Here is a 60,948-nt window from a genome sequence, read left to right as displayed (position 1 = left end):
AATAGTTGAACCACAAGCTTCTCAGGGAGAAGATGGCCCAACATTAAGATGATCTACTCGTGAAAGGAAATCAGCAGTTCCTAGTGATTATATAGTGTATTACAAGAATCTGACAATGGAGCCGAAAATGATCCTGAAACATTTCCACAAGCCATGAGTTGCAAAGAGATTGATTCGTGGGATGATGCTATGAAGGAAGAAATGAATTCCATGAAAAGCAATGGAGTCTGGAATCTTGTAGAGTTGCCTAATGGGGCGAAGGCCATTGGCTGTAAATGGGTCTTTAAGACCAAAAGAGATTCATTAGGCAACATTGAGAGATACAAAGCGAGACTCATTGCTAAGGGGTGCCTATATATTTTTTCTCCTGTATCTAAGAAGGATTCTCTTCGTATTATTTTGGCATTAGTTGCACATTTTGACCTTGAGTTGCATCAAATGGATGTGAAAACAACATTTCTTAACGGTGATCTAGAAGAGGAGGTTTACATGAAACAACCTGAAGGTTTCTCTTCTAGTGATGGCGAGCATTTGGTTTGTAAGCGTAAGAAATCTATATATGGTTTAAAATAAGCTTCCCGTCAGTGGTATTTCAAATTCCATGAAGTAATTTCTTCATTCGATTTTGTTGAAAACCCCACGGATCAATGTATATACCAGAAGGTCGATGGGAGTAAAATTTGTTTTCTCGTTTTATATGTGGATGATATTTTGCTTGCAACTATTGATAAGGGTATGTTGCATGAGGTGAAACAATTCCTCTCTAAAAAATTTGATATGAAAGATATGGGTGAGGCATCTTATGTCATTGGCATCAAGATCCATAGAGATAGATCTCGCGGTGTTCTAGGTCTATCACAGGAAACCTATATCAACAAGGTTTTGGAGAAATTTCGGATGAAGGATTGTACACCAAGTGTTGCTCCCATTGTGAAGGGCGATAAGTTGAGTTTGAACCAATGCACGAAGAATGACTTTGAGAGAGAATCCATGAAAAATATTCCATATGCTTCTATAGTTGGGAGCCTTATGTATGCTCAAGTCTGTACAAGACCTGACATTGCATATGCTGTTGGGATGTTAGGGCAATATCAAAGTAATCCAGGTATAGACCACTGGAGAGCTACAAAGAAAGTCATAAGGTATTTCCAAGGAACTAAAAACTACATGCTTATGTATAGACAGACGGACAACTTGGATGTGGTTGGCTATTCTGATGCAGACTTTGCTGGCTGTGTTGATTCTCGTAAGTCAACATCTGGGTACATTTTCATTATGGCCGGTGGAGCTGTCGCATGGAGAAGTGTTAAGCAAACTTTGACTGCCACTTCTACTATGGAAGTCGAGTTCATCTCCTGTTTTGATGCTACTTCGCATGGTGTATGGCTTAAGAGTTTCATTTCTGGGCTTAAAGTAGTGGATTCTATTTCTAGGCCATTAAGAATTTTCTGCGACAACTCAGCTGCTGTGTTTTAGGCTAAAAATAATAAGAGTGGGAGTCGAACCAAACATATCGACATTAAGTACTTAGCCTTTAGAGAACATGTTAAAGAAAAGAAAGTGGTCATTGAACATATCAGCAGTGAGTTGATGATTGCTGATCCTTTGACTAAGGGCATGCCACCATTGAAATTCAAGGATCATGTAGAAAGAATGGGACTTGTTTCTACTTTGTAACTGTATATTTACATTCAGATTATTAATGAAACTCTTATGTATTCAGATGTTTTCTCATATTTGTGTGCACTTTAATTTATTTAAGAAAATGTATTTTATTTTGGACCTAGAATAAACATAAGGCTTATTCTTTAAGTGTTGTTACCACATAAGGAACTTGGGAAGTAAAATGCATTGTAATACATAGTTGATATTACTCGCATTTGGGGGACCTATCACTATGATTCGTGTATTTTGTTTCTCAAGAAGGTTATTAGTTAACATTTGCACCAAGTGGGAGAATGTAACGTTTTTACGTTAAAAAACGTTATATAATTGTGGTGCAATGTTTATGTACCAATAATGGCAATAATGAGACATTTAGTTTGGGTGGTAACGGTTTCGATTTCAAAAGCCGTTTTGATGGTAGATGGCTATATAAGCCTATTGTTTTGGTCCTCTCACTACTCTCTTTTGCTCACTCACACCATCTAAAATTGAGAGAAAAGTTATCTTGCCAAGCAACAAAGACAATGGCTGGAGGTAAGTCATATTTTTGTTGTGTTTCGAATGTTTAGAAACATGTCTTGGGAATATATTTAGACTTACACTTGATGCATTGGATTTTAATCAAGTAGTTATATTTGTCAAAAGTGTTAACAGAGCAGTTTAGCTGAACAAATTACTTGTGGAGTGTAACTTCCCATCCATCTGCATCCATTCTGGAAGGTCACAGGAAGAAAAGTTTGTCATTCTGTTGGAAACCTGGTGCTTTTCCTTGTAGTAAACAACTAACTAGCTTCTGTTGGTTATTTTTTTCAGTTAATGACTTTTGTGCAATGTGTGTTCCATTAACTATATTAAAAGAAACAAAACAAATACCATTTTGATACCTGAAGCCTTAGCCTTAAGGGGTGTTTGACAACATGGTGAAAACAAAAACTCCCATATCAGCAAAAACAATACAATTTTGCTGATGCATGTGGCAGTTGTTTTTGTTTTCAAAAACAATACCAACCATGCTGTCGAACATTCCCTTAGTTGTTGCAGGTAGGATCTCGACAAAATTTCCTCTAAATAAGCAACAAGAATACAACTGAACTGTGATTCCTAATACTAAATAGAATGAACGCCAAATTCACAAATCAACCTCCAAGGGTAGGAATACAAAATGTCTTAACATCAAGCTAACTACAGGAGTAATGAAACCGAGAGATCGATAAACATGTTGAGAGCTTCAAATGCTTGAATAGTTGAGTTCTTGAAGCACTTTGGTATGATCCAAATCTGTTTGCTTTCACTCTCACCTTGAAATTGTTTTATATGCTGTGCTTATGTAGTTTGACTTGAGCTAACGTGGTGTTTTATTACATTTATTTTATTTATTTTTTAATTCGTACATGCATATTTTATGTGTTAATTTTTTTTTATCAAAACTTTGTCACTTTCCGTTCAAGCTAGACAGCATCATAACCATACCAAGCACAAGCACGACCATCGAGTCTCCTTCATTTCACAGCCCCCTTCACCACCTCCTGAGCCTGCAGCTAGTAATTTTAGTGGTATCTTCAATGAACTGTCATTTGGTGCTGTTGGGGATGGCGTTACAGACGATACTCCAGCTCTCAAGATGGCATGGGATGCAACCTGTGAATCTGAATCGGCAGTCCTCCTTGTTCCTGATGGCTACTCCTTCATGATCCAATCTGCAATTTTCACAGGCCCTTGTCAAAATGGCTTGGTATTTCAGGTAATGTGATGAGATTGATTATCTCAAAAGTAATCTGTAATTGAACTCATAATTGCTTTAGTTTACATAGAGAAATTAAAGAAGAAAATGCTGATGGGTGTTGGGTGTTGGTACCTTTTCAAAACTCATGAGAAGATTGATGGTGCTCTCATGGCGCCTGATGGGCCTGACTCTTGGCCTAAGAATTACAGTAGGCGCCAGTGGCTGGTATTCTACAGAATCAATGGAATGACAATGCAAGGGGGTGGTCTTATTGAAGGGAGAGGTGAAAAGTGGTGGAATCTTCCCTGTAAACCCCACAAGGTAGAGAAGCTAATTAAATTTCTTTCTGAACTCCACAAATTTAATTTTCAGGGGTCTAATCTTGATGACTAATTGTTTCCATGATACAGGGAGTTAATGGAACGACGTTGCCCGGACCCTGTGATAGCCCTGTGGTAAGTTCATCATGATCGACCATTAATTATTTCCTAGTTTTTACGTTATACAATAATTAATGAACCAAAGATTTTTTTTCTTATACATAATCTTGTAATAATGCAGGCCATAAGGTTCTTCATGAGCTCCAACTTAACCATACATTCAGGGGCTTAAGATTCACAACAGCCCTCAGTTCCACTTCAGATTTGATAACTGCAGAAACGTCCATGTAGATACAATTACCTAAAGTCACCCTCTCACAGTCCCAACACTGATGGAATTCACATAGAGAATACCAACTCTGTCCGGATATATAATTCCATCTTACTGTGTTGTGAATTCACAAAATACATCTTATTGTGTTTTGCACTAACTGATCCTCACTATATATAGGCGATGATTGTGTATCGATTGGATCTGGTTGTTATGACATAGACAAACAATATCACATGTGGCCCCAGTCATGGATGAACTCTCTCTTCTGTGGATGAATGTATCCTATATGTTTGTTCATTAATTCATATGGATGGCTGAATCCTACAGGTAGGTTGCGCGAAATTTCAAAAATTTCTCTCTCCCCAACTGGGAATCGCATTCCCTATTTTAGAAAATCTGCATTTTCAATGATCAATCTTGAACCCTAAACCGAACCAGATCTGAAACCAAAAGGTAGGAGAGGGATATACCTGATACGAAGAAATAGTATCTTCCAATGAAGGTGTTCACGCCCAAAGAAAATCTCCAAAGACTGCTCCCACTGAAAATGACACAGTGTAGGGTGGAGCAGAATCAGCAGTGTTCTTCCCAAGAACCGAACCCTTCAGCAAGAATTCGATGGAGGTAGTGAGCACGACTTCAGATCAGCCTTTCTCCAAAAACTGGTATCAAGAACTATTCTTGATCGCTGCTACAAGAATGGAGATCGAACTGGCAATTGGTGGCAACAAGAGGAGAATGCAAGGAGAAGATGGCACAGTCACACTAGTGTTGTCTTCTCTCTATGTGATCTGAGACCTGATCTCTGAGATTTGGATGTTGAGGATGAACTGAATGGTTCGCCCCCTCCTTTTATAGACTTAAAGAGATTAGCTCCTAATCCCATTAGGAGTTTCTTGATTCAAATCCTTATTTGAATATGGACTCTCTTTAAGTGATAAGGATAAATCCTTATCTTTTCTACAGATTAGATCAGCTCTCTCCTAATCTCATTAAGAGGATTCCAGATCCAAATCTCTATTTGGATCTACACTCTCTGAGTGGATAGGGATAACTCCCTATCCTATCTGCTGATCCAAATCCCAGACCTGCCCTTATTTAATTAGTCTTACTAAACCAATTCGAAATGGGCTTTAGGCCCAATAAGTCTATGTGCTCAGTGGCCTTCCAAACTGCTGCCCAGTTGGGCTTCTTTGTATGGCGTGGGACCCAAGCATTGATCTACACATCAGCCACATGGGTTCAGCCCAGCCTTTGTTACAAGGCCTGGCCGAATACACTGTTATGGACAGTGAACCCCTGAGCCATCACCATGGGCTCTTAATGGGCCCAACACTTACACTAAGTGGTCCTTGGGCCAAACCACCTTATATTACCCTCAATGGTCATACACTTAACCTTTGGCGTGCTGTCATAGGCACCCAAAAATAAACCTATACTTGTAAAAATAAAATGTAGTAGTGCGAGTAAGGATCATTCCCACAGAGAGTATCTAACCTGAATTATGTGCTACATGAATCAAAGATGGAGGGGGGGTGTATGTAACAAAAATCAGATTTAAAATAAGGAAAATCAAAATTAAAAAGAACGAAATTTAAATGGGAAATTAGGCAATTTCGAGTGCTGAAATTAATCAAGGAACAAATTTTGGTCTAGGATAACATCCACCATCAGAATTTCACCACTGCTCATCGATACAAAGATAAATCAATTCAGACTTTGAATATTCATCGTAGGAATTATTTTCCTACATCTTCCTAATATCAGTTAATCAGAAAACAATTGATCCTCTTAACCCTTACTACTGAACAACCCCTAAACAAGTGTTAAAGATTTAATCCAGCAATAGCATTAAGCATTATAAATCGATGAAGCTAAACAACACAAGCACAAGCGGTTGCATTTAATTCAGTCGAGTGTTCTTCCTAAGATCTAATAATTTCTGACGCAACAAATCATTAAACCCTAGTTGCTTTGCAGATTAGAGGGATCAAACAATTATGGATTTGATATCTAATCTAGTAATAGATTGTAACAAATAATAAACTAGTAGGCCTTCCTAGCAATCAAACGAAATAATCATAGACATAAACATAGAAGAACATTCGTTATCCAAAGCATGAATCAAATAATAAAAACCAAATTAGATCTCATAGTTTGGTGGATTCTGAGGCTTCTGCTTCCTTCAACCAAGTACAAGAGTTTAGCCACACATGGTCATGGTGAAAACTCCAAGAGAATCAGTGAAAAGAGAAGAGAGGAGAAGAGAAGAGAAGAGAGGAGAGAAGAAGAGAAGAGAGGAGAGGATGCTCCAAATCTTCTTACCTTCTCTCTAGGTTTTTCTCCTCTTATCTACTTCCCCCAAGAGAGAAGCCTACAAAATCTCCTAAAATTTCTCTAGATAACAATCTACAAGTCTGACTTATCAAGAAAAGACTCAAAAATAACATAAATCAAAGTTCTTGTGTGAGTGGGAGAGTGGTGAAATCGCGGATGAAAGGTTCAAGGCTAAGGAAGATCTTCAACACGTCACTAGTGCAGTTTTAGAGAATTCGTGCCCAATTTCGACCTCGATGCAGTCCAATTCTATCAAAATACGAAACATAAAAGTTGTGGAACTTTTCCTTATCTTTCAAACGCATCTTGAATCATTTCAATCAGAGTCCGGATGAGAGAGTTATACTCAATATACCACACGGCGCCGAAACTATGTAAAATGACCCGATTAGCCTTGTTTCTCACCTAACGCCTCCTTTCGTGCCTTAAACCAAAATATAAGAATTATGAGTGCATTTGGGCATAAAATAAATATAAAAGGCTAATTATTAAGGGAGAAAAATATGATATTTTTCATTCTCATCAAATCCCCCCACACTTAGACCTTGCCCGTCCTCGGGCAAGACAAAACTTAAGCAAACTAAGCAAACTATTCTACCAAAGTTTAAACTCAATCTTCCTTCATCTTTTTCCACAAATATTCTAGGTTAACTATTGCAAACCGTTAAATCAACATGACCAAGTTATACACGACTCATCTATCATCCAATCCAGTTTTTGCTACTACAAACCAGGTAGTAAACTAGGGAATTTTTTTTTCTCTCTTTTTCCTTTTTCTCTCTTTGGTGGAAGTGAGTGCATTTTATGCTCCATCTCACTTTTAGGACTTAGTCAGTGGGTGCATTTTATGCTCCGTCCCACTGTTTGAATTGCTGGCTAGTAGGTGCATTTTATGCTCCATCCTACTATTGAATTGCTTGGTTGGTAGGTGCATTTTATGCTCCGTCCTACCAATTGTAGCAATAGTAAAATACTTACCCTATTTACTTAAACCTGGATTTAGGACTAGCTTAAAAAAAAGGGATGGCTTCAGGTGAATCTTGTATTCCCTAATCATATTTCTTTACTAAGTTCACAAGAGTTGTCCTTGAACATTGTTTCAATTGATTCCAAAAGAGTTGAGTTTTTTTTTTTTCGAACAAATGTAAAAAAACACAACCTAAATCAAATTTGTAAAACGCAACCTAAAGTCTAACCTAAATCCCCTCCCCCACACTTAAAACTTACATTGTCCCCAATGTGAGGTGAAATGCAAAGAAAGGGCAGAAAAAACTAAACTAGAAATGCAAAAACAAAAAGAAAAAGGAAAAACAAATTCCATATTTTTAATAATCATAAATCGGATCCTCTAACTCTCGTGGTTGCAGCTTTTGGTGTTCTCCCCTTTCATCCATCATGGGCGGATTCAAATCTGGGATAGGGGCTTGCAAAATAGAGGGTAATGGTCTCTCATTAGAAATCGGCAACATAATATAATGAGCATTACCTGACTGTTGTAACTCTAGAGAATCATTCAATGTTGCAACCGTTTCCTGCAAATCGACATTCAACATTGGCCCCTCTTTCTCAAGATGCTTACTAATGGCAATCTCCAACCCATCATTCCCTTCAAGTTTAAAAGCTTCCTGTGCTAAAGAATCAAGCATATCAACAGAATGAACAGGATTATCATTAGTAGGATATTTCATGGCATTAGAATAGGTAACCCACAGAGTCTTTTGGGTAGCCTACGAATAGGAAACGGCTGATCTTGGATTCCAACTTGTCCGCACTCGTTCTTTTAAAGTGCGCTGGACAACCCCAAATCTTCAAGTGTCGTACACTTGGTTTATTTCATGTCCAAAACTCATAGGAAGTCTTCGGAACTGATTTGATTGGAACCCAGTTCAGCACGTATATCACAGTCTCCATTGCAAAACCCCAAAAGGATGTGGGCCACTCCGAGTGTACGAGAAGTGATCGGACCATATCCAATAAGGTCCTATTCCTCGCCAAGTCAATAATGCCACAGGCACGTGAGATTAACTGTATCACGGATTCTTTTCTTGGGGATATCAGCTGATGTAGTTTCCGCTATGTTAGTTTCTAGAGAAGGATGAAGAACATAGAGACCATTCTCCAGTTCACCGTATGCGATGAATTTATTGTTTCTTTTTATAGTAATCGTATTACTAAAAAGGATAGAATATCCATCCGCACATAGTTTTGAGACAGAAATCAAATTTCTTCTTAAATTTTGCATAAAAAGACAATCTTTAAGTACAATAGATCATTCTCTAAAAAATAACTCTACGGAACCTATGGCCAGAGCTGCAACACTTGCAGAAGTCCCCAAGTAAAGCATTACTTCTCCTTCACTCAGCCTTCTGCTTACCTTGCACCCCTGCAGTGAGTTACACACATGAGTTGAAGACCCGGAGTCAATACACCAGGACGCAGAAGCTACCAATAAATTGGTTTCTATGACACAAGATTCGAAATTACCTTTCTTGGATTCCAGGTATTGAGGACAGTTCCTCTTCTAGTGGCCGGTCTGCTTGCAAAAGTGACATGCATCAGATGCCCTGTCTTTCTTCTGCTTCTTAGGCTTGGCGGCTTTCTTCTGGGGCTTCTTTGCCTTCCTCTTTTTCTTGCCCGATTTGCTAGCTTCAACAAGCATAGCCACCGGTTCATCCTTTTTAATCAGTTCTTCGGCCCTCTACAACAAATTGTTGAGTTTCTGAATGCTGACATTCAGCTTATTCATGTTATATTTAATGATGAACGGATTAAAGGAAGGAGGCAAAGAATTAAGGATGGCATCCACTTGCGTGGAAAGATCTAGCCTGGATCCAAGAGCTTCAAGCTCATTGATGTAACCCATCATCCGAAGACAATGGTCATGAACTTGTTGCCCCTTGGACATCTGTGCGGTCATGAACTATTTCAAGACCTTATGCCGAGTAGAACGGTTCTGCTCTTCATACATCGTCTTTAAACTATCCAATATGTCCTTGGCTAGTTCGATCTGATCGAACTGCCTCTGTATTGGATTGTCTAGGGAGGCAATGATATAGCATTGGTCTAGGGAGTTTTTATCCTCCCAATCTTGAAATTCCCTCCTTCGGGCCTCAGAAGCCCTATCACCCGGACGCTCCGGGGCAGGATTTTTAGCCACCTTATTTAGCTTTTCCGAAGTTAGGACCAGCATAAGGTTACGGCACCAGTCAGCATAGTTTGGTCCTTTAAGCTTGTTGTCATCAAGAAGCTTTGCAAATTGTCCATTTTCCATTTTCTGATAAAAGAGCAAACATTAGTCCACAACCTAATTTGATTCATGTTCATTACATAGATATGGCTTTTAATCTATGTTCCATTCTCATTTTTTCATCTCTGAGATTTCCCTCCCATCTCAGTGACGGAGACAACGACTTGTCTCTGGAAATGTGGGAAACCACATAGGGTGCATGGAGCCAACTGTTTCAGCTGCAAAAACCCCCCACCTTTCTGTGAAGGATCATATCCACTCATCATATGAGCTTTCCCTTTGGCCTCTGTCAGACAAGGTACATAGCCATTTTAGGTTAAACCTTTATGTCTAGTGAGTGCTTACTCATCATATTCGTGAACACCAAGGTATCGTGAGAATGTTCCCATTTTCTGGTGAAGCCCCTCCCACATCGGTCTATGACGCCCCTATCATCTTATGAAACACTCAGACAAATCCAACAGCAAATGGATAGCCCATTTTCTAGTGCGTTTCCTCATTACTGAAGGACCCATCTTCATGCTAATGATGGAAGGCCTTTAGAGAGTTCATCATATGAATCTCCTTATCACATGCACTCATATTGGCTCCCACTAACTTTTATAAATCTTGATTTTGGTGGGCCCAAATCGGCTAGGGTTCTGCACGTATCCTCTTCAGGAGGTGTGGGGCCCACCATTGAGGGAGATCATCCAATGATCTTTAGGGACACCATGGTAATGATGTGCATTCAGCCATGGTGTGCGCAAGAGCCACTGTCGTATCTGCATGGGCCAATCACTTATGGCCCATGAACGTTGCACATCACACATCCATACATCACATGCAGGGATAAATTGATCCAATCAATTAAATATCTGTAAAGCCCATAATTAAAACCCATTTTAATCCATAATATTAACAATTAACATTATCTAGGAATATGGGCCGAATTAGGGTTAAGCAGTTTGGCCCATATAGCTTAACTGCAATAGTGGGCCTTTAGTAGTTTTAACAATTTAAAACCGGGCCTTACAGGTTGGGCCGAATTAAACACTTAATTAATTATCAATCCTTAGGCCCATTAGTGGGAAATTAGGGCTGACATCAGCCTTGATCGAACCCTAGATTCGGTCCAACCAGTTTGGACCAATCTGGTTCGAATGGGTCTAGGGTTTGATCTTTAATTAAAGATTTAATTCAAGAAACTGATATGAAATTAAATACTGATTAAAGAAAATCAAGAATCAGTCAAAGAGGGTTGTTCGCACATTCCATCCTACAAAACAAAGGTTAGATCATAGTATGCAGTTTCATAAACTGCAAATCGCAGATAGTGATTTTCCCATCTGCGAAATCTCCTTCGTTGAGCCGCCATCTTCGATCCAAGAATAATAAAATAGAAATCCTAAAATTTTCTATTAATATTACATCAGATCGAATCCTATACATTCAATCTAAAAAATAAAAAAAAATTATTTTGCAAACCAAATATAATAAATCAAGAAACTGCAAATCACAGGTTCACTGCGCCAATCAAGATTTCGATCTCCAGTTGTACAAACAGCCAATAAATCAAGAAAATTATAAAGAACAATTCTAAATAAAATTCAGATTTATAAAAAAATAATTTCAGATCATTCGCCCTTTTATCTGGTAACAATTTCCCAAGAAAACCCTAATCTGCGCAAATCGGGTAGAACGCCTTTTGCCCATTTGCGTAGGTTCAGATCTGGTTTAATTCGGTTCAAGACTTGAACCATGGCTCTGATACCACTGAAGGAATGAGAGATCCATCATATGGATGGCCGAACCCTGCAGGTAGGTTGGCCGAAATTTCAAAAATTTCCTCTCCCCTCATCTGGGAATCACATTCCCTATTTTAGAAAACCAGCATTTTCAATGATCAATCTTGAACCATTAACCGAACCAAATCTGAAACCAGAAGCAAGAGAGGGATATACTTGATACGAAGAAACAATATCTCCCAACAAAGGTGTTCACGCCCAAAGAAAGACTCAAAAGACTGTTCCCACTGAAAATGACACAGTGAATGGTGGAGCAGAATCAGTAGTGTTCGTCCAACGAACCGAACCCTTAGCAAGAATTTGCTGGAGGATATGAGCACAACTTCGAATCAGCCTTTCTCCAACGATTGATATCAAGATGCAATCTTGATCATTCCTACTAGAAAGAGGAGATCGTACTGGCAGTTATGGCGGTGGCAGGAAGGAGGCGGCAGAAAGAAATAGCGTAGTGATGCTATGTTCTTTCTTCTGTAACTCTAGCTTTGTAAGTCAGAATGTGTGTTAGAGGCTGTCGCCCCCTCGTCCTTTTATAACCTTAAAGGGATTAGCTCCTAATCCCATTAGGAGTTGCTGATCCAAATCATATTTGGATCTGAATTCCCTTTTAAGTGATAAGGGTAAACCCTTATCTTATTTGCAGATTAGATCAGCCCTCTCATAATCTTATTAGAAAGTTTCCAGATTTAAATCTCATTTAGATCTAGACTCTCTGAGTGGATAGGGTTAAGGCCCTATCCTATCTGCTAATCAAATCTCAGATCCGCCCCTTTTTTAATTGATCAAATCAGTCCAATTCAAAATGGGCTTTAGGCCCATGAAGTGTTTAGTGCTCAGTATGCTTCCAAATTGCTGCCTAGTTGGTCTTCTTTGTATGGCGTGGGATCCAAACATTGATCTACACATCAGCCACAAGGGTTTAGCACAGCCTTTGTTACAAGGCCTGGCTGAATACAGTGTTATGGACAGAGCACCCCCTGAGCCCATCACATGGGCAGCTAATGGGCCCAACACTTACAATAAGTGTTCCCTGGGCCAAGTCACCTTATAAAAACCCAGCGACTGTGGGCAGATAGAAGATTAGCCCATCAAGTATTACCCTCAATGGTCTTACACTTAACCTCTCAGACCATAATGATCAAACACTATCCAACAAGAGAGGACCTCTCCCTCGGCTGCAAGGAACAGTGCTGCATTCTCTACTCACATGGATCCTAGGAATTAAAACCTTTTGCAAACATTTTGAAACCATAACATATATATGTATATCCGTATATAAATATATTTTACCAAACAAATTTCAACGATTGAAATCCATTACCGGCAGTTTGGTTTTTATCAGAGAGAGTGCATCCCTGATCATTACCTTTGTCCGACAAAGGGGCTGATCCTGTCACTATGATCACCCACTTAGATGAATTTTGAAACTGTCCCAACATACCCAGATTTTGACACCCTCTAAAAATCTCACTGATTGGCATATCAAAGACAGCCCAATCCGACACCTAGTGCAGTATCATAATCAAGTCTTGGGGTCAGGTGTAACTTTCCAGTTTTTCCCATCAATCTCCAAGGACCAAGGCAATACTGGAAATCTGGTCCGGTTTAGGTGGTTCTTCACAAGAACCGAATCCTTCAGCAAGAATTCGATGGAGGGTATGTGAGCACAACTTCAAATAAGTTTTTCACCAAAAACTGATATCAAGAACTTTTCTTGATCGCTCCTATAGGTGGAGAATGAACTGGCAATGGTGGCAGCAGGAGGAGAAGACAAGAGCAGAAAATGGCACAGTCTTACTGTTGCTTTCCTTCTCTCTTGTATCTGAGATCAGATTAGTGAATGGAGGTTCGCCCTCCTCCTCCTTTTATAGCCTTAAATAGAGTAGCTCCTAATCTCATTAGGAGTTTCCTAATCCAAATTTGTATTTGGATCTGAACTCTCTTTAAGAGATAAGGATAAACCCTTATCTTATCTACAGATTAAGATCAGCCCTCTAAATCTAATTAGGAGTTTCCTAATCCAAATCATTATTTGGATCTGGACTCTCTGAGTGGATAGGGATAACTCCCTATCCTATCTACTGATCCAAATCCGAGAACCGCCCCTCTTTAATTAATCAACTTAAACCAGTTCGATTTGGGATTTAGGTCCATTAAGTCCATGTGCTCACTAACCTTCCAAACTACTGCCCAATTGGATTTCCTAGTATGGCGTGGGACCCAAACATTGATCTACACATCAGCCACATGGGTTCAGCCCAGCCTCTGTTACAAGGCCTGGCCAAATTCACTGTAAAAAATAGTGAACCCCTGAGCCCATCACCATGGGCTCTTAATGGGCCCAACACTTACACTAAGTGGTCCTTGGGTCAAGCCACCTTATAAAAACCCAAGGACTGCGAGCAAATGCAAGATTAGCCCATCAGACATTACCCTCAATGGTCTTACACTTAACCTCTTAGCCCATAATGATCAAACACTGCTCGACAAAAGAGGACCTCTCCCTCGGCTGTAAGGAATATTGCTGCACTCTTCTACTCACATGGATCCTGGGAATTAAAACCTTTTGCAAACATTTTGAAACCATCATATATATGTATATCTCTATATAAATATATTTTGCAAAAAGAAATTTCAACGATTGAAAATCGGTTGCCGGCAGCATTGGTTTCCATCAGAGGGAGTGCATCCCTGATAATTCACTTTGTCCGATAAAGGGGCTGATCTTGTCACTATGATCACCCACTCAAATGAATTCTCAGACTGTCCCAACATACTCAGGTTTTGACCCCCTCTAAGGATCTCACTGATTGGCATATCAAAGATAGCCCAATTAGACACATAGTGCAGTAACATAATTGATAGCTATAAATATATAACCCTAGCAAGTGCACTAGTTATCAAGTAGTATAATAATATCATTCCCACGAGGATTTAACAAAATAAGTATTAGAATCACAGTTTTCCCTAATTATTTGGACAATCAAAATTTAGGATTGAGCAAGAACTACTGAAAATAAGATTGGAACAATAAAAACAAGGGTGATCACTAATCGAATATGCAAATGATGGAATCGCTAGGACTTTTGGTCCACCTAACCAATGCAATGAATATTGATGGGTCCAATTATCCAAGACTAATTGTTATTCCCATAAGCTGAGATTTTCACAAATTTATTTAATATTATCTCTCGAGATATACTAAACCTATGCCCATCAGGTAACCTTCAATCTCTCGAGTAGAGCTCTCAAAATGGAAGTGCATTAAGTCCAAGAAAACCATTAAATTCAGATGAATCATGTATATATATCTCTATATACCATTGAATTCACACTATGAATTATTCTGTCAATTATTTGAATTCCTCTCTCAATTCATTCACATAACCCAAATCAATTAAGAGGTGCCAAGCTCTTAATTGCGTTAAGCACAATAATTCATAGACTATATGGAAATCACAATCTTGGATAAATCAACAAGATAAAAATATATTCGTTAACATGGTTAGGCTTTCCATAGCCCTAGCAAGAAACAAATCAGTTCATGATGGAAGAATTAAAACAAACAAAGGGGAAGAAAGAACTCTTGAATTCGCCCATGGTGCTGAGATCTCCTCTTCTTGAAGTTTCTTGAATTCTTGAACCTTTCTTGAACCCTTCTTGACTGATTGCTCCTTGTTTCTTGATTCAGATCAGAAGTTGAATGATTGAATAATTCAGTGATCCTGTGCTCCCTCCTTGTCCACCCCCTTCTTCTTTTAGATCAAAGGGGAGAGGGTGGTCTCCTACTTTCTCTTGAAGTTGATCTTTTCAAGAAATAGAAAGTTCTATCCTAATTCTAATCCTATCTCTTTATCTCTTGAACTCAATCCCTTTTTTCACTCTGAGATTACATCAACAATTTAAATCTAGAAGGATTTTTCTTAGTTTCTTGTTCTTAGATTCGTAATAGACCTCCATTGCGAATTGGGCTTCAGGCGTGGATTGGGCCTTCCTATGAAATTTCCCAGAATTCGGGCCCGGATTTGACTTCGATGCAGGCCGAATCTGTGAAAGCCCAAAACATGAAAGTTGTGGTTTTTTCTCTTATCTTTCCAGTGGATATTGAATCATCCAATTCAGAGTTCAGAAATGCGAGTTAGGCCCAGATCACTGAACGATGTCGAAACTGTGTAAAATCATCCGATTTGTCTTTCTTTGCTCTTGATGCCTTTTTTTATACCCTGAACCAAAATACAAGAGATATGAGTCCAATTAGATGCTAATTTAGTATAAAAGACAAAATAACTGGGGATAAAAATATGATAAATTCTCCTCTCATCAAGTCCCCCACACTTAAACTCTTGCCCGTCCTCGGGCAAGACAAAACTCAAAACAAAAATTAAAACAAGAACAAATTAACTAAAGATTTGTTTTGGATTTCTCTCCACAGGGTAATTGTTCTCCCGCATACCTTGATCTAGTATTAATGGTCCTCCCATTCGTCCACTTCTTTTCCTTTTTAACTTGTCAAGGAATAATCTTGAATCGCCAATCCTCATGTCCCCAATGTGAGGTCGACAATCAAGGGAAGCAGGCATCTCTTCGCATGAATAATTTAGGGCTAGAGTAAGCCCTCTTTGTTTTCATAATCACATGTGGCAAGATTCAAAAAAGTACCCTCTCATGATTTTTCAGAACGAAACAAGGAATGTTATTACCATAAGCTTGCTCATGTATCACATCTCCACCACTTATCATGAGTGCAATGCATCAAAAGGTGAATTAGGGTTTGGGATCTAGGGATGAGTGCATTTTATGCTCCATCTCACCCTTTTGTTCTTTTAGTGTGTGTGCATTTTATGCTCCATCTCACACTAACTCTTTTTTCTCTTGGTGTGAGTGCATTTTATGCTCCATCTCACATGAGTTTTTATTTTTATTTTTATTTTATTTTTATTTTTTATTTTTTATTTATTTTTTATTTTTTGTTTATATGGATAACATGTTCCAATACATGAACTCATTAACGTGGCCTCAACATGCCTAACAAAACAAGTTCTAGAATAATAAACCCCTATTTGTCTGTTAGAAACCAAATGCTCACAAGGATAAACTCTGTATTGTATCTTGCCCGTTGATTATTCAAACTACTGAGATGCCTTCTATAGCCAGAAATTTTAGCTAGATTTTCCTGCATCCTTTCTTATCTATCCTGCCTAAGCACATGATTCAAGGTGGTTTGCAATTATTCAAAAACAAGTCTCTAAGGAGTAGAAATATCAAAAGGAAAGATAAAAAATGATGATCAAAGCATGCTAGAGTTCAAAAAATTTTATCAACCCCTTACTCCTCCCCCACACTTAAGATATACATTGTCCTCAATGTATGAAATGCGTCAGAAGAACAAGGAGAGAGATTTAAGATGACTTCCCTGAATGCCTCGTTGAGATCCTGCAGATGTGAGATACTAAAAAGAGAAAAACACACTGATAAGAAAAAAAAAAAACTGAACAAACTTAATGGGTTGCCTCTCACAAGCGCTCACTTTAAGTCATGAGCTTGCCTTTCACCTTTCCTTCATGGCGGTTTCAAGGAAAGAATGGACCCATGGTGGATGGGTTGCTCTCCTTCAATATAATGTTTCAACCGGTGTCCATTTACCTTGAATGTACTCCCATCATCATTATGTAGTTCGATTGCTCCATACGGGAATACCTTAGCCACCACAAAAGGTCCGCTCCATCTGGATTTCAATTTCCCAGGAAAGAGCTTTAGGCGAGAACCTTCCCAGCAATTCTAGAATCATGCCATGCCTTGGTTTTTTCTTAGTAGGTGCGGGCATTCTCGTAAGCATGATTCCTCCATTCATCTAACTCGTTGAGCTGAAGTTTCCTTGCCTCACCTACGTTGCTTAATTCAAAATTCAGAAATTTGGTAGCCCAATAAGCTTTATGTTCCAACTCAACGGGTAGATGGCATGCTTTGCTGAAGACTAGTTGGTAGGGTGACATACCAATTGGGGTTTTAAATGCAGTACGGTAAGCCCAAAGTGCATCATCTAACTCTAAGGACCAATCTCTCCTGGATGTGGTAACCATTTTTTCTAAAATATGCTTTAATTCCCTATTAGAGACTTCTACTTGGCCGCTGGTCTGAGGGTGGTAAGGGGTTGCAATTTGGTGTGTAACACCATACTTATTTAACAGTTGCTCAAATTGCCTATTGCAAAAGTGCTTCCCCCCATCACTTATGATGGCTCGAGGTGTTCCAAAATGGGTAAATATGAATTTTTTCATGAATTTAATAACAACTCGAGCATCATTAGTAGGGTAGGCACATGCTTCCACCCATTTTCTCACATAGTCCACAGTCACAAGTATATAAGAATTATTAACAGACTTTGGAAAGGGTCCCATGAAATCGATGCCCCACACATCAAATATTTTGCAGACAAGTATGTTGCTAAAGGGCATCTCATTTCTTTGGGAGATATTACCTGTCCTTTGGCAATGATCGCAAGCACTTACATATTTGAATACATCCCTGAAGAGTGATGGCCAATACAAACTTGTTTGAAGAATTTTTGAAGCAGTCATTGATGCTCCATGGTGACCTCCTGCTTCTTTGTCATGGCAGAATTGTATGACACTTTGTACTTCCTCCTCAGGAATACATCTCCTTATCAAGCCGTCCCTGCAGATTTTGTACAAATAGGGTTCATCCCACAAATAATATTTCACATCAGAGAAAAATTTCTCTCTGTTGATATGTCAGGTGAAGAGGCATCACATTCCCTGCCAAGAAATTAGCCAAATCAGCAAACCAAGGTTCATTATTATCATTAATTGCATAAAGTTGCTCATTTGGGAATTCATCATGTAAGGCTGAATTATCAATATTTTCAACATACTTTTCATCCAGCCCTGATAAATGGTCAGCCACTGTATTCTCACTACCCTTTTTGTCCTTAATTTCTAAATCAAATTCTTGTAACAGCAAGATCCATCGTAGCAGCCTAGGTTTTGCATCCTTCTTAGCAAGCAGATACCTCAAGGCAACATGGTCAGTGAATATGATGACTTTAGATAAGAGCAAATAAGATCTGAATTTTTCAATAGCAAATACTACTGCAAGTAGTTCTTTTTCAGTAGTGGAATAATTTTTTTGTGCTTCATTCATGGTCCTACTTGCATAGTAAATGGTATGGAATTTCTTATCTTTTCTTTGCCCTAAAACTGCGCCTAAGGTATCATTGCTTGCATCACACATTATTTCGAAGGGTAGTTCCCATTCAGGAGCTGATACAATCGGGGCTTGAACCAATTTCTCTTTAAGGGTGTTGAATGCTTGCAAACAATCATCATTGAAATCAAAAGGCACATCCTTAACTAGCAGGTTTGTTAGGGGCCTGGCGATTTTTGAGAAATCCTTGATGAACCGCCTATAAAAACTGGCATGCCCAAGGAAGCCCCTAACATCTTTTATTGATTGTGGTGGAGGTAATTTTTCAATCAGTTCTATTTTAGCTTTATCAACCTCGATGCCCCGGGAGGACACCTTATGCCCTAGAACGATTCCTTCTCTAACCATGAAATGGCATTTTTCTCAGTTTAAAACAAGGTTAGATTCATCACACCTTTGGAGTACCTTTTCCAAATTAATCAAGCATTCATCGAATGATGATCCATAAACAGAGAAATCGTCCATGAAGACTTCCATGAAGTCATCGATGAAGTCACCAAATAATGACATCATACACCGTTGGAAAGTGGCAGGGGCATTGCAAAGTCCAAAAGGCATTCTCCTAAAGGCAAAGGTCCCATAAGGGCAAGTAAAAGTGGTTTTTTCCTGATCTACCAGTGCAATGGGTACTTGAAGGTACCCGGAGTAGCCATCCAGGAAGCAATAATATTCGTGCCCTACAAGTTTCTCTATCATCTGATCAATAAATGGCAGTGGAAAGTGATCTTTCCTGGTGGCCTCATTAAATTTTTGATAGTCTATGCACACCCTCCAACTAGTTATTGTTCTTGTGGGAGTTGATTCATTGTTTTCATTTATGATTACAGTCATCCCACCTTTCTTTGGTACGACTTGAACGGGACTTACCCATGATGAATCCGAAATTGGATAAATAATACATGCTTCGAGCCATTTCAGAATTTCTGCCTTTACTACCTATTGCATTTTTGGATTCAGCCTCCTTTGTGGTTGTGCCTTGGGACTGCAGCCTTCCTCCATCAGAATTTTGTGTGTGCATACCAACGGCCTGATTCCTTTTATGTCTGCAATGCTCCATCCTATGGCTGATATGTGTTGCTTGAGTATCCTCACAAGCTTTTCCTCTTGGAGGCCTATCAAATCAAAAGAGATGATTACAGGTATGGTGGAACTGTCTCCTAAAAACATATATTTTAAATGAAAGGGTAAGGGTTTGAGTTCCAAATCTGGAGATGCTTTGATGGAGGGTAATAGTTGTTTAGCGATCGGCCCATCTAATTGTAGAAACTTCCCTTTTCTTGGCTTGCATTCTTCTTGGCCGGCCTCTAAATAGTTTATTACCTCCTTGTCCTCCACTACCTGCATGTTATTACCAGTTAATGAGACAGTTTGCAAGTGGGTCATCTATCTTTGATTTATTAATTGCTGCTGCCACCACATCAATGGAGTCGATTACATAAACTTCATGTTCTTTAGTGTTAGGATACTTTAGTGTTTGAAAAACATTAAATATCATTTCTTCTCCATTAATCATTTCTTCTCCATCGAATTCAGCATTTCCTATGGTGCAGGGTATAGAGAAACTCCCTGGATCCTTCAGTTTTGGTGGTAGCTTATTTTGAAGAATGGCTGAACATTCTTTGTTTAATTTTATCATCTCACAATCCTCCCATTTTCTTTTGTTGGACATCACCTCCTTTAGGAATTTTGCATACTTGGGCATCTGCGATAACACATCAAGAAGAGGAAGGTTAATGTGAATCTTTTTAAATACTTCTAAAAATTTTTCAAATTGTTTATCTAATTTGGCCTTCAAAACTCTTCTTGGGTAGGGAATAGGGAGTTGGATTTCATGTAAATTTAGTTTAGGGGTACTCCCCTCATTCTCCTTTTGCAGATTGGCCGATTCAGCTTCCTTGTCGTCTTCTTGGGTTTCACCGATTGTCTTCCCACTTCTTAGTGCTATGGCATTCACATGTTCTCTGTGATTTTTTTCTGTGTTGCTGGGCAGCCTTCCTTCTTTCCTTTCTGATAACATGCTTACAACCTGCCCCATTTGAGCTTCTAAGTTCTTAATTGCTATTTCATGGCTTTGGAATTTTGCTTCAGCAGTGTTGATGAACTTAGAAATCATCTCCTCCAGATTGCTCTTTTTCTCTTGTGGGGGTGGTTGGGGTTGGAATCCCATGGGTGCCTTTTGATGATTGTTATTGTTGCTCCAAGAGAAGTTGTGATGACTCCTCCACCCTGCGTTGTATATATTTGAATATGGGTTGTAATTTGTCCTGCCAGCATGAGAGATAAAATTAGCATTCTCATGGGAAATAAAAGGACTATTTAATTGACAATCAGAATTGGCATGTCCTATTTGTCCACATAAATCGCATGAGATGCTAGATGTTGTATTAACAACTATAATACTAAAATTATTCAGTCTTTTATTTAAATTGGCTATTTGCGCAGATAAGGATGCAAAGGAATCAATGTGGTGTACTCCCCTCTGATTGGTTCGATCATTGCTCCACTAGTAGCTGTTTGATGCTATCTCCTCCACTAAGTCATATGCTTCCTCTGGAGTTTTCCTCATGATTGTACCACCTGCGGCAGCATCAATAATGGACCGATTAGAAGGGGTAATACCATTATAAAAGGTTTGTATTTGTCGCCAAATTGGTATCCCATGGTGAGGACACCTCCTAAGCATCTCTTTAAATCTTTCCCATGCTTCATATAGGGATTCCCTCTCAAATTGAGCAAAAGTAGTAATATCATTAATTAATTTTGCTATTTTGGAGGGTGGGAAATATTTAGCCAAAAATTTATGGGTTAAATCATTCCAAGTGGTAATGCATCCTGCAGAGAGTGAGTTGAGCCAATCTTTAGCTCTATCATGCAATGAAAAAGGGAATAATCTTAGCCTAATCGCATCATCACTAACTCCATTGTGTTTAAATGTATCACATATTTCAAGGAAGTTAACAATGTGTGCATTAGGGTCATCACTTGGTAACCCACTAAACTGAATGCTTGATTGGATCATTTGAATTATTGCAGGCTTTATTTCAAAATTATTTGCATGGATGGTGGGCTTGCAAATGTTGGATGTCGCCCCATCAATGTTTGGACAAGCATAATCCAAGAGGGTGCAATTTCCTTCTGCCATCTCTCCTTCTATCTCTATGGCTGGTTCGCAAATAACAACCTCTTCTCTTGATTTTCCTTTGTTGGCCCTTTGCAACAAGCGAAGGGTCCTTTCAATTTCTAGATCGAATTTAGCTAACCCTTCCTGTCTAGTGCGTGTCATGCACTAGTAAATCTGAACCAACAAAAATTCGAACAAACAAATAAAAATAAAAATAATAACAGAAATAAAAGGAAAATAGAATAACAGAAATAAAACAGAAATAAAAGGTCCAAATTAATCAAGGTTAACAAATTCTAATATTATTTTAGGATTAAATCCTCGGCAACGGCGCCAAAAACATGATAGCTATAAATATATAACCCTAGTAAGTGCACTAGTTATCAAATAGTATAATAATATTGTTCTCATGGGGATTTAACAAAATAACTATTAGAATCATAGTTTTCCCTAATTATTTGGACAATTGAAATTTAGGATTGAGCAAGAACTACTGAAAATAAAATTGGAACAACAAAAACAAGGGTGATTACTAATCGAATATACAAATGATGAAATCACTAGGACTTTTGGTCCACCTAACCAATGTAATGAATATTGATGGGTCCAATTATCCAAGACTAATTGTTATTCCCATAAGCTGAGATTTTCACAAATTTATTTAATATTCTCTCTCGAGATATACTAAACCTACGCCCATCAGGTAACCCTTCGATCTCTCGAGTAGAGCTCTCAAGATGGAAGTTCATTAAGTCCAAGAAAACGATTAAATTCAGATGAATCATGTATATATATCTCTATATACCATTCAATTCACACTATGAATTATTTTGTCAATTATGTGAATTCCTCTCTCAATTCATTCACATAACCCAAATCAATTAAGAGGTTGCCAAGCTCTTAATTGCATTAAGCACAATAATTCATAGACTATATGGAAATCACAATCTTGGATAAATCAACAAGATAAAAATATATTCATTAACATGGTTAGGCTTTCCATAGCCCTAGCAAGAAACAAATCAGTTCATGATGGAAGAATTAAAACAAACAAAGGGGAAGAAAGAACTCTTGAATTCGCCCATGGTGCTGAGATCTCCTCTTCTTGAAGTTTCTTGAATTCTTGAACCTTTCTTGAACCCTTCTTGATTGATTGCTCATTGTTTCTTGATTCAGATCAGAAGTTGAATGATTGAATAATTCAGTGATCCAGTGCTCCCTCCTTGTCCGCCCCCTTCTTTTTTTAGATCAAAGGGGAGAGGGTGGTCTCCTACTTTCTCTTGAAGTTGATCTTTTCAAGAAATAGAAAGTTCTATCCTAATTCTAATCCTATCTCTTTATCTCTTGAACTCAATCCCTTTTTTCACTTTGATATTACATCAAGAATTTAAATCTAGAAGGATTCTTCTTAGTTTCTTGTTCTTGGATTCGTAATAGACCTCCTCTGCGAATTGGACTTCAGCCGCGGATTGGGCTTTCATACGAAATTGCCCCGACTTTGGACCCGGATTTGACTTCGATGCAGTTCGAATCTGCGAAAGCCCAAAACATGAAAGTTGTGGCTTTTGCTCTTATCTTTCCATTCGATCTTGAATCAGCCCATTCAGAGTTCGGAAATTCGAGTTAGGCCCAGATCACTGAACGAAGTTGAAACTGTGAAAAATCATCCGATTTGTCTTTCTTTGCTCTTGATGCCTTCTTTTATACCCTGAACCAAAATACAAGAGATATGAGTCTAATTAGATGCTAATTTATTATACAAGACAAAATAATTGGGGATAAAAATATGATAAATTCTCCTTTCATCAAATCCCCCACACTTAAACTCTTGCCCGTCCTCGGGCAAGACAAAACTCAAAACAAAAGTTAAAACAAGAACAAATTAACTAAAGATTTGTTTTGGATTTCTCTCCACAGGGTAATTGTTCTCCCGCATGCCTTGATCCAGTATTAATGGTCCTCCCATTCGTCCACTTCTTTTCCTTTTTAACTTGTCAAGGAATAATCTTGAATCGCTAATCCTCATGTCCCCAATGTGAGGTCGACAATCAAGGGAAGCAGGCATCTCTTCGCATGAATAATTTAGGGCTAGAGTAAGCCCTCTTTGTTTTCATAATCACATGTGGCAATGTATTCGACTTTGGTTGTGGAATCCGCCATGGACCCCTGTTTGCTGGAAAACTCCTGTTTGCTACTTTTCCAGCAAACAGCACACGATCCCATCGTGAAAACATACACAGATGTAGACTTTCTATCATCTGGATCTGACTGGAAATCAACATCAGTATACCCCCAGATCTGTAGTGAGCTACCATCGAATACTCGCCACCTCGATCTGATCGAAGGGTCTTAATTTCTCTCTCTAACTGTTTCTCGACCTCTTGTCTGAATTCTTTGAACTTTTCAAATGATTCAGACTTGTGTCTCATTAGGTACATGTAACGATACTGAGAATAATCATTGGTGAATGTAATAAAGTACACGTGCTGGTTACGAGTCCTAACACTCATGGGACCACATACATCAATATCTATAAGGTCAAGCGTGCCTGTACATCTTTCAGGCTTACCCTTAATTGCTCGTTTCATCATCTTACCCTGAAGGCAAGGTTCACAAGTGGGAAGATCTTCTACAGTTAGAAAATCCAAAGGGCCATCCTTTACCAACCTTGTGATATGATCTAATGAGTTGATGCCCCGGAGTCAATACACCAGGAAGCAGAAGTTACCAACAAATTGGTTTCTATGACACAGGATTCGAAATTACCTTGTTTCTTGGATTCCAGGTATTGAGGACAGTTCCTCTTCTAGTGGCCAGTTTGCTTGCAGAAGTGACAAGCATCTGATGCTCTGTCCTTCTTCTGCTTCTTGGACTTGGCAGCCTTCTTCTGGGGCTTTCTCTTAGCCTTCCTCTTCTTCTTGCCTGATTTGCCAGCTTCAACAAGCATGGCTATGGGCTCATCCTTCTTGATCAGTTCCTTGACCCTCTGCAACATATTGTTGAGTTCCTGGATGCTGACATTCAGATTGTTCGTGTTGTAGTTTATGATGAACTGATTGAAGGAAGGAGGCTGAGAATTCAGGATGGCATCTACCTTCGTGACATGGTCATGTCCGGATCCAAGAGCCTCAAGTCCATTAATTTAACCCACCATCCGAAGACAATGGTCATGAACCTGCTAGTTCTTGGACATCTGCACGGTCATGAACTATTTCAGGACCTTCTGACGAGTAGAACGGTTCTTCTCCTCATACGTCGTCCTTAGACTATCCAGTATGTCCTTCGACAATTCGATCTGATCGAACTGCCTCTGTATTGGATTATCCAGGGAGGCTATGATGTAGCAGCGGACTAGGGAATTCTTTTCTTCCCATTCCTGTTAGTCCCTCCTTTGTGCCTCATAAGCCCTATCACCCGGACACTCCGGGGCAGGATTCTTTGCTACTTTGTCTAGTTTTCAGACATTAGAACCAACATAAGATTACGGTACCAGTCAGCATAGTTTGGGCCCTTTAGTTTGTTGTTGTCCAATAGTTTAGCGAATTGTCCGTTTTCCATTTCTGATAAAAAGCAAACACTAGTCCACAACCTAATTTGATTCATGTTATCTACATAGATATGGCTTTTAATCTATGTTCTATTTCCATTTATTCATCTCTGAGATTTCCCTCCCATCTCGGTGATGGTGACTACGATTATGTCTCTAGAAATGTGGGAAATTACATAGGGTGCATGGAGCCAACTGTTTCAGCTGCATAACCCCACCACCTTTTTATGAAGGATCATATCCACTCATCGTATGAGCTTTCCCTTTGGCCTCTGTCAGACAAGGTTCATTGACATTTTAGGTTAAACCTTTCTGTCCAGTGAGTGCTCACCCATCATATTCATGGACGCCAAGGTATCGTGAGAGAGTCTTCCATTTTAGGATAGGCCCCTCCCACATCGGTCTATGACGCCCCTATCATCTTATGAAACATTCCAACAGAGCCAGCAGCACTTGGATAGCTCGATTTTCTGGTAAGTTTCTTCATAATTGAAGGACCCATCTTCATGCTACTGATGGAAGGCCTTTAGAGAGTTCATCATATGAATCTCCCTATCACATGCACTCATATTTTAGGAGGGAACAAAAGATACGCCCTAGTTTAATTTAGGTGAAACCAAAGTGGCTCCCACTGGCTTTCATAAAGCCAAATTTCGGTGGGCCTTAAATGGCTAGGGTTCCGCATGGTTCCTCTTTAGGGGAGGTGTGGGGCCCACCACAAAGGGAGATTATCCAATGAACTTTAGGGCACCATGGCAATGATGTGCATTCAGCCATGGTGTGCGCAAGAGCCACTATCGTATCTGCATGGGCCAAGTACTTATGGCCCATGAACGTTGCACATCACACATCCATACATCACATGTAGGGATAAAATTGATCCAATCAATTAATATCTATAAAGCCCATTAAAGCCCATAATTATCCATAATATTACTGATTAATATTATCTAGGTATAAGGGCTGAATAGCAAATAGCAGTTTGGCCCATATAGCTTTTATGCAGTTAGTGGGCTTAAGCAGTTTTAACACTTTAAAACTGGGCTTTACAGGTGTGGGACGAATTAGGTCTTGCAATTAAATATCAATCTCTTGACCCAAGAGTGGGAAATTAGGCCTGAGAACAGCCCCCATCGAACCACAGATTTGGTCCAAACAGTTTGGTCCAATCTAGTTCGAATGGGTCTAGTGTTTAATTTTTAATTCAAGCATTAATACAAGAAATTGATCTAAAATTAAATTACTGATTAAAGACAATAAAAAATCAGTACTAGGGCTATTTGCACATCTGCTACCTACAAAATAAATGTTAGATGACAGTTTGCAGTTTTACAAACTGTAAATTGCAGATAGCGAAACCCTAATATGCGAAATCTCCACCTTCTACGCAATCAGCTTCGATCTTGAATAAAATAAAATAGAAAAACCCTAATTTTCTATTAATATTACATCCGATCGAATTCCTATACATTCAGTCTAGAAAATTAAAAATAATTAATTACAGACCAAAAGTAAAAGAACTGTAAAATCGTAGATTTGCTGTGCCAATAAAGACTTCGATCTCCACCGTACAAACAACCCATAAATCAAGAAAAATATAAATAACTATTCTAAATATACTTCGGATTCATAAAGATTTAATTTTAGATCAACAACCCTTAATCTGGGAACCGATTTCCCAAAAAAAACAATTATCTAATACCACTGAAGGGATTAGAGATCTATCATATGGATAGCCGAATCCTGCAGGAAGGTAGGGCAAAATTTCAAAAATTTCTCTCTCTCCCATGTGGGAATCATATTCCCTGATTTAGAAAACTACATTTTCAAGGATCAGTCTTGAACCCTAAACCGAACCAGATCTGAAACCAAAGGTAGGAGAAGGAGATACCTGATACGGGGAAATAATAACTCCTAATGAAGGTGTTCACGCCCAAGGAGATCTCCAAAGACTGCTCCCACTGAAGATGACACAGTGTAGGATGGAGCAGAATCAGCAGGTGGTTCTTCACAAGAACCGAATCCTTCAACAAGAATTCGATGGAGGGTATGTGAGCACAACTTCAAATCAGTTTTTCACCAAAAACTGATATCAAGAACTTTTCTTGATCGCTCCTACAGGTGGAGAATGAACTGGCAATGGCGGCAGCAGGAGGAGAAGACAAGAGCAGAAGATGGCGCAATCTTATTGTTGCTTTCTTTCTCTCTTGTATCTGAGATGAGACTGAGTGAATGGAGGTTTGCCCTCCTCCTCTTTTTATAGCGTTAAAGAGAGCAGCTCTTAATCTCATTAGGAATTTCCTAATCCAAATCTGTATTAGGATACAGACTCTCTTTAAGAGATAAGGATAAACCCTTATCTTATCTGCAGATTAAGATCAACCCTCCTAATCTAATTAGGAGTTTCCTAATCCAAATCATTATTTGGATCTAGACTCTCTGAGTGGATAGGGATAACTCCCTATCCGATCTGCTGATCCAAATCCCAGAACCGCCCCTCTTTAATTAATCAAATTAAACTAGTTCGATTTGGGCTTTAGGTCCATTAAGTCCATGTACTCACTAACCTTCCAAACTGCTGCCCAGTTGGAATTCCTTGTATGGCGTGGGACCCAAACATTGATCTACACATCAGCCACATGGGTTCAACCCAGTCTCTGTTACAAGGCCTGGCCGAATTCACTATAGGAAACAGTGAACCCCTGAGACCATCACCATGGGCTCTTAATGGGCCCAACACTTACACTAAGTGGTCCCTAGGTCAAGCCACCTTATAAAAACCCTAGGATTGTGGGCAGATGCAAGATTAGCCCATCAGGCATTACCCTCAATGGTCTTACACTTAACTCTCAGCCCATAATGATCAAACACTACCCGACAAGAGAGGACCTCTCCCTTGGCTGCAAGGAAAAGTGCTGCACTCTCTACTCACATGGATCCCGGGAATTAAAACCTTTTGCAAACATTTTGAAACTATAATATATATATGTATATCTCTATATAAATATATTTTGCAAAAACAAATTTCAATGATTGAAATCGGATGCTGGCAGCTTTGGTTTCCATCAAAGAGAGTGCATCCCCGATCATTCACTTTGTCCGACAAAGGGGCTGATCCTGTCACTATGATCACCCACTCAGATGAATTCTCAGACTTTCCCAACATTCCCAGGTTTTGACCCCCTCTAAGGATCTCACTGATTGGCATATCAAAGACAGCCCAATCTGACACCTAGTGCAGTATCATAATCGAGTTTAGGGGTCAGGTGTAACATTCCAGTTTTGCCCATCTATCTCTAAGGTTCAGGGCAATACTAGAATTCTGGTCCGGTTTAGGGTTTCAAGAAAACCCACACTGCATGTACCTCAGGTCTTACCCTGGCAGCTGAGACAAGCCACCCCAACCAACTTGGCGGCACATCAGTGTCAGTCTTGGTAGGATAAATCTCCCTAGATCTATCCAACGGCTGTGAAGATTCTAAACTTACACGAGTCTCATATGTGTCCAGTTTAAGGGTATTACACAGAAACACACCACAATAACATGAATCAAATACGTACTTTATTCATTTACAATAAATGTCATAATGTACATCATTCTGATTAGATCTAAGGGCATACATTGTCTAACACAACCAACTTGGCGGCACATCAGTGTCAGCCTTGGCAGGATAAATCTCCCCAGATCTATCCAATGACTATGAAGATTCTAAACTAACACGAGTCTCATATGCGACCAGTTTAAGGGTATTACACAAAAACACAGCATAATATCATGAATCAAATATGTACTTTATTCATTTACATTAAATGTCATAATGTACATCATTCTGATTGGAGCTAAGGGCATACACTGTCTAACACTTTTACCCTCACAATTGTAACAATGGCAAAGTAACTAAGACACACAATCATAAAACAACAAAAGACAAATTTAGCAAAAAATTGTTCTTTACATTTCACTAAGAATTTTCTATACAACAATGGTTTTAAATTCATGAGATAGCCGAACTTCGCCTGATCTCAATGAAGGACTCCAAAACCTAGTTGCACCCTTCAATGCTCTTAAGGTCTTCTAATTCCACCTCGTAGTCGGCAAGGATCCTCTATTGTCTAGACTTCTCAGCTTTGAGCTCCTCCAATTTACCTAAAAACTTGGCAATACTAGCTTCAACCACTTTTCGATGAAGACACACATCCCTCATCAAATGGAATAGTAGAGATTGCGATACATTTAAACTAGCCTTCCAAAATGCATGAGCCTGTTAAACAGTGTATGCCCTTAGCTCCAATCAGATTGATGTACATTATGTCATTTATTGTAAATGAATAAAGTGCATAACTGATTTGTGTTATTATTGTTAGATAGTTATGCCCTTAGCTCCAATCAGATTGATGTACTTTTTGACATTTATTGTAAATGAATAAAGTACATAATTGATTTATGTCATTGTGGTGTGCTTTTTTGTAATACTCTTAAACTGGACACTTAATGAGACTCATGTTAGTTTAGAATCTTCACAGCCGTTGGATAGATCTGGGTGAAAGAATGGTAGGATCCATCTAATGGACGCCATAAAGGTTGCGGAATGGGTGGGCGAATTTCAAAAATTTTCCTACCTTCTCCCAACTGGGAATCATATTCCCTAAATTTAGAATACAATATTCAAGGATCCTACTTGAACCATAATCAAACCAGATCTGTACCAAAAGACAGATGGGAGGAATATACCTGTCCGGAGAAGCACTATCTCCCAAAGTTGGTGTTCACGCCCAAAGAATGCTCCAAGATCCGTTCCTGCTGAAGATGACACAGCTGTGGATGGAACAGAACCAGCAGGGTGCGTCCTACACACTGGATCCTTCGCAAGTATCCTCTGGAAGCACTAAACACTGAATCTATTTCAGTCTTTCTTGCAAGACTGATGTCAAGAACAGATTTCTTGACTTTCTTTTCTGCAAAGATCTAATCTTGCAAAGGAGATGGCGGCGGCAGGAGGAGAACTCTAAAGGCGAAAAGGCTGAACTGCCTTTTCTCTTTTTCTGGAGTATGAGATCTAATCTCAATTCGCAGGAACCTTTCTTGCGATCTTTCTTGATTCGAAAACTGTTGTATTTCTCTCCTTTTTTTGGTTAGGGTTTCTCCTCCTTTCTTCTTGATTAAGAATCCTCTTAATTAGGAGTTATCCCAATCCAAATCAGTATTTGGATAGGGGATAATCTTAATCCTATCTGCAGATAAAGTTAGCTTACTCTTGATCTTATCAGGAGGTTACCAGATTCAAATCTAATTTGAATTTGGTCTCCAAGAGTGGATAAGGCTAAAGGCCCAATCCTTTTACTAACATTAATCTCAGATTCGCCCCAAGGATGGGTGATCATATCAGCCCACCTCGAAATGGGCTTCTGGCTCATTAAGTGTTCAGTGTCTAATTACTTTCCAATCTGCTGCCCAGTTGGGCTTCTTTGTATGGCGTGGGACCCAAGCATTGATCTACACATCAGCAACATGGGTTCGGCCCAGCCTTTAATACAAGGCCCAGCTGAATTCACTGAAAAACTCAATGAACCCCTTGAGTCCATCATATGGACCCTATGGGCCCAACACTTACATTAAGTGGTCCCTGGGCCAAGCCATCTTATAAAAACCCAGGGACTGTGGGCAGGTGCAAGATTAGCCCATCAGGTATTATCCTTAATGGTCTTACACTTAACCTCTCAGCCCTTAATGATCAAGCACTGCCCGACAAGAGAGGACCTCTCCCTCGGCTGCAAGGAACAGTGCCGCACTCTCCTCTCACATGGATCCCGGGAATTAAAACCATTTGCAAACAATTTGAAACCGTACGTATATATATAAATATATTAATTTTGCAAAACAAAATTCCAACGATTGAAATCAACTGCCGATAGTTTGGTTTCCATCAGAGAGAGTGCATTCCCGATCATTACCCTTTGTCCGACAAAGTGGCTGATTCTGTCACTATGATCACCCACTCAAATGAATTCTCAAACTACCCCAACATACCCAGGTTTTGATCCCCGCTAAGGATCTCACTGATTGGCATATCAAAGGCAGCCTGATCCAACACCTAGTGAAGTGTCATAATCGAGTATACGGGTCAGGTGTAACTTTCCAGTTTTGCCCATCTATCTCCAAGGTCCAGGGCAAGAGTGGAAATCTGGTCCGGTTCAAGGATTCAAGTAATCCCATACTGCATGTGCCTCGGGTCTTACCCTGATGGCTGAGACAGGCCATCCCAACACTTGGTGGCACACCAGCATCAGCCTTGGCAGGATAAATCTCCCTAGACTTATCCAACGGCTGTGAACATTTAAAACTAACATGAATCTCTATAAATGTCCAGTTTTAGGGTTTTACACAGAATTAAACCAAACAACATGAATCAAACATGCACTTTATTTATTTCCACTAAATAACAAAAGTACATCAAATCAGATTGAAGCTAAGGGCATACAAAAACTGTCTAACACTGGGGACATTTATCCTACCAAGGCTGACATTGATGTGCCGCCAAGTTGGTTGGGGTGGGTTGTCTTAACTGCCAGGGTGAGATCTGAGGTACATGCAGTGTGGGTTTTCTTGAAACCCTGAACCGGACCAAAATTCCAGTATTTACCCTGGACCTTGGAGATAGATGGAAAAAACTGGAATGTTACACCTAACCCCTAGACTCGATTATGATACTGCACTAGGTGTCTGATTGGGCTGTTTTTGATATACCAATCAGTGAGATCCTTAAAGGGGGTCAAAATTTTGGTATGTTGGGACAGTCTGAGAATTCATCTGAGTGGGTGATCATAGTGACAGTATCAGCCCCTTTGTCGGACATAGCTCCAAAGTAGAATCAACCATCTTGGCAAGGGCAGATCATTGCCTATGTGGCACCGAAGTGTTATACAACAGTTCGGGAATGCCACGTGGCAAGATGTCAGTAGAAGGCCATAAGATGTAAATACAGATGATATTCTCAATGTGCAACTGATGTTTGGATTGGAGTGGATAGGGTTCTTATGGGTAGGATATCCGAACTGCGTTTTTGTATTACCAGAAAACAAAAAGATTGCTTACCATTTTCCAATAGAATCGCTGAATTTAAGCCATTTAGAAACTTGGATTAATCGTTTTAGACTTCTGCTTTTGTTACCTATTAAAGCATTATCAATGTGCCGCCGGCCACTTGGAGAGATTTGATATTATTCACAGAACAATGAGGGGAATCAACAATAAAGAGCCTCATCAGAAATTAAGTACACCGTTACTCAAAGGGCTTTCGAGCTCCACCCCACACAGAAAATACATAAACAAAACAAAGAGAGATGCTGACCAATCTAAATTAACAGTCTGCACAGTTACATCGTTATTCTGATCTGTAAAATTCTACACACACATAGAAGGGATTATCAAGACGAAAGTAGGTGAGAGGGCATCATACATCTTTATAAACGAAACTGTAATATGCAAAATAAAGTAGAACATATAATCCCACAACTTGAGCACATACAGGCTTCTAAAACAGCAAGATCCAACAACGAAAGTGAGAAATCCAGATACAGGTTGGTTGCACAACCCAGTTGAAATCAATTATTACTAATTAGCTTTAATGCGCGCCTGGCAATAGACGTTACATGATCCACCGCTATTTTTGTCGGAGGAGAAGCAACTTTTTCTATATGAGTTCTGGTTGTTCCCCTCTTTATTACAGGCAGGATTATTTGGATCACTAGTCGTTTTACTAATATCAATACCTTTATTTCCTGCAAGAATCCTTCGACTGCTCTCGGACTCCATCAACAGTTCCTCCTCTTCGAAGCATTCCGCAATGGAACCATTACAAGGCTTCTCGAAACTTATTTCTGCAGCAGCAGCGGCATTTGAACGTAGTAGCAACATAAGTAGTACTGTTGCAAAGACGAAAACAATTGACGATCTCATCATCGACGCACCAGTTTCTTTTTCTTTTTTTTCTTCCTCTTTATGCTCTGCTAGTTGCTGGTATTTGCTCCCCATCTCGCCCAAAAGCTTTATTCTTTATAATACAAACGAAACCTAACCCCTCATCGTCACCGAGACGATGACCAATGGCCTATAATCTTGTTTGTTATTGTATTGTCCTCTTTTTCATTTTTTTATCTGGCATCTTTTGATAAATGCTAGTTGTAACAATAATTTTATTATCATACTATTTTTGTTACAATTATTTTATGAGACGGGATCTGTGCACAGTCACGGAAAAGTTTTTTTTGTACGTTAAATGTAAATTCATTCATATATGCTGGGGTTATAAAGTAAAAAAAAAAGAAATTAACAGCAATAAAGAGAAAAATACAAAAGTGAAAGCATGGCAAAGTTGCTATTGAGGGGGGACCGGATGTACAGACACTGAAAATTGAACGGATATTTATGTTTTTTTAGATTTATGTGAGATTTATAAAAAAATTATTTTCAATAGATAATACTCAGGATAAGTGATTGGAATAACATTGCCCCTTTTAATAATAAATTTTCAGAATTAAAATAATCATATATTATTTCTTTGAAAAAAAAAAAAAACATGAATAAATATCTGGATTTAGTATCCTTAGTCTACTAGTAGCATCAATTCCAAGTCGATATCTACCTCAACTGTATATAAATTTTGATATAAACTTTCCTAAACTATTCGTTTTGTCTTTTATTTATTGTTTTTAAATATAAAATTTTGACAACTTGGAATGGAAAACAAAAAGTAGAAAATGGCGTTCACCTACTCAATGTACCCCATCCCCACCACGTGGTGTCGGTACAAAGTGAGATAAATAATATCGCTAAAAGAAGACAGCTCTAAACGAAAGGAAGCACCGACGAATGAAACACAAGTACGTGGATTAGTTACAAGTCCAAGTAGATACACGTCCATTAAAAAATTGCAACGCAATGAATTCTTAATTACAGCCCCAGCCCCCTCCTTAGTCTACTAGTAGCCTTTCCTATAAACTACATCCTGTCCATGAATTTAGTATCAATTAACGGTCAGCATGCATTTCCTTGTTTATAAAATTCTGATCTGGATTGATCAGTCATTCTCTTTTTTCTATACAGGTTTTAGCAAATTCATGATATGATTATTGAGTATCGTTGCTGATGTGTCCATCATATCCTCTTTCCACAAACTCGTCAATTTAGAGGTGTAGAACTAGCTACCCGTGCAAAGTGTTGGCAGTGTCGTGCTAGCCTGCAGGCCATGCCATGCTGTAGGTTGGACTGATCCATGGGCCAAGCCTTAGCCTAGGCTGGGTCATGGGTTGGGCCAAAGTTATTTTTGCCTATTTATTTAAAAATTAAAAAAAAACTTAAAATTTTAATTTTATATGAATTTTGATGTATACAATTGTTTATATATACAATAATTAAATAAATTAGTATAATAAAATTGAAAATAATTGTTTATTTTATTAATATATTATACATTATATATTATTATTTAATTATAATTTATATAATATATAATATATTATATATAAATATATAAAATAGATATAAATAATATATATGGATTGTACCGCAGGTCGTCTTGGGCCATATCGGCCTAACCCACAGACCTAAAACCCCAAGCCCAATTCAAACCATCATGCCAGGCCTAGCACGATCCACGTGCCGTCATGCCGGGCCGAGCCATGGGCAGCAAGACCCGATTTACACCTCTACAGATCATTAGGGTGGGCAAGTTAAGTGGAATTAGGTCGGGTTGAAGTTGACACTAACCCAGCCCAACCCCAAAAACTCGAAAATTTTTTGGGCCGTGTTAGGTTAAATTCTAGTGGCCAATTTATCTCTACTTCTTTTGTCAAATGTTCTTTTATCTCTTATACTAGTGTTGAGCTCAATTACTTCAGTCCGGATTTCCTACTAACTTCCCTCTACTCCTCTCTCTACTAACCCATTAAAATTATCCCAGCTGCCTATCTAGTGTAACGATTGACTAATGCCTTAATTAATCCTTCCGTTCGATATTATTTTAAAGAAATACCTATTTTTATGTATTAATTAAATATTTCTAAAAATAAATATATAATAACTTTGGGTGGTCTATAACTAGGGGTGCTCACGGTTTGAGTAACTGAATTGTGGGCCTTTTTTGTGAATCAAACCGGTAGTATTGGTTTTTTGAAAACCGATAATCGGAACCGAACCGAAACCAGTTGGTTAAACAATTGACCAGTTCGGTTCGTCGGCTTTTCGGTTTTTTGACTTTATAATATTTATTATAAAAATATATATAAATATATAATAAAAAATTATAAATATATATAAAATATTATATTTTAAATAATATATAATATATAATATATTATAAATATGTATATTTATATATAATGCATATTTATTAATTTATAATATATAAAATATATTAAATATACATAAATATATAGAAAATATATAGAAAAACATGTATACCAGTCGGTTCGGTTAACCGTCGATTTTTTAAATTGGTTAACCAAAACCGAACCAGTACCTTCAGTTTTTTAAAAGCATCAAACCGACCATTTCGGTTAACCGATTTTTCGGTTCGGTTTTGATCATTTTTTTCAATCAGTTCGGTTTTTCAGTTTTTTCTTCTCACCCCTATCTGTAACTCTTTTTCCATGCATGAATTTGCTTTACTAGGCTTAGAAAAGAAATAAAAATAAAAATATATTTTAATTATATAAAAATTTCCCGTTTTCATGCAAATTAATTCTCTAAGTCTAGTAAAGCAAATTCATGCATCGAAAAAAGAGTTACAGACCACCCAAAATTATTATATTTTTATTTTTAGAAATATTTAATTATTGCATAAAAATACGTATTTCTTTAAAATAGTATCTAACAGAAGGATTAATTAAGGCATTAGTCAATCGTTATGCTAGATAGGACCTAGTGACAGCTGGGATAATTTTAATGGGTTAGTAGAGAGGGGAGTAGAGGGAAGTTAGTAGGAATTCCGGACTGCAATTACTTATATAAAAAAATGAAAAAACAAGCGAAGATGGAGAGATAAAGAGAGAGATTATAAAAATTTTTATATTTATTACATTTTTTGTTTTGTATCAAAATCAGTATAAAATAAAAAATAGAAATGGAGAGAACAAAAATTATTTATATTAGATCATTGTTAGATCTTGGTCTGCAAGACTTAGATCAATGTTAGATCATCACAACGTATTTGTAATCATCAAAACAATTATAATTGTGGCTCATGCTGTCAACTAATATAGTGACTTATCCTAAACTATGTAAAAATGTTTAGTGAAATAGTGTAATATATCCTTTGAGTGGATGTGAATCCAATGGCAATTCTTCAAACAAAGTTTATTAGAATACATAAGTGGGTGTCAGAAATAGTTTAAGTACGTAGACTTAAATGCCACAATGATTAAGGGTTCGTTTGGTGCATCTTTTCGTATGGTCTTTTGGTTGTTTACAAGTTAGGAAGACCGAAAATCGGTTTATTTCTATTTGGCATGTGGAAGATCTAACCGTCAAAAGACAGGATGTCGAAAAGATGTGAGAAGCCAATTTTAGGCTGATTTCGGGAAGCTCCAAATGAAGTTTCTCACGTCTTTTACATTTTAATCTCACGCGAAAAGACGCGGAACGATACACGGAAAGACGCACATCTACCAAATGGTCTTCGGGCTGCTCAGATCTTATGTCAAAAACTCCATGCATCTTTTGACTGTCAAAACTACAAGAAAACCTTCTAAAAAAGACTTGCCAAATGGGCCATAAGAAAAGGAACCTCTCAAGTGTCAGCCTTGGCAGCACACCGGTGTCTGCCCTGGCAGGATAAATCTCCCTAGACTTATCCAACGGCTGTGAACGTTCTAAACTAACACGAGTCTCATAAGTGTCGAGCTTCAGGGTATTACACAGAAACACACCACAAGAACATGAATCAAATATGTACTTTATTCATTTACAATAAATGTCATAATGTACATCGTTCTGATTGGAGCTAAGGGCATACAACTATCTAACACTTCTCACTTGGGTAATAGAATAGGTGACCCACAGAGCCTTTTGGGTAGCCTATGAACAGGCAACGCCTGGTCTTGGATTCCAATTTGTCTGCACCCATTCTTTTAACGTGCGCCGGACAACCCCAAATTTTCAAGTGTCGTACACTTGGTTTCTTTTGTTAGACAGTTTTGTATGCCCTTAGCTTCAATCAAGAATGATGTACTTTATAAGTTTATTGTAAATGAATAAAAGTGCATATTTGATTCATGTTCCCTTGGTATGTTTCTGTGGAATACCCTTAAACTGGACACTTAATGAGACTCATGTTAGTTTAGAACATTCATAGCCAGTGGATCAGTCTGAGGAGACTTATCATGACAAAGCTGACACTGTGGTGCCACCAAGTTGGTTGGGGTGGCCTGTCTTAGCTACCAGGGTGAGACCCTAGGCACATACAGTGTAGGATTAATAGAACCTATGAACCAGACCAGATTTCCAGTATTGCCCTGGACCTTGGAGATAGATGGGCAAAACTAGAAAGTTACACCTAACTCCTAGACTCGATTATGATACTACACTAGATGTCGGATTGGGCTGTCTTTGATGTACCATTCAGTGAGATCCTTAGTGGGGGTCAAAACCTGGGTATGTTGGGATAGTCCGAGAATTCATCTGAGTGGGTGATCATAGTGAAAGGATCAGCCCCTTTGTCGGACAAAGGTAATGATCGGGGATGCACTCTCTCTGATGGAAACCAAGACTGCCGGAAGCCGATTCAAATTGTTGAGATTTTGTTTTGCAAAATATTTATATAAAGATATATATATATATATATATATATATATATATATATATATATATATATATATATATATATATATATATATATATTTGTTATGGTTTCGAAATGGTTTGCAAAAGGTTTTAATTCCCAAGATCCATATAAGTAGAGAGTGCAACACTATTCCTTGCAGCCGAGGGAGAGGTCCTCTCTTGTCGGGCAGTGTATGATCATTATGGGCTGAGAGGTTAAGTGTAAGACCATTGAGGATAATACCTGATGGGCTAATCTTGCATCTACCCACAGTCCCTGGGTGTTACAAGGTGGCTTGACTCAGGGATCACTTAGGGTCAGTGTTGGGCTCCTAGAGCCCATAAGATGGGATTCAAGGGGTGCACTGTCCATAACAGTGTATTCGGCCAGGCCTTGTAACAAAGGATGGGCTGAACCCATGTGGCTGATGTGTAGATCAATGTTTGGGTCCCACGCCATACAAGGAAGCCCAACTGGGTAGCAATTTGGAAGGCTAATTGAGTACATAACCTTAAATGGGCCTTAAGCCCATTTCAAACTGGGCTGATTTGATCAGTCAATTAAAGGGGGCAAATTCTGAGATGGATCAACTGATAGGATTGGGCCTAGACCCTATCCACTTATAGAGTCCAAGATTTAAATGAGATTTAGATCTGGAAACCTCCTAATTAGATTAGGAGATGGCTGATCTAATCTACAGATAAGATAAGGGTTATCCCTTATCACTTAAAGGGACTTCTAACCCAAATATGATTTGGATTAGCAACTCCTAATGAGATTAGGAGCTGATCCCTTTAAGATTATGAAAGAAGAAAAGGGCGAATATAGCTTTGTGATTTTGAAGTTCAATTCTCTTCAGAGCTAAAAATTACAGAAAGAGAGATTTTCTGCACCTTGCGATTTCTCTCCTACCGCCTCCTTCTTGCTGTTGCCATTGCCTTTAGTTCGATCTCCAGTTCTTGGGAGAAATCAAGATTTGATCTTGATTCCAATCTTTTGGGAAAAGATTGGTTGGAGCTGTACCTACAAGCCATCCAGTTGATTCTTGCGAAGGGTCAAGTTATTTTGGAAGAACGTTGCTGATTCTGCTCCATCCTTCACTGCGCCATCTTCAGTGAGAGCAGATTTTGGATCCTTCCTTGGGCGTGAACACCTCCACTGGGAGACATTGCTTCTCTGTATCAGGTATATCCTCCCTCCTACTCCTTTTGGTTCAGATCTGATTTGGTTCTTGATTCAAGATTGATCCTTGAAAATATGTTTTCTAAAATAGGGAATTCGATTCCCTGCAAAAGATGGGAGAAATTTTTGTAATTCGCCCTATCCTTTCCGCAAGATTTGGGCGTCCATGTGATGGATATCCCATCCCTTCAGTGGTATCAGATCCATGGTTCAAATCTTGAATCAATTTAATTCAGATCTGAACCTGCGCAAATGGGCAGAAGGTGTTCTACCCGATTTGCGCAGATATGGGTTTTGGGAAATTTATTCCCAAAATTAATGGGAAAATAATCTGAAATTAATTTTATATAAATCTGATTATTGTTTAGAATAGTTCTTTATGATTTTCTTGATTTATGGGCTGTTCGTACAAGAGGAGATCGAATTCTTGGTTTGCGCAGGGAACCTGCAAAATTTGCAGTTTCTTGATTTATTCATTACATTTGGTATGTAAATAATTTTTTTTTTTATTTTTGGACTCAATGTATTAGGTATTCGATCTGATGTAAATTTAATATAAATTAAGTTTTCTATTTAATTTATTTTTGGATCGAAGATGGCAGCGCAAGGAAGGAGATTTCGCAGATGGGACATTCGCTACCTGCGATTTGCAGTTTATGAAACTGCATTCTGTGATCTAACCTTTGTTTTGCAGGATGGATTGTACGGACAGCCCTGGATTAACTGATTCTTGTTTTCTTTTATCAGTTCTTTAATTTCAGATTATTTTCTTGATTTAAAGATTTAATTAAAGATCAAACCCTAGACCCATTCGAACCAAGATTGTTTCAAATTGTTTGGACCGAATCTAGGGTTTATTCAAGACTGAAAGTCAGCCCTAATTTTCCCACAAATGGGCCTAAGGATTGATGTTTAATTAAATGGTTAATTTGGCCCAACCTGTAAGGCCCAGTTTTAAACTGTTAAAACTGCCAAGAGCCCACTTCAAAGGAACAAGCTATATGGGCCGAACTGGGTAACCCTGATTCAGCCCATATACCTAGATGATATTAATTGTTAATATTATGAATAAAAATGGGCTCCAAATGGGCTATTACAGATGATTAATTGATTGGATCAATTCCTCCCTGCATGTGATGTATGGTTGTGTGTGATGTGCTACGTTCATGGGCCATAAGTGCTTGGCCCATGCAGATTTGATAGTGGCTCTTGCGCACACAATGGCTGAATGCACATCATTGCCATGGTGTCCCTACTAGTCATTTGATGACCTCCCTCAATGATGGGCCCCACACCTCCTGAAGAGGTTACATGCGGAACCCTAGCCGATTTAGGCCCACCGAAATCTGGCTTTATGAAAGTCAGTGGGAGCCACTCTGGTTTGACCTAAAATAAACTAGGGCGTAATTCTTGTTCCCTCCAGTAAATATGAGTGCATGTGATAGGGAGATTCATGTCATGAACTCTCTAAAGGCCTTCCATCATTAGCATGAGGATGGGTCCCTCAGCAATGAGGAAATGCACCAGAAAATGGGCTATCCATTTGCTGTTGGGCTTGTCTAAGTGTTTCATAAGATGATAGGGGTGTCATAGACCGATGTGGGAGGGGCTTCACCAGAAAATGGGAACTCTCTCACGGTACCTTGGCATTCATGAATATGATGGGTGAGCACTCACTGGACAGAAAGGTTTACCTGAAAACGGCTCTGAACCTTGTCTGGCAGAGGCCAAAGGGAAAACTCATATGATGAGTGGATGTGATCCTTCACAGAAAGGTGGTGGGGTTTTGCAGCTGAAACAGTTGGCTCCATGCACCCTATGTGGTTTCCCACATTTCCGAAGAAAAGTCGCTGTCTCCGTCCCTGAGCAGGAGGGAAAACTCAGAGATAAAAAAAAAAGGGAATGGAACATAGATTAAAATCCATATCTGTGACTTGAACATGAATCAAATAAGGTTGTGGACTGATATTTACTGTTTTATCAGAAAATGGCAAATGGACAATTTGCAAAGCTTCTTGACGACAACAAGCTTAAGGGCCCAAACTATGCCAATCGGTATGTAACCTAATGCTGGTTTTAACATCTGAAAAATTGGACAAGGTAGTCAAGTCTCCAGCCCCGGAACGTCCGGGTGATCGGGCTTCTGAAGCCCGTAGGAGAGAATTCCAAGATTGGGAGGATAAAAACTCCCTAACCCGCTACTATGTCATTGCTTCTTTGGACAACTCAATACAGACGTAGTTGGATCAGATCGAACTCGCTAAGGACATATTGGACAGTCTGAAAACAATGTATGAAGAGCAGAACCGTTCTACTCGGCAGATGGTCTTGAAAATGTTCATGACCGCTCAGATCTCCAAGGGGCAGAAAGTTCACGACCATTGTCTTCAGATGATGGGTTACATTAACGAGCTGGAAGCCCTTGGATCTGGACTAGATCTTGGGACTCAAGTAGATGCCATTCTGAATTCCTTGCCCTCTTCCTTCAATGGGTTCATATTAAACTACAATATGAACAAGCTGAATGTCAGCGTCCAAGAGCTGAGCAATATGTTGCAAAGGGCCAAGGACTTACTTAAGAAGGATGAGCCTGTGGTGATGCTTGTTGAAGCTAACAAAATGGGCAAGAAAAAGAGGAAGATAAAGAAGCCTCAGAAGAAGACTACCAAACCCAAGAAGCAGAAGAAGGACAGGATAGCAGATGCATGTCACTTTTGCAAACAAACCGGCCACTGGAAGAGGAATTGTCCTCAGTACCTGGAATCCAAGAAAGGTAATTTCGAATCTTGCGTCATAGTAACTAACTTATTGGTGGCTTCTGCATCCTGGTGTATTGACTCCGGGGCTTCAACTCATGCGTGTAACTCACTGCAGGGGTTCAAGGTAAGCAGAAGGCTGAATGATGGAGAAGTGATGCTCTACTTGGGGACTTCTGCAAGCGTTGCAGCTACGGCAATAGGCACCGTAGAATTAAAATTTAGAGAAGGAAATATTGTACTTAAAGATTGTCTTTTTGTGCAAAATCTAAGAAGAAATTTGATTTCTATCTCAAAACTATGTGCGGATGGATATTCTATCTTTTTCAGTAATATGATTACTATTAAAAGAAACAATAAATTCATCGCATATGGGGAACTGGAGAACGGTCTCTATGTTCTACATCCTTCTCTAGAAACCAACATAGCCGAAACTACGTCGGCCAAAATCCCCAAGAAAAGAGCACGTGATACAGTTAATCCCACGTGCCTGTGGCATTACCGACTTGGCCATATTGGTATTGACCAAATCACAAGACTGGTAAAGGATGGTCCTTTGGATTTTCTAACTGTAGAAGATCTTCCCGCTTGTGAGCCTTGCCTTCCGGGTAAGATGACAAAGAGGCCATTTAACAGTAAGCCTGAAAGATGTATAGGCACGCTTGACCTTATACATACTGATGTATGTGATCCCCTGAGTGTTAGGACCTGTAACCAACACGTGTATTTCATTACATTCACCGATGTTTTTTCACGATATGGTTACGTATACCTAATGAGACACAAGTCTAAATCTTTTGAAAAGTTCAAGGAGTTCAGGCAAGAGGTCGAGAAACAGTTAGGGAGAGAAATTAAAGCCCTTCGATCAGATCGAGGTGGCGAGTATCTCTCTGACGAATTCAGGGACTACTTAAAGGACAATGGTATAGTATCACATTTGGCTCCTCCTGTTACACCACAACTTAATGGTGTTTCAGAGAGGAGGAATAGGACCTTATTGTATATGGTCCGGTCACTTCTCACCCATTCAGAGTTACCCACATCCTTTTGGGGATACGCATTAGAGACTACGATATACGTGCTGAACCGGGTTCCAACCAAATCGGTTCCTAAGACTCTTTATGAGCTTTGGACCGGAAAGAAACCAAATGTACCATACTTGAAGATTTGGGGTTGTCCGACTCACGTTAAAAGAAGGAATCTGGACAAATTGGAACCCAAGACCAGCCGCTGCCTATTCATAGGCTACCCAAAGGGTTCAGTGGGCTATCTATTCTATGATCCAAGTGAGCAGAAGGTGTTCTGTAGTCGGAATGCACAATTCTTGGAAAATGACTACATCCTAGAAATTCTGCGTCAGGAAATTGTTCTTGATGAGGAAAGCTCAGATGCAGTGGGAGGTGTCCCACAAGTTCCAGGTAGTGACCAACCTAGAAGATCTACCCGGGTGTCCAGGCCACCGGTCCATTTTGGTTACGATCAGGATAGTTTCCTGGTCGAAACCATGACTAGTGAAGAGGATCCCGTAACATATACGGAAGCTATGCTAGACATAGACTCCCTTAAATGGGTAGATGCCATGAGAGCTGAGATGGACTCAATGGAGACCAATTGAATCTGGACTCTAGTGGATCCGCCCTCTGGGGTAAAAGCAATTGGTTGCAAATGGATCTACAAGAGGAAGAAGGGCCCCGATGGCAGGGTTGAGACCTACAAAGCTCGTCTGGTGGCAAAAGGATACACTCAGAAAGAAGGCATCGATTATGAGGAAACCTTTTCACCCGTGGCTATGCTTAAATCCATTAGGATCCTGCTAGATGTAGCAGCTTACTATGACTATGAGATTTGGCAGATGGATGTCAAAACTGCGTTCCTGAATGGAAATCTTACTGAAGATATCTATATGCAGCAACCACAAGGTTTTGTAGCTGCGGGTCAGGAACACATGGTCTGTATGTTGAATAGATCCATATATGGATTGAAGCAAGCTTTTAGAAGTTGGAACATCCGATTTGACTCTACGGTCAAAAAGTTTGATTTTGAGCAAAACCCGTATGAACCCTGTGTTTACAGAAAGACCAGTGGTGACAAGGTTACGTTTCTGGTTCTGTATGTAGATGACATACTACTCATTGGGAATGATGTAGGAATGTTAACAATGATAAAAGTATGGCTATCACAGCAATTCTCCATGAAAGACCTTGGAGAAGCCTCCTATATACTAGGTCTTCGACTCTATAGAGATAGATCGAAGTAGATAATAGGATTATCCCAATCTGCTTATATTGACAAAATAGTCAAGAGATATAGCATGGAAAACTCCAAGAAAGGAAATGTTCCTTTCAGGCATGGAGTCAATCTCTCCAAGAAGATGTCTCCAAAGACCTCTAAGGAGATTGAGAGCATGGAAGACGTTCCCTATGCCTCAGCCGTAGGGAGCATCATGTATGCCATGCTATGCACTCGTCCTGACATCGCCCAAGCAGTGAGTGTAGTAAGCAGATTCCAGGCCAACCCAGGGCAGGAGCATTGGACTGCTGTGAAATGCATACTTAAGTACCTTCGAAGGACAAAAGAGTTTTGTCTAGTATTCGATGGTAGTTCACTACAGATCCAACGGTATACAGATGCAAATTTCCAGTCGGATCCGGATGATAGAAAGTCTACATCTGGATATGTTTTCACGATAGTATCGTGTGCTGTTTGCTGGAAAAGCAGCAAACAGGGGTCCACAACAGACTCCACAACCGAGGCTGAATACATTGCCGCAAGTGAGGCTGCCAAAGAAGCCGTGTGGATGAAGAAGTTCGTTCATGAGTTGGGAGTAGTTCCATCCAGCACATCACCCACCCCATTGTTGTGTGACAACAATGGAGCCATTGCTCAGGCTAAGGAGCCATGAGCCCACTCGAAGTCGAAGCACATCGAGAGGAAGTACCATGTACTGCGGGCGATTGTTGGTAGAGGGGACATCTTGATCCAGAAGGTAGCGTCAGTGGAAAATGTAGCAGACCCATTGGCAAAGCCACTATCACAGAAAGTGTTTGAGAAACACGTGGAAAGCATGGGACTCCAGCTAGTACCTGATTGGACCTAAGTGCAAGTGGGAGCTGTTAGACAGTTTTGTATGCCCTTAGCTTCATTCAAGAATGATGTACTTTATGAGTTTATTGTAAATGAATAAAAGTGCATATTTGATTCATGTTCCCTTGGTATGTTTCTGTGGAATACCCTTAAACTGGACACTTAATGAGGCTCGTGTTAGTTTAGAACGTTCACAACTAGTGGATCGGTCTGGGGAGACTTATCCTGACAAGGCTGACATTGTGGTGCCACCAAGTCGGTTGAGGTTGCCTGTCTCAGCTACCAGGGTGAGACCCTAGGCACATACAGTGTAGGATTAATAGAACCTATGAACCAGACCAGATTTCTAGTATTGCCCTGGACCTTGGAGATAGATGGGCAAAACTGGAAAGTTACACCTAACCCCTAGACTCGATTTTGATACTACACTAGATGTCGAATTGGGCTGTCTTAGACGTAATATTCAGTAAGATCCTTAGTGGGGGTCAAAACCTGGGTATGTTGGGACAGTCCGAGAATTCATATAAGTGGGTGATCATAGTGAAAGGATCAGCCCCTTTGTCAGACAAAGTAATGATCGGGGATGCACTCTCTCTGATGGAAACCAAGACTGCCGGCAGCCGATTCCAATTGTTGAGATTTTGTTTTACAAAATATTTATATAAAGATATATATATGTTATGGTTTCGAAATGGTTTGCAAAAGGTTTTAATTCCCGGGATCCATATAATACCTGATGGGCTAATCTTGCATCTGCCCATAGTCCCTGGGTGTTACAAGGTGGCTTGGCCCAGGGATCACTTAGGGTAAGTGTTGGGCCCATAGAGCCCATAAGATGGGATTCAGGGGGTGCACTTTCCATAACAGTGTTCGGCCAGGCCTTGTAACAAAGGCTGGGCTGAACCCATGTGGCTGATGTGTAGATCAATGTTTGGGTCCCACGCCATACAAGGAAGCCCAACTGGGCAGCAGTTTGGAAGGCTAATTGAGTACATAACCTTAAATGGGCCTTAAGCCCATTTCGAACTGGGCTGATTTGATCAGTCAATTAAAGGGGGTGAATTCTGAGATGGATCAACTGATAGGATTGGGCCTAGACCCTATCCACTTTGAGAGCCCAAGATCTAAATGGGATTTAGATCTGAAAACCTCCTAATTAGATTAGGAGATAGCTGATCTAATCTGCAAATAAGATAAGGGTTACCCTTATCACTTAAAGGAACTTCTAACCCAAATATGATTTGGATTAGCAACTCCTAATGAGATTAGGAGCTCATACCTTTAAGATTATGAAAGAAGAAAAGGGCGAATATAGCTTTGTGATTTTGATGTTCAATTCTCTTCAGAGCTAAAAATCACAGAAATAGAGATTTTCTGCACCCTGTGATTTCTCTCCTGCCGCCTCCTTCCTGCCGTCGCCATTGCCTTTAGTTCGATCTCCAGTTCTTGGGAGAAATCAAGATTTGATCTTGATTCCAATCTTTTGGGAAAAGATTGGTTGGAGCTGTACCCACAAGCCATCCAGTTGATTCTTGCGAATGGTCAAGTTATTTTGGAAGAACGTTGTTGATTCTGCTCCATCCTTCACTGCGTCATCTTGAGTGAGAGCAGATTTTGGATCCTTCCTTGGGCGTGAACACCTCCATTGGGAGACATTGCTTCTCTGTATCAGGTATATCCTCTCTCCTACTCCTTTTGGTTCAGATCTGATTTGGTTCTTGATTCAAGATTGATCCTTGAAAATATATTTTCTAAAATAGGGAATTCGATTCCCTGCAAAAGATGGGAGAAATTTTTGTAATTCGCCCTATCCTTTCCGCACAATTTGGGCGTCCATGTGATGGATATCCCATCCCTTCATTTTTTCGGTCTAAAGCTCATAGGGAGTCTTCGGGACTGATTTGGTTGGAACCTAGTTCAGCACGTATATCGTCGTCTCCAATGCGTGACCCCAAAAGGATGTGGGTAACTCTAAGTGTACGAGAAGTGACCGGACCATATCCAACAAGGTCCTATTCCTCCTCTCTGAAACACTGTTAAGCTGTGGTTTATTTGGAGGAGCTAACTATGATACTATCCCATTGACCTTTAAGTAGTCCCTGAATTCCTCAGAGAGATATTCACCACCTCGATTCGATCGAAGGGTCTTAATTTCTCTCCTTAACTATTTCTCGACCTCTTATCTGAACTCCTTGAACTTTTGAATGGATTCGGACTTGTGTCTCATTAGGAACACGTAACCGTACTGAGAATAATCATCGGTGAATGTAATGAAATACACGTGCTGGTTACGAGTCCTAACACTCAGGGAACCACATACATCAGTATGTATAAGGTCAAGTGTGCCCGTACATCTTTCAGGATTAGCATTAAATGGCCGTTTCGTCATCTTACCTTGAAGGCAAGGCTCACAAGTGGGAAGTTGTTCAACAGTTAGAAAATCCAAAGGACCATCGTTTACCAACCTTGTGATATGATCAATACAGATATGGCCAAGTCGGTAATGCCACAGGCACGTGGGATTAACTGTATCACGGATCTTTTTCTTGGGGATATTGTCCAACGTAGTTTTGGCTATGTTAGTTTTCAGAGAAGGATAGAGAACATACCATTCTCAAGTTCTTCGTATGCGATGAATTTGTTTTTTCTTTTAACAGTAATCGTATTACCAAAAAGAATAGTGATGTGGATAAAAATTATCATATTTTTATCCCTAAATATTCAGTGCTTTATACTTAATTAGTACTTAATTGGACTCATTGTTCTTGTATTTTGGTTCAGGGCATGAAAGAAGGCGTCAGGAGAAAAGCAAGGCTAATCGGGTAATTTTACCCAGTTTCAGCACCGCAAGATGATTTTGCCATAACTCTCCCATCCGGACCCCGATTGAGAAGATTCAAGATGCATTAGAAAGATAAGGAAATACTCTACAACGTTCATGTTTTGAGTTTTGATAGAGTCGGACTGAATCAAGGTCAAAATCGGGCCCGAAGTCTAACCAAATTGTTCTTGTATTTCGGTTCAAGGCATGAAAAAGGCGTCAGGAGAAAAGCAAGGCTAATCGGGTAATTTTACCCAGTTTCGGCACTGCGAGATGATTTTGCCATAACTCTCCCATCCGGACTCCGATTGAGAAGATTCAAGATGCATTGGAAAGATAAGGAAACACTCTACAACGTTCATGCTTTGAGTTTTGATAGATTTGGACTGAATTAAGGTCCAAATCGGGCCCGAAGTCTAACCAGATTCGTAGAGAAGCCCAGTCTGCAGCTGAAGCCCAGTTCGCAGAGAAACCTTGCAGCGGCCCAATTCATTAGAGAAGCCCAAAACGAATGCAAGAATAAAGAGTCCTATTAGATTTAAATTTCTGATGTAATTATAGAAAGATAAAGAAGATTGAGATTAGAGATAGGATAGGATAGGATAGGATTAGATCTAAACTAATTAGGACTTTCTATTTTTGAGAGATAACTCCAAGGAGTTGGAAACAACCCCTCCTCCTAAAGCTATATAAAGGGGGGGGGGTGGACTAGCATGGGGCATCAATCAATCATTCAAGCCTTCTCTGAAGCAATCAAGGAGAAGCTTCAAGAAAGAGGTCAGTAAAGCAAGAAGGAGAAAAGGAGGAAGAATATAGTTCTATTATTTATTTTGTTAAATCCTCGTGGGAACGATATCTTTATACTACTTGATAACTAGTGCACTTGCTAGGGTTATACAATTATAACTATCAAATAGAATATCCATCCGCACACAATCTTTTAGTACAATAGTTCATTCTCTGAAAATTAACTCTATGGTTCCTATATCCGCAGCTGCAACACTTGCAGAAGTCCCTGATGTGAATAAAAATTATCATATTTTTATCTCTGAATATTCAGTCTTTTTACACTTAATTAACACTTAATTGGACTCATTACTCTGGTATTTTAATTCAGGGCAAGGAAAGAGGTCGTCAGAAGAAAGACAAGGCTAAACGGATGATTTTTCACAATTTCGACACCGTTCAGTAATCTGGGCCTAACTCTCATATCCGGACTCTGATTGGGCGGATTTAAGATGCACTGGAAAGATAGGAGAGAAACCTACAACTTTTATGTTTTGGATTTTAACAGATTCGGCCTGAAACAAGGTCAAAATCTGGTCCAAAGTCGAAGAAAATCCACAGTAAAGCCCAGCCCACAGCTGAAGCTCAATTCGCAGAAAAGCCTTGTAGCAGCTCAACTTATTAAAGCAGCCCACTCGAATTCAAGAATCCAGAGTCTTCTCATATTTGAATTTCAAATGTAATTCTAGAAAGTTAAAGAAGATTGAGATCACTAGATAAGAGATAGAATAGGATTAGTTTAGAACTAACCTAGATTATCCATTCTTGAGATAACTCCAAGTAGTTGTAATCCATTCTTGAGATAACTCCAAGTAGTTGTAACAGCCCCTCCCCTAAAACTATATAAAGGGGGGGGGGCAGATTAGCACCTGGCATTATTCAATCTCTCTCTGAAGCAATCAAGAAGACAATCAAGAAAGCTTCATGAAGGAAATCAGCAAGGCAAGAAGGCTTCAAGAAGGCGGAGGTGGCAAGAAGAGAAGATCTCAGCTCCAAGGGCGACATCATGAGTTTTTTTTTCCCTCTTGTTTGTATTATTTATTCTGTCATGAATAAATTTCTTTATAGCTAGGGTTGTGGAAAGCCTAACCAAGACAATGAATTGATTTCTATTATGAATTATCCAAAATTGTTGATTTCATATAGTCTATGATTTATTATGCATAATGTGATTAGGAGTTTGGCCGCCTCTTAATTGATTAGGTTTATGTGAATGAATCGAGAGAGGAATTCACATAATGGACTGAATAACTCATAGTGTGAATTGAATGGTATAGAGGAATATATATACATGATTCATCTGAATGTATACATTTTTCTTTGAATTTAATGCATTTCTATCTTTAGAACTCTAGTCGAGAGATCGAAGGGTTACTTGATAGAAATAGATTTGATATATCTTAAGAAAGAATATTAAATAAATTTGGAAAAACTTCAGCTTATGAAAATGATAAATTATCTTGGTTAATCTCATCAATTGATATTCATTGGAATGGTTAGATGGACCAATGGTCCTAGTGATTTCAATTAATCGTTGCATATTCAACTATTGATCATTCTTGCTTTTATTTTCTTTTTCTATTTTTAATTTTCAGTAGTTCTTATTGTTGGATCTGAATTTTGGTTGTCCAAATAATTAAGGAAGGCTGTAGTTCTAATACTTATTTTGTTAAATCCTCGTGGGAATGATATCTTTATACTACTTGATAACTAGTGCACTTGCTAGGGTTATAATCATATCTATCAGTCCCCAAGTAAAGAATTACTTCTCCATCACTCAGCCTGCTACTTACTTTGAACCCCTATAGTGATTACATGCATGAGTTGAAGCCCTGGAGTCAATACACCAGGATGCAGAAATAACCAACAGATTGGTTTCTATGACACAGGATTCGAAATTACCTTCCTTGGATTCCAGGTCTTACACTTAATGGTCTTACACTTAACCTCTTAGCCCATAATGATCAAACACTGCCCGACAAGAGAGGACCTCTCCCTCGTCTGTAAGGAACAATGCTACACTCTCTGCTCACATGGATCCTGGGAATTAAAACCTTTTGCAAACATTTTAAAACCATAATATATATATGTATATCTGTATATAAATATACTTTGCAAAAAAAATTTCAACGATTGAAATCGGCTGCCGACAGTCTTGGTTTCCATCAGAGAGAGTGCATCCTCGATCATTACCTTTGTCCGACAAAGGGGCTGATCTTGTCACTATGATCACCCACTCAGACGAATTCTTAGACTGTCCCAACATACCTAGGTTTTGACCCCCTCTAAGGATCTCACTGATTGGCATATCAAAGACAGCCCAATCCGACACCTAGTGTAGTATCATAATCAAATCTAGGGGTCAGGTGTAACTTTCCAGTTTTTCCCATCAATCTCCAAGGTCCAGGGCAATACTAGAAATCTGGTCCGGTTCAGGGTTTCAACTAAACCTACACTGCATGTGCCTCGGGTCTCACCCTGGCGGCTGAGACAAGCCACCCCAACCAACTTGACGGCACATCAGTGTTAGCCTTGGCAGGATGAATCTCCCTAAACTTATCTAACGGCTGTGAACATTCTAAACTAACATGAGTCTCATATGTGTCCAATTTAAGAGTATTACACAGAAACACACCATAAGAACATGAATCAAATATGTACTTTATTCATTTACAATAAATGTCATAATGTACATCATTCTGATTAGAGCTAAGGGCATACACTGTCTAACAGAGGAGTGGTAAGGAGCTGCAAGAGGTGGAGAAGAAAGCAAAGGAAGAAGGTAAGATGGGTACAACCCTAGAAACCGAAAAGGAGGAAGAGCAGTCTAATTCTAGGAAAGAGACAAGTCAACAACCACAAGTACCATCTCCCAATAGGCTCAAGCGACACAAAATGGAAAATGAATTCGGTAAGTTCCTTGAAATTTTCAAGAGTTTACATATTAACATTCCTTTTGTAGATGCCTTAGCCCAAATGCTGCATTATGCAAAGTTCCTTAAGGAAATCTTGGCGAACAAAAGGAAACTGGGAGACGTGGCTATAATTGCATTGAATGAAGAATGCTCAGCAATCCTCCTCAACAAGCTGTCTCAGAAACTGTAAGATCCAAGGAGTTTTACTATTCCTTGCACTACAGGCAGTTTAAAGATAAATAAGGCATTGTGTGATTTAGGAGCTAGTATAAATCTAATGCCCTATTCGGTTTTCAAGAAGTTAGGGTTGGGTGAACCCCAACCCACTAGAGTTGCATTGGAATTAGCTGATAGGTCCATCAAGCATTCTAGGGGAATCATAGATGATGTGCTTGTTTAGGTTGACAAATTCATTTTTCCCGTGGATTTCATAGTGTTAGACATGCAAGAGGACGTTGATGTCCCACTTATCCTAGGGCGACCCTTCCTAGCTACAGGAAAGGCAATGATTGATGTCCAACAAGGGCAACTCAGCCTTATGATTCAAGATGATGAAGTAATTTTTAAAATGTCTGATGCTATGAAACATGCACCTTCTAGTGATGATTCATGTTATATGATAGATGTCATTGATTATGCGGTTGGTGGGTGTTTTCAAGTTAACAAGTCGGCCGATCCCCTTGAGCTATGCATACAAGAAGGAGAAGCCATAATGGGAGGAAACGAAGAAATTCAAAGCATGTTGGCGTACCTGAATGCCAATCCGTAGTTTCAAGGGAAGGGGTTCATCAAGTTGGAAAGCTTGGACAGTCCCTCGATGCCAGAAAGCAAGTCTTCAATCGAAGAGCCGCCCACCCTTGAGCTGAAGCAACTCCCACCGCTTTTGGAGTATGCTTTCTTAGAAGTACCTTCAACCCTACTTGTGATCATATCAGCAGCCTTGACCCCTTTTTAGAAGGAAAAACTGTTACGGGTGCTGCGGGAACACAAGACAGCTCTGGCTTGGAAGATAGTAGATATCAAGGGTATCAACCCGTCCATATGCTCTCATAAAATTCTGATGGAGGATGAAAGCAAGCCCACAGTTCAGCCCCAAAGATGCCTGAACCCAAACATGAAGGATGTGGTGAAGGCAGAAGTCATCAAGCTGTTAGACGTAGGTATTATCTATCCGATCTCCGACATCTCATGGGTGAGCCTCGTCCAAGTAGTGTCGAAGAAAGGAGGCCTGACTGTGGTACCAAATGCGAAGAATGAACTCATACTGATTAGGATGGTTACCTTGTTGTGAGTGTGCATTGATTACAAAAAACTAAACGAAGCCACACGCAATGATCATTTTCCTCTACTCTTCATCGATCAAATGCTAGAGAGGCTAGCTAGTCATGAGTTATATTGTTTCCTAGATGGTTACGCGGTGTACAATCAAATACCAATTTCACCGGAAGATCAGGAGAAGACCACCTTCACATGTCCCTACGGTACCTTTTCTTACAGGAGGATGCCATTTGGTTTATGCAATGCTCCAGTAACATTTCAGAGGTGCATTATGGCTATATTTTCTGATATGGTTGAGAAGTTTATGGAGATTTTCATGGATGGCTTTTCAGTCTTTGGCTGTTCCTTCGATGCATGTCTACATAACTTGGAAAAGGTACTAAAGTGTTGCAAGGAAACCCATCTAGTGCTGAACTGGGAGAAATGTCACTTCATGGTGCAAAAAGGTATTGTGCTTGGACATAAGGTTTCACAGAGAGGGATTGAGGTCGACAGAGCCAAGGTGGAGACAATTGAGAAGTTGCCACCATCAACATCCGTTCGGTCTATGAGAATCTTCTTAGGACATGCAGAATTCTACAGAAGGTTCATCAAGGACTTCTCCAAAATAGCTAAGTCATTGTCCAATTTGCTGCAGAAGGAAGTGCCCTTCGCTTTCACAAAAGAATGCCTGGAAGCATATAACATCTTGAAGGACAAGCTGATTAATGCCCTGATCATAATAGCATCGGATTGGACACTCCCTTTTGAGTTGATGTGCGACGTGAGTGATTCAGCAGTTGGAGCCGTTCTAGGACAAAGAGTGAACAAACATTTCCATCTGATTTACTATGCTAGCAGGACCTTGAATGGAGCTCAACAGAATTACACCACGACGGAAAAGGAACTACTAGCGGTAATTTTTGCTTTTGATAAATTCCGTTCGTATCTAATCTTGTCCAAGGTTATTGTGTATACAGATCACTCGGCACTTAGACATCTACTTGCAAACAAGGATGCAAAGCCAAGGCTGGTTAGGTGTATTCTGTTGCTCAGTAGGCGATCAAGACTACAATCAGCCTTGAACCCTAATAGATTTCAGATTAGGAAAGGTAGAAGAAAAGTAAGAGAAAGAAAGAAAAGAGAGGAGAAGAACTGGAGAACAAAAAGGTTTGAAAGAAGGGACAGATTCTAATTGATCTGCCGCTGCCACTCTCTTAGTATTTATAGGTTATGTTTAGTACATAGGGGTAAAGGACAGATCTGCCCTTAGTACCTACATGACAAATAAAGCAAATAAAAAACTGAAATAAATAACAACTGAAATAACAAATTGACCACCAACTAACACTAACATGACTGAAACAAATAATTACACATACTGTCCTACGAACACAGTGGAAACCATAGCTATGGGGCCCACATCAGTGTTTTCTACACTCCCCCTCAAGTTGGGAATAGATATTTATCATTCCCAACTTGGATAGGTCTACCTCTAACTTCTTCCTTGGTACAACCTTGGTGAGGATATCTGCAAGATGCATGTTGGATGTGATATACGGGAGACACACTTCTTGTGATGAGACCCTTTCTCACACAAAATGTCGATCAACTTCAATATGCTTAGTTCTATCATGCTGCACCGGATTGTGGGCTATATTAATAGCCACCTGATTATCACAATACAACATCAAGGGCTTCTCATAATCAATATCCAACTCTTCAAGTAGTGATCTTAGCCATAGGATTTTAGCCACTCTATTAGCCATTGACCTATATTCAGCTTTAGCACTAGAGCGAGAAACAACACTCTGCTTCTTACTCCTCCCAGAGACAAGGTTACCTCCCACAAGGGCACAATATCCAGAGGTAGACCTCCTATCATCAGCACTCCCAGCCCAATTGGCATCTGTATGCAAATATCTCTTCAAGTATGCATGTACTGGCTGACAACACTAATTGCATAACTGATATCTGGCTAAGTGAGGCAGAGATATAGGAGCTTTCCAACCAATCGTTGGAACATAACTTTGTCTTCAAGAGGCTCCCCGCCCTCTACCCTAATCTTGTGATTCTGTTCAATGGGTGTATCAGTAGGCTTAACACCTAACTTTCCAGTTTCCGCCAACAGATCTAGAACATATTTTCTCTGAGAGATAAAGATCCCTTGTTTAGATCTAGCAACCTCAATACCCAAAAAGTACCATAGTGCACCAAGATCTTTCACCTCAAACTCTTAATGAAGGAGTTTTTTGAGGGACTCAATCTCACTATTATTATTTCCTGTCACTACAATATCATCCACATATACAGCAAGTAGGGTCAGAGAGGAGCCCACTCTTTTAATGAATAGTGTATGATCTGACTGGGCCGGTACATAACCAAATTTTCCAAGGGCTAGTCCGAATCTATCAAACCAGGCTCTAGGTGATTGCTTCAAACCATACAATGCCTTATTCAGTCGGTAAACCTTCTTACCTGTCTCTGTATCATAGAATTCAGGAGGCAACTGCATATAGACCTCTTCCTATAAGTCTCCATTCAGAAAAACATTGATGAGACTGAAAAGTACCCTATTTTTATCCCCAAATATTCATTCTTTTACATTAATTTAGCACTAAATTGGACTCATTACTCTTGTATTTCGATTCAAGGCAAGCAAGAAGGCGATTGGAAGAAAACAAGGCAAATCGGATGATTTTGCACAGTTTCGGCACCATTCAGTAATCTGGGCATAACTCTCTATTCCAGACTCCGATTTGGATAATTCAAGAAGCACCAGAAAGATAAGGGAAAGGCCCACAACTTTTATGTTTTGGGTTTTGACAGTTTCGGTCCGCATAGAAGACAAAATCGGGCCCGAAGTCGGAGAAACTTCATAGCAAAGCTCATTTCACAACTGAAGCCCAATTCGCAGAAGAGCCTTATAGCAGCCCAAGTTATTAAAGCAGCCCAACTCGAATTCAAGAGCCAAGAGTCCTAATTTCGAATGTAATATCTAGAAAGAGAGTCTTATCAAATTTAAGTTTTGAATGTAATCCTAGAAAGATAAGAAGATTGAGATTAGATCACTAGATAAGAGATAGGATAGGATTAGTTCAAAATAGATAAGGACTTTCTAATTTGAGGTTAATCTCCTAGAAGGAGTTGAAAAACAGCCCTCTCCCTAAGCTATATAAAGGGGGGGGGGCGGACTAGCTTTAGGCAACAATCCAACAATCAAGCAAATCAAGCACTCAATGAATTCAAAAGATCAGTCCATCCAGCTGGGAAGCAGAGCAAGGAGTCGACAACCATGAGCGGCTAAACTTTTCTTTTCTGATTCAAGGGGGATTTTCGATTCAATGGTGTCATCGTGAGGTTCTGTGTTTAATTTAATTTCTTGCTTTTAAATTCAAGTATTCGTTGATTCTTGTGCATGTTCCCATAGATGTTAATGTTAATTAGTCTGACAAATTAATTAATGTTGATCTTCCTACTACTATCCATGATTCGGTGATCCGTAATTGTCACGAATAGTGGTACAAGTAGCAATTAGGTTAATATCTTTTTAGGTCAATTGTTCATGACAGCCTTTGACCAATGTATTGACATGTTTTAACCTAAAGGGAATCAATGGAACAAGATTCGATAATTGCAGCTATCTCAATTATTGTTATTTCGGTTTAACTATTTTCACAAAGGTTATTGCTATCATTAATTGATATGGAACGCTATCGTACCCAGTCGGTTAATGATAAGTGTTGATCGAATGCTGGGTTTGGTCAACTAATTTACGAAAACACGAGGTTTATTATGGCTATTCTAATAAATCCTAAGGTTAAATACCTGAATTGCAAGACTACTAAAGTTTACCTATGATCGATGACTAATTGACTCAATCCGAACCCTTGGATCAGAATTCGGTAAGACTGAGTTTTTCTTGTAGTTGTTTGCTCTTTTGTTATTCTTGAATTTCATTCATTTGAATTTCCTACTCTTTAAATTGCGCATTCGGCTGAGAAATTACTAGCTCCCTGTGGGATTCGACCTGGTACCACTATTACTACAAATTTATTGTAAAGTGGGACTAGCATTAAAGTTGAGGGCTTCGACAACCCATCAAAATTTTGGTGCCGTTGCCGGGGAGCTATTTTAATTTCGTAGCTTGTTACCTTCTGTTTGTGATAACCTCTTTTGTTTTATGACTCGTGCTTCTCAAAGAGGTGAACTAGAGTACAACCCTGAAATTGAGAAGACTACCAGTCGTTTAAGAAAGGAGGCGAAGCAAAGTTAGCGACTTTCCAACTTGTGATCAACCTATTTTCGAAGAGGAAGAAAGGATGGCTGATAGAGAGAGAATGCTAAGGGAGTTGGCTGCACCAATCATGAACCAACAGCCCCTGTGCATAATATATCCCACTCTCGAGGTAGCCTTTGAACTTTAATCAGGTTTGATTCAATTACTTCCTGTTTTCCATGGCTTTCCAAGTGAAGACCCTCATAAACATCTCAAAGAGTTCCATGTTGTCTGTTCAAGCATGAAACGACAGGGTATGACTGAGGATCAAGTAAAACTTATAGCTTTTCCTTTTACTTTACGAGATAAAGCAAAGGATTGGTTATACATTCTTCCTCCTGGTTCGATACGTACATGGGATGAGATGAATATAATATTTTTAGACAAATATTTTTCTGCATCCTGAGCTGCAAATATTAGAAAGGAAATCTATGGACTTTGGCAGTTTAGTGGTGAGACACTATACGAATATTGGGAAAGATTTAAGAAACTTTGTGCTACCTGTCCCCACCACCAAATACTCGAACAGCTCTTAATCCAATACTTCTATGAAGGACTCCAACCTATGGATAGAAGTATGGTAGACACAGCTAGTGGAGGAGCCTTGGTCAATAAAACACCCGAAGCGGCTAAGGAATTGATTTCCAACATGGCTGAAAATTCACAACAATTCGGACCAAGAACAGATGGTACTATCAGGCATGTTAATGAGGTAAGTCATTCTAATTTAGAGAATCAAATTTCTGATCTAACTGCCTTGGTTCGAAATTGGCTGCAGGGCAATTACAAACGACAAGGGTATGTGGTGTCTGTTCGATTCCTGGGCATCCTACGGATATGTGCCCATCATTACAAGATGGTTCATTGCAGCAAGTTAGTGCCGTAGGAGGATTCCCTGTCCAACCTCAACGCAATTATGATCCCTATTCTAACTATTACAATCCTGGGTGGAGGGATCTTCCCAATCTGAGCTACGGAATTCAAGGAGGACCATAGAGATACCAGCCCCAAGTTTTCAACAGACAACCCCCAATTCCACCACCTATCTCAGCGCAAAGTCAACCCTCAAGTTCCGGTATGTCATTAGATGAAATCGTTAAGGCTCTTGCTACTAACACTCAACAATTTCAACAGGAAACAAGGGCCAACATCCAGAACATGGGGAACCAAATCAGTCAGCTTGCTACTTCCATTAGCAAGTTGGAGAAGCAGAACTCTGAAAAGCTACCATCGCAGACGGTAGTCAATCCCAAGGAGAATGCAAGTGTAGTGATGCTGAGAAGCGGGAAGGAATTGCAGCCACAACCTACCTCACCAAGGAAGGCGGATAAAGGATAGAAACAAGACTCAAACGAGAGCCCCATTAAGGTAAGACCCGACCCCCCTCTCCTTAAGATTACTATTCCCATTGTGCCACCATTTCCTAGTAGGTTGGAAAAATCCAAGAAGGAAGAATACGAGCAAGAAATATTGGAGACCTTCAGGAAGGTGGAGATAAATATCCCCTTGTTAGATGGCATCAAATAAATCTCAAAATATGCAAAATTTCTGAAGGAATTGTGCACTAACAAGAGGAAGCTGCGAATCGATGAGAAGGTAAAGGTTGGGGAGAACGTTTCAGCTATCATTAAGAGGACCCTACCGGAAAAACGTGCTGATCCAGGTATGTTTACCTTACCTTGCGTGATTGGCACTAAAAGAATTGAGCGTGCCATGCTAGATTTAGGTGCATCCATCAATGTCATGCCATACTCAATTTATTGTGCTTTGAGATTAGGTCCCTTAAAGGAAACTAGGGTAGTAATCCAGTTGGCTAATCGTTCTAACGCTTACCCTAAAGGGATCGTTGAAGATGTATTGGTGTAGGTTAATGATCTAATCTTTCCAGTCGACTTTTACATCTTGAAGATGGAGGAGGACACGATCACAAGTTCATCCCCACTTCTATTAGCCAGGCCATTCATGAAAATGGCCAAAACAAAAATAGATGTGGATGAGGATACCCTCTTCGTCGAGTTTGATGGGGAGATTGTTAAATTTAATATTTTTTAAGCAATGAAGTACCCCAATGAATGTCATTCGATTTGTTCGGTTGACACCATTGATTCAATTGTGTAGAAAATTTTTGAAGAAGATATGAATGAGGAGCTCGAATTGAGTGCAAAATTGGATACGAAGGCCCTTATTCCAGATTTGAACCCGCCCATGATGGATGAAAGGGGAGAACACCGAAAGTTGCATCCACGAGAATTAGAGGATCCGATTCATGATTATTAAAAATAGGGAAGTTTGTTTTTCCTTTTTCTTCTTTTTTTTACATTCCTAGTTTAGTTTTTCTGCCCTTTCTTCACATTTAACCTCACATTGGGGACAATGTAAGTTTTAAGTGTGGGGGAGGGAGATTTAGGTGATAAGGGTAAACTCTTATCTTATCTGCAGATTAGATCAGCCCTCTCCTAATCCCATTAGGAGGTTTCTAAATCTGCTAATCTAATCCCATAATTCACCACTCATTTAACTGATCAAATCAACCCAGATCGAAATGGGTTTTAGGCCCATTAAGGATATGTGCTCACTTAGCCTTCCAAACTACTGCCCAGTTGGGCTTCCTTATCTGACGTGGGACCCAAACATTGATCTACACATCAGCCACATGGGTTCAACCCAGCCTTTGTTACAAGGTCTGGCCGAATACACTATTGTGGAAGTGCACCCCCTGAAGCCCATCACATGGGCTCCTAATGGGCCCAACACTTACCCTAAGTGGTGAAAGAATGGTGGGATCCATATAATGGATGCTAGATGTTGTGGAATTGGGTAGGGCGAATTTCAAAAATTTTTCCACCTTTCTTCCAACTGGGAATCCAATTCCATAATTTTAGAATACTATATTCAAGGATCCTACTTGAACCATAATCGAACCAGATCTGAACCAAAAGATAAGGGAGGAATTATACCTGATCCAGAGAAGCAGTATCTCCCAAAGTTGGTGTTCATGCCCAAAGAAGGAACCAAGATCTACTCCTGCTGAAGATGACACAGCAACTGTGTAACAGAACCAGCAGGGTGCGCCCTACACACCGAATCCTTCACAAGAATCCTCTGAAAAACTTGAGCACCAAAACCGATTCAATAAAGAATGATAACAAGAACTGTTCTTGATTTTCTTCTGACAGAGAAATTGAACTATAACAGATGGTGGCTGCAACTGGAGGGGAGCTAGAGAAAAGATGGCGAACTGCTTTTCTTTTCTCTAAGGTTTCTGAGATTCTATCTCACAAAACTACAAAGTATGAGAGTTGTCTCCCTAGGGTTCGAATTCATGTCATTCGATTAGGGTTTCTCCTAGTTGCTTAATGATTAAGAAAGGATTTCCTGATCATATCAGAAGTTGCCCCTCATCCAAATCTCTGTCTGAATTAGGACTCTTCTTATCCTATCTGCAGATTAGATAAGCTTTTGGGCTCATCCCAATCTCAGATCCGCCCCTTAATAATGACTGATCAAATCAGCCTAGCTCAAAATGGGCTTTAGGCCCAATAAGGTTATGTGCTCAAAAGTCTTCGAAACTGCTGCCCAGTTGGGATTCTTTGTATGGCATTGGACCCAAGCATTGATCTACACACCAGCCACATGGGTTCGGTCTAGCCTCTGTTACAAGGCCTAGCCGAATTCACTAGAGAGCCCAGTAAACCCCTTGAGCCCATCAAATGGACCCTATAGACCCAACACTTAAACTAAGTGGTCC

General features: G+C 39.5%; 1 protein-coding gene, 1 non-coding gene and 1 pseudogene across 2 annotated transcripts; 2 read left to right on the top strand and 1 right to left on the bottom strand.

Annotated features, from left to right (window-relative positions):
- Window positions 1-3,094: 3,094 nt before the first annotated feature.
- On the top strand, window positions 3,095-4,360 carry LOC148874565 (polygalacturonase At1g48100-like; annotated as a pseudogene).
- Window positions 4,361-5,843: 1,483 nt separating this feature from the next.
- On the bottom strand, window positions 5,844-33,334 carry LOC148874563 (uncharacterized). Its single transcript, XM_088962032.1, has 9 exons — window positions 33,028-33,334; window positions 32,715-32,775; window positions 19,987-20,898; window positions 19,534-19,746; window positions 19,029-19,196; window positions 18,216-18,974; window positions 17,889-18,085; window positions 7,866-8,009; window positions 5,844-5,857 (listed from the first exon to the last, which is right to left on the bottom strand). Exons 1-9 carry the CDS (start codon window positions 33,332-33,334, stop codon window positions 5,844-5,846), a joined length of 2,775 nt encoding a protein of 924 aa, XP_088818158.1.
- On the top strand, window positions 21,289-21,395 carry LOC148874564 (small nucleolar RNA R71). Its single transcript, XR_016106112.1, has one exon. It is a non-coding gene; the product is annotated as a small nucleolar RNA R71 (small nucleolar RNA).
- Window positions 33,335-60,948: the final 27,614 nt, after the last annotated feature.

This window comes from Nelumbo lutea, chromosome 1 (assembly GCF_056320005.1).
Source record: "Nelumbo lutea isolate HS-2025 chromosome 1, American lotus-T2T, whole genome shotgun sequence".
Taxonomy (NCBI): Eukaryota; Viridiplantae; Streptophyta; class Magnoliopsida; order Proteales; family Nelumbonaceae; genus Nelumbo; species Nelumbo lutea.
Note: the sequence above shows the minus strand (reverse complement) of the source record. Positions and strands in the feature narration are given on the sequence as shown.

Excerpts from the sequence above, each read along its gene's own strand:
- LOC148874563 (XM_088962032.1), bottom strand. The coding sequence starts at position 33,334 with ATGGGGAGCAAATACCAGCAACTAGCAGAGCATAAAGAGGAAGAAAAA. Across the intron at positions 32,776-33,027 it reads TGATCCAAATAATCCTGCCT|TTTCGTTTATAAAGATGTAT; the intron begins GTAATAAAGAGG and ends TGCATATTACAG. Across the intron at positions 19,747-19,986 it reads GCAAACTGTCTCATTAACTG|GCCTCCAAGAGGAAAAGCTT; the intron begins GTAATAACATGC and ends TTGATTTGATAG.